Source organism: Stenella coeruleoalba, assembly GCF_951394435.1.
Source record: "Stenella coeruleoalba genome assembly, chromosome: 15".
NCBI classification, from domain to species: Eukaryota; Metazoa; Chordata; class Mammalia; order Artiodactyla; family Delphinidae; genus Stenella; species Stenella coeruleoalba.
In genome coordinates this window covers 65,500,302-65,559,720 of record NC_137161.1, presented here as the reverse complement: position 1 = coordinate 65,559,720, position 59,419 = coordinate 65,500,302, and the positions used below count along the sequence as shown (strand labels likewise).

The following is a 59,419-nucleotide window of genomic DNA, read 5'->3' as shown; positions in this document are numbered from 1 at the left end:
GGATACGTAAAAAGTGAAAGAGAGTGAAAACTCATATACCCATGACCTAGACTCTACTATTAATATCTCCTGCTTTAACACATATCTGTCCTCCCTTCCCTCTAGTCACCAATCCATTTCATTGTTTGTTGCATGCCACTCACAGTGACACACTTAACTCCAGAATTTCAGTATGCATGTCACTAACTAGAGTTCAGTGTTTGTTTATGGTTCATACACAAGATACTTTTGACATAAAAATAAAAGGGGGGGTTAGGGAAAGGGAGAGAGGAATAGGTGAAGCACAGAGAATTTTTCGGGCAGTGAAAATATTCTTTATGATGCTACAATGATGGCTAATGTCCTTATATATTTGTCCAGACCCATAGAATGTGCACCACCAAGAGTGAAGGCTAATGTAAAATATGAATTTTGAGTGATAATAGTGTGTCATGTTCATCAGTTGTAACAAATGTGCCACTCTGGTGCGGGATGTCGATGATGTGGGAGGATCTACATGTGTGAGGGCAGAGGAGATATGGGAAATCTCCCTGCCTTACGCTCAATTTTGCTGTGACCTAAAACGGCTCTAAAATATAAGGTCTGGTTTTTAAATTAAATAAATCATTTTAAAATGGAACAAAACCTATGACTTCGCTATGACAGAGGACTAGCAAACTGGCATCCCATGGGCTGAATTCAGCCTGCAGATGTGCTGGTTGTACCTGCCCAGCATCTATCCCCATTTCTCCTGTTACAGAATTCCAAGTTTCCCTTGGATACATGGTCTACCTTATCTCACAGTCCATGTGGTTTGGGAAGAACTGACTCCTTCTTCTGGCTCCATCGCTGGACCCGTGAGCCCCACCCGGCCAACCAGTGCGTTTGGGTCTGTCTTCAGAAATCCAACTCAACTCGTGCGTTGGATTGAGATGGGCACATGAGAAGGGCTGGTCCGACAAGAGCGAAACTTCTATTTTAGCTCAGGTTGCTAAGCTGTTAGGATACATCCAGGGATGCTGGAGTCCATCTTTTTATGATGTTGTAAGAGCCTGTATAAGAATGTAGCTAATCCAAAGCAAAGCAGGGCCCACTGGTGGAAAGGGACAAGTACTTTTTGCTCCTGGATCCAGCAAGTCCTAAAGTTCAGCAAACTTCTATATTTTTCAGTTATGAGTTGATACATTCCTTTTTAAAGTTTAAGCTGGTTTGAGCTTTGTTATATTGATTTCAATAAAAAGATTCCTGATGAATACACAGTAGTGAGCTGATCTGGGATTCACGCCCAGGTCTATGTTCAAGGACCCACTACACACCCCTCAGTGAATTCCTACATTAAGAATTCAAAAGGGAAGGAAACTGACCTTGCCCATGAGGCCATCTGAATCCAGGAACTGCAGGTAACAGGTAACGCCTGAGCAGCAGCAGGGTGTGGTGTTGTAGAGGAGGGGCGATCTGTGCAGGGAGCTACAGGGGGTGTGCAGACTAGGAAAGGCTTGGAGGGTGAGAAGTCTGTAAAAGGGAGGAGGGACCAGCGGACAAGTTACACTCTTATGGGAGGTGGGGGACTGGGCAGGTCCGCACCGTGGGCCTAGGGTGCTCCAAGCGCCCTTTCACCAGCCCTTCCATCCTGAATAATTTCAGTCATAATCACTGTGTGTGTCTCTCTCCCTATCCGTCTGTCTGTCTTTCTGTCTATTCGTCTATTCCTTGCCTCCCTGTGTCTCTCTCCACTTCTTTGTCTCTCCCTCACTGTCTCTCTTTTTCTTTTCCTCTCTGTCTCTCCCTCTCTGTCCCCCTCCCCCTCCACTTCCTCCTCCCCCCACCCACACTCGCTCTCCTATAACTGCTGGGAGGCAGTCTACTCCATCACCATCACCACCAGAGTTCAACACAACATCAATTCTCACATGTCCAACTTGACAGCCTCATGACTTGTCTTCCCACCCCCATTCTTGTCTCCCTTCCATCAGTCCTCCACCTCTCTGACAAAGCAAATGTTTTAAAATGCAAATCTAAACCTGGCATTCCCCTGCTGAAAACCAGAGGTAAAGACCAAACTCCTCACCACAGGCCACAAGGCCCTTCCCACTCTCCAACCGCAACCGGCTCCATGTACTCTCCAGCTCACTGCACCCCAGTCTCCCTGGTCTTCTGGTTCTTCAAAGAGTCCTTCTCACTCCCACCCCAGGACCTTTTCACTTGCTCTTTTTTCTCCCTGAGATGCTCTCCTCACTCCCAGCCCCGCATCCCTTCCTTAGTTAACTATTATTCATCTTTCACATCTTTTTTCAGGTCTAAATATTGCTTCCTCAAAGAAGCCTTCCCTGATTGCCAAACCACATCAGATATCACTAGTATGTGGTTTCTCATTCCTATGACTTTTTCTGTAAAGCATTTATCTAAGTTTATAATTATGTGTGTGTGTGTCTGTCTGTCTGTCTGTCTGTTTATGGTATCAGATGGATTAATTCATGCCTGTCTTTTGCACTTAAGATCCAGGAAAGCAGAGACCAACTTTTTAGAACAACTGTATACCCTGAACTCAGTACAGTGGCTGGCAGACAATTCTAGTTTGTTATAGTCCCCACTTCTCCCTTTTGCCTTCCCAACACTGAATAAAGTGTTAGTTACAATTTATATTATATTTGTGCTACTGTTTTTCTTAAAGAATTATTACTTTATACCACTGTCTCTGTCAAAGGGCGGAGAAATGAAAGCTCGACCAAAAAGGCTAGGTGTCACCAGAAAAATGGGAAATAGCCTATTTCCTTATGGAACTGAAGAATGAACAATGGTTCTGCCTCACTCATGTTTATTACCTGCCCAGGCTCATAGGTATTTGAGTTTGCAACCCCCGTTCCTAACATTCTCCATATCTATCTATTATATTTATTTACTCATTCATTTAAGATTTATCGCTGGACACCTACCTGGCACTGTTCTTAGCACTGGGATACGGCAGAGGACAAGACAGATGAAATCCCAGTCCTAGTGTCACATGGAGCCCACCTTACATTGTGTAATAGTTTTCTGTTGGATACATGTCTCTCCACTAAACTAAGCTCCTCCCAGTGGTTATAGCACAGGCTCTGAAGCCAGACCACCTGCAACCTAATCCCAGCCAGGTGGCCTTGGCAAATTACTAAACTTCTCTGTGCCTTGTTTTTCTCACCTGTGAAATGGGGCTAATAACTGTACCTTCCTTCCAGTGTTATCATGAGGATAAAATGAGTGAAGACATACCTGTTTCATAAGTCCCCAATCAATGTTAACTCTTATTACCCACCTCTGTACCCTAAGCAGGGCCAGGTTCATGGGCGTGCTGTCACACAGGCCCCTCGCTTAGAAGGGCTCCATGTTTGGTTTAATGCTCTGCTGTTACCACTCTGAAATCCTTAATTTTTGAACAAGGGCCCCACAGTTTCATTTTTGCAACAGGCCCTGCAATTATGTAGCCAGTCCTGGTCAACACATGTCAAATGTCCAGTGAAAGTCTGTTGAAAATGAATAAGTATATGAATTTCACCAACCACAGTTGTCAGCTCACATACTCCATTGTCTTACAGAGCCAGTCAAGTGGGTCAGCGCTTGAGCAAAATTAAACAGACTTTGTTGTTGACTCATCATGTCCCTCCCCCAGGACCAAGAACACCCAACGCCTGACCTTGGACCTTAAAGTTCTTCTCTTCCCACCCACCCATTTCCCAGGAAACCTGGACATTGACAGGCTGCCAAGGCTCTCAATAGAGCAGCAGAGAACCCAGTCCAATTCCCTGCTCTCCAGAACTGCAGTCTGCACCGTCTCTGCTACTCCATACCATTTCTCCCTGCTCCGCATTCCTAGAATGAGGCATACCTGGTTTCCTTCATCCCCATTTTACAGATGGGGAAAGGGAGGCTCAGAAACAAGACGTGTTAAGATTCCCCATGCAGCCCAGTCCCTCTGCCCAGTCAAGTCTCTAGTTTTATAAAGAGTCTCTAACTAGAGTCCCAGAATCAAACCACACAAATTATTTTTAAAGTAGCAGCCATATATGATAACGACATGCTAAACCTAGGATTGTGCCCTACCCCAACCCTATCAGCATCCAATGTGCTGACACTCCACAAAGACAAAGATAAACTCATTTTCCCCTGCCCGGCACGCCCTAGGTCAGTTGTGCTGGGACCCTCTATTCTTTCCATGTTTGTTGAGAATCTGCAAAATGCAAGCTCTGTGTAGAAGCACAGACAAGAAACAAACTAAATAATTAAATTGTATACTGTATGTCCATGGTGCTAAGCGTATGGAAAAAAATCAAGCAGGGAAGGGGCAGAGGAAGTGAGCGTTTTGGACAGGGGTTGTGTGAAAATTTCCATTTTAAATAGTATTGTCAGGGAAAGCTTCAATGAGAAGGAGACGTATAAGCAAAGACCTGCAGAAGCAGGTTAATTCAGCTTTATGGAGAAAGAGCACTTCAAGCTGAGGGAAGAGCCAGTGCAAAAGCCCTGAGGCATTATCCATGGTTCGCAAGGTAAGGAGATCTCTGAATAGACGGGGAGCTTTGTCAAATCACATACACCTGCCCCCCCCCAACCCCAGTTTCGCATCTCAGTCTAGTTGCCTGTAGACACATCTAATCTATAGGTTCTTGAACAATTATTTGTCAAGCCTCTATGATGACACTGCTTTATTTATCAATGCACTGGGGTTCTTTGTTTTGTTTTTGTTTGGGCAGTCACATTTAAATGGGAGAGTGCACAACAAACTTTTGATATCTAACTTGGCTTGAGATATCAGACCTGGCCTCACTGGGCCCACATGACTGTGTAATAATCTAACAACGATATGTAATGATCTAACAATCCTAGCAGTGATGGGAACTGGACACAGGCCCCTTGTTGGGCAGAAGGGGCAAAGGTCCCCTCCATCTTGGGAGACCTGGAGAGGCTGGGGAAAGCCCACCCAGTCCCCTTCCCCCTGCAATAAATGTTATTGGGGGGGCGGGGCGCAGAGTGGGGTCATAGTCTTTTCTGAGCCCATCACATGCTCCTGGGATGACAGCTGCTCAGCCCCACCTCTCCTTGGGATTTCTGCAGAATCTTTAACTCTCTCACATGCACTGCCTTGAGCCCCAGGTGTATCTCCCTTCCCAATTCTCTTGTGGCCCACAGAAGAGCTGCATGGGGAACTCTCCCCCTGTCTACCCTGAGGAGAAGGGGGTGCCCATTCACCCCAACTCTCCAAGATTGCCTAGATCCCACCTGCTTTACCTCTCTTATCCTTCACTCAACCCTCAAACACTAGACCACCCCCAGGTAGCTCCCACGTGAGTCTGAGTGTGTGTTTGGTGTGTCGCATGAGTGTGGTCATTGTGCACGTTGACAAGGATGCCTCTGTGTTTTCACGTGTCTGGATGTGGGATGAGAGGGCTTCCACATGCCCCCTGAGAGTGTGATTGTGTCCCCATGACTGAGTATCGTGTCTGTGTGAGTGTGGATGAGTGTGTCTGAGTGGCTGCAACATCCCACCCCTGGCAGGAGGGCTCCATGTGGAGGGCTTCTGCAACCCTGCCCATGTTCCATTCAAAGGCACTCAGCTCAGGGACAGTCCACCTCTGGCCTCCCCCAGAGCCAACACACACACTCAGATGAACGCACACTTCCTTTTTTTTTTTTCTGTTTGTTTTCTTTTTTTTTCTTAACATCTTTATTGAGTATAATTGCTTTACAATGTTGTGTTTGTTTCTGCTGTATAACAAACTGAATCAGCTATACATATACATATATCCCCATATCCCCTCCCTCTTGTGTCTCCCTCCCACCCTCCCTATCCCACCTCTCTAGGTGGACACAAAGCACCACGCTGATCTCCCTGTGCTATTCAGCTGCTTCCCACTAGCTATCTATTTTATATTTGGTAGTGTATATATGTCCATGCCACTCTCTCACTTCGTCCCAGCTTACCCCTCCCCCTCCCTGTGTCCTCAAGTCCATTCTCTACGTCTGCATCTTTATTCCTCCTGCCCCTAGGTTCATCAGAACCTTTTTTTTTTTTTTTTAGATTCCATATATGTGCGTTAGCATATGGTATTTGTTTTTCTCTTTCTGACCTACTTCACTCTGTATGACAGACTCTGGTCCGTCCACTTCACCACAAATAACTCAATTTCGTTTCTTTTTATGGCTGAGTAATACTCCATTGTATATATGTGCCACATCTTCTTTATCTATTTATCTGTGCGTGGACACTTAGGTTGCTTCCATGTCCTGGCTATTGTAAATAGTGCTGCAAAGAACATTGGGGTACATGATTTTTTGAATTACAGCTTTCTCAGGGTATATGCCCAGTAGTGGGATTGCTGGGTCATATGGTAGTTCTAAGCTCAGCTCCTCTGGTCCAGGAGAACGGACAACCCTAGAGCATCTTCGCTCCTACAGCCTCCTCTTCCCACCTCCTGCCCTGGGTGGAGAATCCTCAATATGGAGGTGGACTCGAAGCCCTGGCAGGGGGTGGCGCGCGGGCGCTTGGGGGGAAAAGAAGTGGCTGGGGGGAAGGTTGAGAAAGGCAAACTGAGGACACGCTGGAGGAGTACGGAGCCTTTGCGGGAGAAGCAGGTCCCACCCACACCACGCCCCTCCCATGCGGTGGGGAGATGAGGGTAGTCTGTTCCCACCCAGACTTCCTCTGGTGTTCCCAGGTCTAACTCCATCTCTAATCCAGAATCCGAAGCCGAGAGAGGCAGCTGGGACCCCCTCCTCCCGAGCATCTCCCCCCTCCACCTCCACCGCGTCCAGGCATTGCTGATTGGCTGCGGGGAGCGGCGTCCCAGCCCCCCGGCTCCGAGGCGGGAGCCTAGAGGGTCGGAGGTGGGAGGTGCACAACCGGGCTCCGGGAGCCCCTCCCGAGTCCCTGCGCCCTGCGCCCTGCGGGAGGGCTGAGCCGGGACTCCAGGCGAGCAGGTGCGGAGGGAGCAGAGGGGACCACGGCCGAGGGTAGAAGCAAGTCCTGCAGGGAGAGGCGCTGCTGCTCCAGCTGCTGCCTCGGCGGCAGCCACCACCGAGCCGGCGTCCAGAGCAGGGCTGGCAGGCCGGGCGCAGAGCTAAGGCGAGCGAGGGGCGCGCTCATGGAGCACACGCACGCCCACCTCGTAGCCAACAGCTCGCTGTCCTGGTCCCCCGGCTGGGCCTGCGGCTTGGGCTTCGTGCCCGTGGTCTACTACAGCCTCTTGTTGTGCCTCGGTTTACCAGGTGAGGGGCGTGGGGGACAGGGAGGGAAGACGGGAGCCCCGAATGCGGGGTGACCCTGCCCGGGACCCCCAGGCCTAGCCACCTTCTCGGAGCGATCCCTGACGCCCCCTCTGAAAAAGTTTACGCCTTAAGGGCAACTGCGGACATTTCCAGGCTGGGGGAAAGGAAGTTGCGGTGGCCTGGCGGGGACCGTGCGTGTGTGCGTCTCACGAGTGTACGCGGCAGGCGATGGGCAGGGTGTGAGTGGGGTCGGTGTGAGTGCGCGGGATTCGAGCGTGTCTGTGTGTATTTGTGTGCGCGACTGAAGCGGTCGGCGCCCGTGAGGGGGTCCAGAGGGGGCTGTGCGTGTGACTCGACTGCAAGTCCGGACAGATGGTTTCTCGGGGGCCTCCCCTCTCCCGTCGCCCCCAGACTAGGGGCACCTCTGCCCCTCTGCCCCGCGGCGTGTCGCCGCCTGACCCGAGATGAAGCTGGAACCCCTGATCCTGGGCACTCTCTGGCCCCCGGGGGGCGCTGGGATGGAGCGAGGGATGAGCCCCCGCTGCCACCCTGAGGAACGCGTCTCCAGACCGGCTAGAAAGAGTCGGGGCGGCTCCGGAGCCATGCCCTGGACAGGGCAAGGGTGCAGAGGTACACGCGGGCTGCCGAGGCCGCCACCTCAGGGGGTCACAGTCTCCTTGAGGACATGCCTCACCCCTGGGCTTTGCCTCCTGGTCCACCCACCCTAGGCAGCTCAGAGCTGCTGCACATCTCTGGCGGGTCCCACATCCTAGCCTCCTGTCCAAAGTATAGCTGAGACTTGTCCTGAGTTCCTGAAGAGAGCTGAGCTGTTGGGAAGGGGCTTACTGAGGGGGGAGGGGGGAGTTGGTGCTTGCCATGGTCGCCTGAGGCGGGGGCGGGCTTCCTGAGGCTCCAGCTTGAGAGGGACCTTTCTTCCAGCTAGTCCCTGAGACAGTCTCTGTGGCAGAAAGATTCCTAAAGGTCACTTCCATGCAGATGGGAGAGAGCGACAGAAAGAAAGGAAAAAAAAAAAATCCAATCTATGTAAAGCCTAGAATCGTAGCTTCATCAACCCCACTGTCTTTAGCATCCTGGGATCCTGGGAACTTGGGAGCTGGATTTCTGAGAGCCTTGTGAGATTTCCTTTCCAAAACATTCATCTTGGTAGTCACGGACCCTGCTAAGGTTGTTTAAATAAATCCTCCCTCCCAAATTTGGCAGGTTCGAGAAACCATAAGTTTGCTAAGGCTGAGCCTCTCCCCCAGTGAGTGATGGGAATTTTATCACTAACATTGCTCTGGCTGCCCTCGCAGAGAGGCTAGCCTGGTTCGCCCTGCTGGGGTGGTGATGTGTCCTGTAATTACCTAGAGCTGGAATTGATTTCGGCCCAGTTCCCACCTCCCCATGTTGGCCCCCCTGAGCCTCTCCAGAGCTCTCCGTTGGGGAGTGTTTTTGAGAAGGTTGGTTATTTGCTGAACCAGAGAAGTGACAGGGCCCCTTTCTGACTCCTACCCTTCACCCCTCCATCTCCTCTTTGGACTCAAGAGTAACTACGCTCTCAGGCTTTTCTTCTGAAAACCCCTTAAGGGACAGAACCGTAAAGACGAGGAGAGACTCTAAGGGTCCAGAGCAGGGAAATGAGGATGGGGAGAATGAAGGAAAGCTCAGACCTTCAAACACCTCAAGGTGGGAGTCAAGGTACCACACACCTTTACGGCTTAACTCCTATGCCAGCTAGGACCTTCCTGACCCATTGACATCGGCACCTATTATATACCAGGCACATGCTCTTCAAGGCTGAGCTCAGGACTTAGAGACTTAAAAGAGTGGGGGATTGTGATCAGAACTTGAAGGCATTGATGTGTTCATACATTCAGAGTTATGACCACCTACTGTGTGCCAAGGGCTAAGGAGGGGTACAAAAGGGACTCAGAGACCCCTGAGGTGCAGCCTCTGAGGTCAAGGAGCTCATACATGGAGCTTGTGATGGATGCAGAAGGACCAAACATTCTGGAGAAAATCGATTGGAGAAGCCAGGCTTGCAGGAAGATCATGGGTTTTGTTAATGGCTTGCAAGGTGGTTCAAGAGTGAAATCCTTAAGTCATTCTCTCAAAACCGTAAGGGCAGACAAGTATGTCCTAGTGACTAAGAATGCAGACTGTAGAAAGAAGCAGAGCTGGGTATTAATCTATGAACCTTTCATGTCTCTGTGCCTCAGTTTCCACATCTGTAAAATGGGCATTATGAGAGTACCTACCCCTGAAATTGTGGTGAGAAGTAAAGATGTGGATGGAGGCAAGGGTGCAAGTGAAGCGCACAGCTCAGTGCCTGACACACCACACATTGATTGCTGCTGTGCTGCTGTAGTTGTGGTTATCATAAAGCTGCCTTGGTTATAAGGAGGAGGGGGGTTGCTCAGCCCTGCCTGAGCCAGAGAAGGGACTGGGAAGCATGCTGAGAAGAGCACTCAGCTCAGTGCAGTGCTTCTCTGTCTGAGCTCACTACAGTATTCCCTGCCCTGCCCCTAGCCCCAGCAATTCGCAAACCCTTGCTACCTGGCCTCCGACTGGGAGGCTCAGCTATGCTGGGTGTGAAGTAACAGACCACAGGGCTTGGTAATATTGTTGAAAATTGAGATTTTAATTGAGTCACTTTTCCTGGCAGTGGACTCACCCCAATTCCAAATTCTCGCCATGGTGGTTGGAGAGTGAAAGAGCGATGGGGAATGGCTGTTTGGCAACAGGGGAGCTAGTAACTAGGGGAAAGCTGGGCTGTTTCTTAGCACTTTCAGCCTCTAGATTGAAAGGAAGAGCTTGGGAAAGGCCATGTGGTCCAATCCCCTGCCTCTAGGAATTACCCCAGACAGTCCAACTTAACTGGTCTGGTGTGGGATCCAGAGGGTTCTAAGGTGAAGTATAGGCAAAGCTCTGCCACTTAAGAATTCTTATTCTCTGTACCACAATCTTCCCTGCCTATAAAATGGTGGTAACGGTAGTGCACAGGCAGTGTATATTAAATAAGATAACCTATGTTAAAATGGCTTAGCACAGGGCCTGGACTGTGGACCACGCTGGATCTTTTCCTGTATTAAATGCTTATATTATTGCAGTGAATCCCCACCACATCCCTGTGACCTGTATGTGCCCTGAACGCATTTTACAGAAGAGCAAACTGAGATTCAGAGAAGTGGAGCGTCTCATCTACAGTCACACAGTCCAGCCAGCGTGCAAACACCTTTCCATTGCATCCAGTGCCTTCATTACTACTAGTTCTTTTAACTAACTTCAGTTCTCCGTGCTGTGGGCTCACTGGAGAAAATTGGTGTCCCAGCTGTTCCTAAAACTCCATCTCTTTCCTCCTCCATTTTAAATAAGCAAAATGTTTCCAACTTTTCAAAACACATACAATAAGCCAACAAAGCAGAGTTGGGGACACTGATTGGGCCACAGCTGGGACAAGACAGTGCAAAGCAAAAGGCAGTGCAAGAGGGAAAGATGAGCCTGAATGCCTGGGGGAAGATAGTGGGAGGGAGGACGGCTGAGGCCCCCTGATAAGGAAGGAGTAGTGGAAAATTAAACTGAGATTTGAAAGACATTTTTAAAATTTTACCTTCTGAAAGGCACAGTGGATGTTAAGGGAGACAAAGTGAAGAAGATGAAGCCTGAAACTGCATGCCACCCAGCAGAAGGGAGCATTTCTACAACTGCCTGCCTGCCTCTGAGGGCTGGTGCAAGATGAAAGGAGATGATGAGTCTGTAGCCTGGCAGGTAGTAAGTGCTCTGACATGTGCTAGTTACTGTTGTTGTTAACCACAGGTGGAAGAATGGTGGCTGCTAAGCTGGGCTGAGCCCTCCAGATGTGTTCTCTTTCGCCTGTAAAATCTTTAGAGAAGATGTAGTAAACAGATTAAGAGTACAAAGTCTGGAGCTGGACTTCTGGAGTTTTGAGTCTTGGCTTTACTACTTATAAGCTGTGTGACTTTAGGCAAGTGGCTTTAACTCCTCTGTGCCTCAGTTTCCCCACCTATAAAGTGGGGATGATGATGATAATGGTACATACTTCATAGAGTTTCTGTAAGTATTAAATAAGTTAAGCACGTAACACAATGCCTGGCACACAGGAAGCACTCTATAAGTCATTTTTTCACCATTTAAAAATTAGGGAAATCAAGGGAAAATTCCCTACTTGCTTTATGACATCAGCTTTACCCTAATATCAAAACCAGACAAAGACATTACAAGAGGGCTTCCCTGGTGGCGCAGTGATTGAGAGTCCGCCTGCCGATGCAGGGGTCGTGGGTTCGTGCCCCGGTCTGGGAAGATCCCACATGACGCAGAGCGGCTGGGCCCGTGAGCCATGGCCACTAAACCTGCGCGTCCGGAGCCTGTGCTCCGCAACGGGAGAGGCCACAACAGTGAGAGGCCCGCGTACCGCAAAAAAAAAAAAAAAAAAAGACATTACAAGAAAACTACCAGCCAATAGTCCTCATGAACATAGTCATAAAAATCCTCAACAAAATCTTAGCAAATCTAATCCAGCAATATATAAAAAGGATAATATGTAAGACCAAATTGGGTTTATCCCAGGAATGCAAGGCTAGTTCAACATTTAAAAATCATTCACCATAGTAACAATGTGATTCACCATATTAACTAAAAAGGAAAATCCATATAATCATTTTAACAGATGCAGAAAAATATTTGACAGAATTCAACATCCATCCATTTGATGAAACCTTATCAAACTAGGAACAGGGAGAGAACTTCTTTAACCTGATAAAGGACATCTATAAATAATCTACAGCTAGCATCACATTTAATGATGAAAGTTGGAATGCTTTCCCCTCAAGATCTGAAACAAGGCAAGGATGTTCTCATCACTCCTATTCAGCATCATACTGGAAGTTTTAGCCAGTGCAATACGGCAAGAAAAAGGAAAAAAAACCCAGGTATACAGGAAGGAAGAAATTAAATTGTTTCTATTCACAGATGATATAATTACCTTCATAGAAAATCACAAAGACTCCACAATAAAAGTTCCTACAAACAAACTGAGTTCAGCATGTTTGCACACTGTTAATATGCAAAAATTCTATTGTATTTCTACATATTAACAATGAACAATTTGAAATTAAAAATTGGATTTAAAAAAAAAGTAGATTTCCAGGTTCCCTTAAAAAATCAGAACTGAAAACATTAAGCTCATGTTCCCAGAAAGTAGCAATTGACTAGAGCTGAGTAATAGGCTGCTTTTCCTATGCAGCTGTGTGTGTGTGTGTGTGTGTGTGTGTGTGTGTGGACATACACACACATTAAAAAGGTAATAACATTCATATTATTTGAAAACCTAAAAGTATAAAAAAGGCACACATTGCAAAGTCTCCCTCCCATTCCTTTCCCCTGCTCACCAGTTCCCAAATCCACCCCATCATCACCACCACCACACAAGTAACCACTGCATTAGTATCTTAGTTTCCTATTTATTCTTTCAGAGTTTTTCAGTATATATACAAGCAAATATGAATAGAGGATTTCAACTCTCCCTTTTTTTTACTCTCTCCAAAATGAGCACATTATTCACACCATCCTATATCTTGCTGTTTTTTCGCTTAATATATCACCAAGAACAGTATATATAATGCTTTTTCCATTCTTTAATGAAGCTGCATAGTATTCCATTGTATATTTGTACCATAATTTAGTGGTTGCCCCCTCAAAAGCACACATGCACCCCAGTTCGAAACATTCCCTACATGGTGCACCTAATGCTCCTCTGAAACCTGTCTGGCCCCTCTTAATGCTCATTTGGCCTTAGGATTCTTGTTATAACAGTGGGAGAAAGACTACTACATGAGGAATCCTGAATTCCAGGATTGGTTCTGGTAATAAGTCACTGTGAGACATTGGACAAGTCATTCTTGATGGGTCTGTCAATGGCCCAGGAAAGCTGGGCTCTGCTTGTGTTACTCAGTTGGAGACATGGCCCGTAGATGGGATATAAGTACAGACCAATGACGTATCTATGCTGGAGGCTGCCTGGGCTGGCCTTGGGTTGGGGTTCAGAACAGTAGCTTTGTAATCCTTGTCTCTGACTAAGAGTTCAATAAATGTTATTAAACTTCTGTGCCCTGCATTGTTTTGTGGCAATTTGAAATAAAACATGCAAAGGCTTCTTTTGTTTTTTTAATTTTTATTTATTTATTTATTTTTGGCTGCATTGGGTCTTTGTTGCCGTGTGTGGGCTTCTCACTGCAGTGGCTTCTTTTATTGAGGAGCACAGGGTCTAGGCGTGCGGGCTTCAGTAGCTGTGGCACGTGGACTCAGTAGTTGTGGCTCACAGGCTCTAGAGCACAGGCTCAGTAGTCGTGGCACACGGGCTTAGTTGCTCCGCGGCATGTGGGATCTTCCTGGACCAGGGCTCAAACCCGTTTCTGCTGCATTCGCAGGCAGATTCTTAACCACTGCACCACCAGGGAAGTGCACAAAGGTTTCTCATAGTCCCTCGCACATTGTAGAAGCTCAACAAATAGTAGTTCACATTGTTTTTATTGCCTAACATGTCAATGTGTTCAAGCCCTGAAGCCACACACTGCTTTGTACGTAGGTCTTTTCCATAAATGCACAATTCCACTCCAAGTGTACCCACCAGATATGAAGCTCCATGTCCTGGCAAACTAGGAGAGAATGATCCAGTGGATTAAGCAATCAATGCCATCATAAGCCTAGGGAATTTGTACCCCTAAGAGGGCTGCCTGTGGTTCAGTGAAACCTCCAGAAATAATATCAGTTCAGAACACGAAATGGTCTTCAGCTAAAGCTAGTGCAGAGAATGACAAGCACCACCAGCAAGATCACCCTGTATGCTGCAGCCGGGATTGCGAACAGAAGTGGAGCAGGGAGGGGAACACAGATCCCGCCACTGAACCTCCATGTAGATCTGAAATACGTGGACGATGTTTATAGGGGAAGCAGCCCTGCAATGCTAGGGGTTGGGGAGGGCAGGTGTCTTGAATTCAGATACCTGCATGGGGCAGAGAATATAAATGAACAAAATGGGCCAGTTTTAAGAACTGCTTCACTTATCCATAGAATTGTGCTTCCTTGCTGTTTTTCTGAAAATACGTGGCTCTCAATGATAGAGGCATATGCCCAAAACACTGCCCTTTCCTCTTAATAATTGCTAGCACTTATGTAGCACTCATTATGTGCTAGAGATTCTTCAAAGCACTTCACATACATTAGCTTATTTAATTCTCACGACAACCCTTTGAGGCGTGGATAAATATTATGCCCATTTTCCAGATGAGAACATTGAGACACTTACCCAAGGTCACAGAGCTAGAAAATGACAGAGCAATATTCAGTACTGCTGTCCAGCTTTATTATAAGAAATTGGCAGCACACGTGTAATGACAGCTGACAACTGACAGTCAGGCTGGGTTGAGGGGTGGGGGTGATAATAGGGAGGAGGGGGACCTGGGGGAGTTAGAAAGCACTGCCACCACTCAGCTTTCCAGCCAATGGTCCAGTGTTGCCAAATTGTTCCCAAAACTCTAGAAATCCAGATTTTTATTTGAAATGTCCCAGTGTTTAAATGTTGGCAACTAACTCACAAATTTTAAAAACACTATGTGAGCCAGCATCACCTGAGCCAAATCAGACATGTCTGCAGGCTTGATACGGCCCACCAGGCTGCAGTTCACAAACTCCAGAGTGGGTACATCTTCCAGAAGCACCAAGAAACACCAAGGGGGTAACAGGGAGTGGAGAATAAAAGCAAGAAGCTAAAAGGAGGAGCAAGAAATAACAGAGATGGAGACCCAAAGAAAATGTGGGTAAATCAGAAAAGCATGCCAACTCAGGAAACCAGGGACGTGGCATAAGCTGGAAGGAAAAGCTCCAAGAAATACCGCACATTTCATGTTGATTATGTTTTGAAACACAAACCTACCATTTGGGGGGATGGGAGTTGCCCTGAGAACCTGACAGCGTGGGCTCAGTGGTCCTCACACCTGGATCCAAGTTCTAACTTTGTGGCTTCTATTGGTGGGGCTCTGGCAGGTTGCTCAAATCTGTCTGAGCCTCCACGTTTCCGCCTGCAGGAGTGGAACAGTGCCTTTCTCACAGGGCTTATGCTGTGGACAAAATGAGACAGTTCGCGGCTAGCCAGGGCCCAGAGCCCGCCACTCCATGGCTGCTGGTATTTGGTGAGTCCAAACACTTCCGTTTCACAAAATGAGGAAACTGAGACCTCACCCAGAGTCACAGAGCTGGCAATGACAGAGTCTGAACCAGAACTTAGTTTTTCCAAGTCTCGCTTAGTTCACTTTTTGCAAGATCACATGCTAGTGGTCTCTGAAGAGGAAGCAAAGTGATACGAGTAAAGGAGCAAAAGGCTACAGAATTTCAGAGTGCAGAGTGATCATCTAGATTTGGGTGGTCCGTTGAAGTTTTATGCAGGATTATTTTAGGTGGTACAAGGCTGCAGCATTCAATTCCTTTTCAGTTTTCTTAATCCTTTTGATTCCATCAAAAGGAGAGTCTCAGCTAGGTGCCAGTGTGTTTTTAACACCTTTACATATGTGCTAAATCTCCCTTTTTAACAGACACAGAGCAGACCTAGGGCTCGGCACCTCAGCAGGCAGCAGTATCTAGCTAGAATTTAATGTCACTCTTGTATTGTCATTGTATTCATTTTTAAGGCTACCTTCTGTTTACAACAGGGAGGCGGGTTTGTTATCCACGATTGTCATATGTCCATGCTGTCCACTGTAGTCACCACCAGCCACATGTGGCTGTTGAGCACGTGACATTTATTTATTTATTTATTTAAAAAAAATTTTTTTATCTATTTATTTATTTTCGGCTGCATTGGTTCTTTGTTGCTGCACGCGGGCCTTCTCTAGTTGCGGCGAGCGGGGGCTACTCTTCGTTGCGGTGCGCGGGCTTCTCATTATGGTGGCTTCTCTTGTTGCAGAGCACAGGCTCTAGGTGTGTGGCCTTCAGCAGTTGTGGCACGTGGGCTTCAGTAGTTGTGGCTCGTGGGCTCTAGAGCACAGGCTCAGTAGTTGTGGCGCACGGGCTTAGTTGCTCCGCGACATGTGGGATCTTCCCAGACCAGGGCTCAAACCTGTGTCCCCCGCATTGGCAGGCGGATTCTTAACCACTGCGCCACCAGGGAAGTCCTGCAGTACAACCTGCAGAACTGAGTTTTTTATTTCATTTCATTTTAATTAATTTACAATTAAAATCTGATACTTGACTCAATTATTAGAAAATAACTGTGTGCTTGGAACAACTTGAGTTGTTCAACTCTTTCAACTGTACATTTTATGACATCTAAACAGAGATCAAGGATTTCCAGTGAAAATTCAGCATCCATAGAGAGATCTGCTGGGAGTGTAAAATACACAGCAGACTTTGGACATTTAGTATGAGAAAAAGTTAAATATCTGGGTAATTTATAGTGTTACATTTTTGGATGAACATGGTTAAATAAAATATATTGTTAAAATTAATGTCGGAACTTCCCTGGTGGTCCAGTGGTAAAGAATCTGCCTTCCAATGCAGGGGACGTGGGTTCAATCCCTGGTTGGGGAACTAAGATCCCACATGCCGCGGGGCAACCACAACTACTGAGCCCGTGCACCACAACTACTGAGCCCTTGCACCTCAACTAGAGAGCCTGCGTGCTGCAAATTACACAGCCCACACACTCTGGAGCCTGCGTGCCACAACTAGAGAGAGAAAAACCCACATGACACAACTAGAGAGATGCCCACACACCACAACAAAAAATAAATAAATAAAAATAAAATTATTGTCACCTGGGGCTTCCCTGGTGGCGCAGTGGTTAAGAATCTGCCTGCCGATACAGGGGACACGGGTTCGTGCCCCAGCCTGGGAAGATCCTACATGCCACGGAGCGGCTGGGCAACGGGAGAGGCCACAACAGTGAGAGGCCCGCGTACCGCAAAAAAAAAAAAAAAAAAAAAAATTATGTCACCTGTTTCTTATTGTTTTAAATGAGGCTGCTAGAAAATTGAAAGTGCATATGTAGTTCATATTACATTTATATTGGAGAGTAGTATTATATAAAATATAAATTCAAGAAAAAAATGGCAAACCACTTTAAAACAAGATGTTAAGTAAGTAACAGTACAGGGGACATAAGAACATGGCAAAAGTCACAACACTGGTGGGCCAGTTACTAAAATCTGGGGAACACTGATCTAGTACAATGCTCTTGATGAAAAAACTGAGGCCCAGAGAGGGCAAGGAAGTTCCCCCAAGGTTTCAGAGCTAATTAGGGGTGACCTTGACCCCAAACCTTCCAGATTCCAAATCAAGTGAGCTTTGGCCATTGCAGGGGGGATAATCCTGCCATTTCTACCCCCACCAAGGGAAACGTAAGGAAGGTAGGGTCAGGGTGTGGGGAGGAAGTGGCTACCCTGGGCCCCGGTGGGCTTCAAAGGGAGGGAACTTCTCTGTACGGACGACCCAGGAGCTTGGTCTTCCTATCAAGTGGAAGCAGAATGACTGGGGCTTCTCTTGAGGAAAGGCATGACCAGCTGAAGTACACTGAGGGGAAGCTAGGGCTTTTAACCCAAAGGTATGTTTTCATTTTGCCCCATGATGAAGAAGGATGAGATGAGAGACCAGAGAGCACAAAATTCAATCCAGAGAGCATCTGAATTCATTGATTCACTTATCCACCCATCCGTCCATCCATCCATCTGACCATGTGCCCGGCAGTGCCAAGTACCAGGCACTGTACTAGGCATATGGCAAACCAAAGAAGACCCCTGCCTTGCCTTTGTGCGCATGTGCACACAACTACACACACACACACACACACACACACACACACACACACAGATGGGGAAGACCAGCATGATCAGAAACCCGAATAAATGTAAACAGTCACCTGTGAAAAGATCATGAAGGAGAGAGAGGCACATGGAGAGCTCTTTATGGGGTCCTGCCCAAATGGGGAGCCCAAGGATGGGGACCCTCGAGGGGAACAGCTGAAAACTGAGGCGGAGGAAGGGAAGGAAGGAAGGATGAGGGCGACGGGAGCGGGCTGTGCAGCCACCTGTGGCAGGAGGGGAGCTGGTGCCCGCACAGCGGGACAGAAGGGTCACCCAAGTCTGGGGGCCAAAAGGTGGCTGAGGTGGGGGCAGAACGTGGTGTGAGATGAGAGCCAAGGGGAACAGGAAGCCAGAGCTTCATAAAAACCACGCACGTTGACCCTGAGTTGGGACCACACGCTCTGCAGTGTGAGGACTGACGGGTCCACCAGCGACTTCTTTCCTTGCCCATCGTTTGCCATCGATAGAGCTCAGGGAATTGCTTTTCTGCCACAGACATTTCTTACCATTTTCAGCTAAGTGCAGAGCAAACTATCAGCCACATCCCTTCAACTGAGGGCCTCTACACACACACAGATACACAGAGATGCGCAGACACGCACACGCACACGCAAACACACAGACATATAGACAGACACACACACACAGACACGCACACAGATACCACACTCCGCAAAGTCATAGAATGGCCAGCGATTCCGTCCTGGCTGCAGCCCTTGCTTTTAGCATTCCTCGCCTCACCCCACGGTTCAGCTCCACAGAACTGCTGACAAGAACCACCATCTGCCTCTTGAAAGAAAAGCACCGGCTTCCCTGGAAGGTGGTAGAACAGAGCAGTGACCGCAGAGGGAACTCGAGCCAGTGGGGCCAGTTTTTGAGGAGGGTGGGGATGGATGTTCCTTAAAGGAATCACACGACCCATGCTCTTGACCTTCACAGAACGCGGTTCCTACACATGTCCGCCCTCCACACGCAGGACCCTTCCAGAACTCCACTGCTCCTGGCCAGAGGGATCAGGGAAGTAACATTGGTTTAGGAATTGAGTTCCACTTTGCTAGCTGTCAGGTCTGGAGCAGGTAGTTTGCCCTCCTTCGAGCCTCCACTGAGCGTATGCATGTGGAGGCCCTTTCACGCGCCAGGAACCCTTGTTGTCACTGGAGGAAAAGCAGGGGGACGAGCAGTCAGCAAGTAAACCGCGCGTCCACAGAGTCATGTTAGCTAGTGATGCACGCTACGGGGATAAGAAGACGTGGTAGAGTGATGGGGGGCAGGCAAGGGCTCTCCAGAGAGCTGATGTCTGAGTGGAGATTGGAATGACGAGAAGGCGGGAGTGGCAGCGGGGAAGGAAGGGCGTGCGGGCAGAGGGACCAGGAGGGTGAAAGCCGGGAGTGGGGACTGCACGCTGCCTCGGGGCTGCGATGTGACGAGCGAGAGGTGGGGACGAGGGAGTCACCGGCTGGATGCTGCGGGCCCTTCGGTCCGGTGAGGAGCTTGGATTTTACTCTAAGTGTTGCAAGACACACTAAGCAGGTGACATGACCTAATGTGAGGTTTTCAAAGGCCTGTCTAGCTGCTGTGAGAAGAATCGAGGGAAGGTGGTACGAGGGGAACAGCGAGCAGCTGAGGAGGTGGCTGCCGTGGGAAGGGATGTGAAGGGTTTGGGCGCCGGCACAGGGCACGCGGTGGGAGTGCAGGTCAAGGGTCACGTTCACAGCCCTCACATCCCACTCCTGCCCTTTCCACCATCTCCTCCGTCTCCAGGTAAAACAGAAGTAGCCAAAAGAAGTGAGCCAACTAACGATGTTCTGGGACGTGTGCCCGCCCCGGGGCCATGGGGGGTACCCGCGTTGGGAGGGCCATGGTCTCGGTCATGGCCATGGGCAAGTCCCGCTGATGACCCAGCTGTCAGCTGCAAGAGTCCTGATCAGAAAGGAAGCTAGTGCCTGGGTGAGAAGAATGGGGTCACCTTCAGCTCTGTCACTTGCAAATGAACGGGAGCGAGCTGTGGCCAGTTGTGGCAGAGGGACATTGTCACTGTGACTGCATTCAGTTCTGAGGACCAGGGTCCAGCAAGAGGAAGGGAGTAATGTCCCCAAGACTGAGGTGGAGACACTGAGGACATCTTGACAATGAGCAGAGAGAGCTCATGGAAGAGGGAAGAAAAGGCTGGTCGCCTCTTGGATTTTCTCGGAATAGACCTTCTGGCCAGAAGAGGTGGGCTCTGAGAAATGAGAGGGCTTTCTTTTCTTAATCACTGTCAGCACTAAATGCTGGTCAGATGCTTGCTGGTGAACACCCTTCTCAAGCCCCTCATTCACTTTCCAAAGAGGCCTGGACTGGGGGTCACAGTCTCAGAACTTTCAGAATGTGAGAGAAGCCTGTTCAAGGTTTTCTTAAAATGCAGCACCTTCCCTATTAACATTCAGAGACAAGCTCATAACAATTCCGATTTCTCATGACTCTTGAGAAATTTTAAAGTCTGGCAAAACTGAGCTCTCCCTGACTGTCATCAAGTACCCAGAACAAGGCAGCTCTGGTCACTTTACATGAAGCTGGTGCCATCCAGTTCACCTCAGCCCCACCTCTCCCTACTCATACCCAGCACAAAGATTATTTTCTTCTATCTGGCCTGCTTCTTTCACTTATGTCTCCTGCCTTGCCCTCTAGGATTTGGAATTTTCTGTGTTAATGCCTTTCCTCAAATTTAACTATGTGTACAATACACACACACATGCCATATCCGTTTACACCATCACACGTTTGGCCTCACAGCCACTTTCCTACCACTCTAAATGCTTTACTGCAAGAAAGGAAGCTGGTAAGACCTGGATTTGAGATCCACTGGACTTTCTAGGTGTGTGTAGTTAATTTCTCTGAGCCTCTATTTCCGTATCTATAACATAAGGCTACCCACCTTGCTGAGAATACATGAGACGATATACATCATGGGCCTGGCATATAGCAGGTGCTTGGGGCCAAAAAAACCAAAACATAAACCAAAAGCAATGCAATATTGTAACAAATTCAATACAGACTTTTAAAAAGTGGTCCACGTCAAAAAAAAAAAAAAAAGGAGAGACTGACAAGGATTTCTCATCTGATCCCCACTGGTACTCTTACGCTGCATAAAGGATCAGGCTCCATTTCATGAGGCCCTGCTTTGTGCCGAAGGTTATAGGGGATAACGATGTGGGAAAAGACAAAGATGATGGTGAAATGGTCCCTTAAAGCACTCACACTCTAGTTAGGTAGGAAGGCAAATCAATAATCATGATACAATGTGACACATTCTTTAACAGAAGTGAGGGTGAGGCATTTAAATTCCTGTAGGTAGGGCTTCCCTGGTGGCGCAGTGGTTGAGAGTCCGCCTGCCGATGCAGGGGACGCGGGTTCGTGCCCCGGTCCGGGAAGATCCCACATGCCGCGGAGCGGCTGGGCCCGTGAGCCATGGCCGCTGAGCCTGCGCGTCCGGAGCCTGTGCTCCGCGACGGGAGAGGCCACGGCAGTGAGAGGCCCGCGTACCGCAAAAAATAAATAAATAAATAAATAAATTCCTGTAGGGACTCAAACTTATCTCTGCCTGGGAGCATCAAAAAGATATTGAGGGCTTCCCTGGTGGTGCAGTGGTTGAGAGTCCGCCTGCCGATGCAGGGGACGCGGGTTCGTGCCCCGGTCTGGGAAGATCCCACATGCCGCGGAGCGGCTGGGCCCGTGGGCCATGGCCGCTGAGCCTGCGCGTCCGGAGCCTGTGCTCCGCAGCGGGAGAGGCCACAATAGTGAGAGGCCCGCATACCGGGGGAAAAAAAAAAAAAAATATTGAGTCAAGCGATGTGCCCTTAACAGTAGGCATAGAGTCTAAGTCATCTCTTTGACTCCAATGCCCTCTGGCATTGGCGCATGGCACGTGGTAAGAGGCTTGTTAAGTAATGGATGGGTGGATGGATGGATGGATGGATGGATGAATAAGCAGATGACTGCCTTCTTAATTCCTTAAGTGTAATTTCCTTACTAATCTTGACGAGACTGAAGAAAACATCTTGACTATAACCATCATCATCACCATCATCATCATCATCATCGTCATCACCACCACTACCATTTATTGAGCACTTACTCTGAGACAAACACTAGATCAAACATTTTCTCCACGATGCCTCATTTAATCCTCACGGCAGTGGCTGTGAGCCTGGAAATTCTAAGCTCACTTGGCAGATGGGGAAAGCGAGGCTCTGAGAAGTAAAGTGAGCTGCCCAAGAGAATTCAGCCACTGAGCGGCAGAGCGGAGCTGTGACAAGCCTGTGCACCCCCGCTGGTACCTGTGCTGCCGCTGGGCCTGCAGCGGACATTGGTATTCAGAGCACTGGAGAAGACAAATGCTGTGTCTACAGACCTCTGCCTCGGTTCACCCTTCCAGCCTGGTCTTTGCAGGCATCTTGAGGGACTATGTCTTCCTTCGTGATCGAGGACTCTCCCGGCGTCCGCATTGCCCTTTCCCCAAGCAGAGAGTTTAATTACTTGAAATTATTTTTAAGCAAGGACAGGAAGGTGAATTCCCTCTCCACTCCACACCTAATCTACAAAAAGGAAATTGAGTTGCTTCTTTTCTTTTCAAGTGGCACATTTTGATGAAACAACTCCCTGGAAAACTCTGCCGTCTTCCAGAGCCTTCCAAGGTCTCCTTTATCAGCCAGAAGTGGACTCAATTCAATCAAGTGCTCAGAATTCCAAATCTAGTCCATGGGGTAAATGTTTATTGACCACCTATTATGTGCCAGGCTCTGTTTCTAATGCTTACAAAGAGTCATCAGTAATAGCTATTAATGTCAATATAGTGTTGGCCAATATGCAAAGTGAATTAAAATTTACAAAGGGCTTTCTCATCCATTATGAAACTGAAGTTAGGAGGAGTCAAATAGCTTTCCCAAGTTACTCCTAGTAAGCGGGCCTGAAAAACCAAAGCTACATCCTTGGACCTCAAACCAAGGGTTCCTTGTTTCACTAAATATACAAAGCTGTTAAAGATAGGAATGAGTCCCCACAAAGGGAGCCACCCCACTGAACCCTGCTAGGACTTTCCAGTATTCATTCATTTGAGAACTGAGCGCTTCCTACAGGTGCCACAAATAGATCTGGGACCCTGCTCTCAGGGAGAGCACAGTCTAGTTGGAGAGATGAAAAAGCAGATACCTCAATGTGAAGCTTGAAGTGTGATATACTAGAAGAGAGCCTGTGTACCATGGGACAGAGAGGAAAGCATCAACTCCCATCCTGGGGTAGGGGCAGTGCTGGGGATGGGGTGTGGCTATCGGGGCAGATACTTGCCCCTGCTCTCTGGAACTCCCCTTCCTCCCTTCTGGGATGGACGTGCTATGTGTGTTCTGACCACAAGTCTTTTCTTCATCACACACACGCGCTGAGCACCTCCTTCAGCATCAGAACCATTGCCAAGGACTGGGGACCAGAAAGAGGAATGAACTTTGCCCAGGCTTTCAAGACATACACAGTCCAGTAGGCAAAACAAGTAAATTGAAATGATTAGGCCACTTTTGGGCCACTTTTTGCCTTTTAAAATGTCCATTTTGTATGGTTCAACCTATTACCCTATAAATGTAATAACATGCTGTTCTGAAGAAAAACTCAGGATGATGTGAAAGCCCCCCACCCTCAGCCGAATAAGGCACACGTCCTCCTCCGCCGCCCCCCGCGGCAGTGTCCATGGTGAAGCTTGGAGAGCGCGGCTGCTGAAGCCTTGATGGTAGAATCATAATGGACACTAATCGAGTGCCTGCTACCTACTGGGCACTGTTTCAAGCACTTTCCATGAATCAACTGATTGAATCCTGATAAGCCCACAAAGTAAATTCTATTAGTACCCCCATTTTACAGGTAAGGAAACTGAGGCACATGGTAAGTTGTTAAGTGGCTCGAGGTCACGCAGTTAATGCCGTGGCAAAGACAGGTTTCTGACCCAGACGCTGGGAGCCAGAGCCTGTGCGCTCCTTGTTAGCTGCAGCAAGGGATGGAGATTTCCATAGCGCTTTCCATCAGTTTTGTGAGAGACCTAGGGAGATTTCAGGCACAAGCAGGGCTGCTTCGGGACCCAGGAGACAAAGGACAGCCCAGAGTCATCGCAAAGGAGGCCCTCCTCCCCACCTGTGGGCGCTTAGGACGCTGTGAATGGAATCTTCTTCCCATTCCATCTTCTGATCAGCCATTGCTGTTATGTTTGGGCTTTGATACTCTTGAGGTCTCACTTACTGGTTCCAATAAAGTTTTGACTACTTGTCTTGAGTTCTCTAAGCATACTACTATATAATTAGCAAATAAGAATAAGAATAATTATGCTTTCTTGAATAGTGTCACCTCTTTGTTTAGTTTCCTACCTTAGTGTTTTGGTTAAACTGTAGATTGGGACCCTTCATTAGTAGCATTAGTATGTAACATTAGTTAAGTTAGTTTTACGAATAGTATTTTATTAGACTGAGGAAAATGGATTGAGGTTTTGAGCACATGTAGACAAATGGCTTCGGGAACAGAGGGGCAGGGGCCAGGGTGGAGCTAAGAAGTCCCTGCGGTAACTCACGTATAATATGATGCCATTCAGACTTGGACGCTGCACTAAACAAATATTTATCAAGTGCCTACTGTCTGTCAGACACTGTGCTAGTGACTAAGAATATGTCCCAAAATGAAGGAGACATAGACCTGTCCCCCACCCCAGTGTCAGGGGAAAGAGAAGAGACATCTAAGAAGTATTTGGATAAAGAATTAGCTGGATGTGGCCTTATGGGTGGGCAACAAAAATTCCTACAAGTCTCAAAACCTGCTAGTGTAATTGATAATGACCAGGAAATTGACTGAATTTTTATTAGAGTCCAAAATCTATTACAATTCACTAACCTGAAAAACAGATGAGAGCAATGAAATGAGAATTTTTCATTTATGAATTCTTTTGAGAATGTGGATTCAAGAGAAGTTAGCAGGTATTTTAATTTTCTGCTCTCTCTTTCCCGATACCAATGAGGCTCCTCCAAAATATCTTGTGATAATTAACATTTGCCTAACGTCTTTCCAGTTTGCAAAGCCGCTTCCGTGCAGCGTCTCCTTTGGTCCCCACGACAACCCTGGGAGTTTGCAAAGCAATTTCACTGAGGTTATCACACTGGAGACTTGAATTCTCAAACCTCATTTCCCTGTGGTCCACATGCCAGCCAAGCCTGTCACTTTACAGTTCTGCAAACACAACATGGTTTCACATTGGCTTGATTTTGTACTTGTAGTTCCCTCTGCCAAGAAAGTAGCCCATCCCTTCCCTGTACAACCAAGGAGTGCCCTCTTCATTCTGGAAAACCCTGGGCAGGCAGGGAAAGGCCTTTTTCCCTGGGACACCCTGGAGTCAGGAGCCCCCAAGGATGGGGCCCATGTCAGAGGCAGACCAGCAGGCCAATGAGCACAGGGCCTGTCCTACAGCTGATTTGGGTGTCATTAGAAGCAATGGTCCCAAGGCCTTCTGACTTCTTAAAGAGTGTAGCAGTTAACAATTTGAAGTTGGACAGATCCGAGTTCAAATCCTGGCTTTGTGACTTACTAGCTGTGTAAACTTGGGCAAGTCTCTAAACCCAGTCCCGAACTCCCTCCTTTATAGAAAAGATCTGATAATACCCACCTTTAAAGTGAGGGGAGCAGCAGTGACTATTTTTTTTTTTTTTTTTTTGCGGTACGCGGGCCTCTCACTGTTGTGGCCTCTCCTGTTGCGGAGCACAGGCTCCGGACACACAGGCTCAGCGGCCATGGCTCACGGGCCCAGCCGCTCCGCAGCATGTGGGATCTTCCCGGACCGGGGCACAAACCCGCGTCCCCTGCATCGGCAGGCGGACTCCCAACCACTGCGCCACCAGGGAAGCCCAGCAGTGACTATTAAGTGTAAAACGCTTATCACAGTTTTTAGCATATAATAGATTGCTAAGTGGAAGCTATTCTTTTTATTATTAAGACCACTTCTGTCTGCATCTCTGTTCCTGTCCTGCCGCTAGGTTCTTCAGAACCTTTTTTTTTTTTTTAGATTCCATACATATGTGTTAGCATATGGTATTTGTTTTTCTCTTTCTGACTTACTTCACTCTGTATGACAGACTCTAGGTCCATCCACCTCACTACAAACAACTCAATTTCATTTCTTTTTATGGCTGAGTAATATTCCATTGTATATATGTGCCACATCTTCTTTATCCATTCATCTGTCGATGGACACTTAGGTTGCTTCCATGTCCTGGCTATTGTAAATAAAGCAATTATACTCCAATAAAGATGTTAAGAAAAAACACTTCCAGGAATTCCCTGGCGGTCCAGTGGTTAAGACTCCACGCTTTCACTGCTGAGGGCCCAGCTTCAATCCCTGGTTGGGGAACTAAGATCCCACGAGCCGTGCAATGCAGACAAAAAAAAAAACAAAACAAACAAAAAACAGCCTGGAGAGCTGGGTTGAATTTTTTAAAATAGTAATATTATTAAACAAAACAAAACACTTCCCTCATGGCAGAAAAAGGTATAGAATCACTCATCATCCTCATCATCACCGTTACTACCACTACTGCTATTATTATTTACATTTTCTCTTATTTCTAAAGGGAGAAAAAAAAACCACTTGCTTTTCTACTGACACTTTCCCTGTCCTCTCTTGGAAATGATATTTCTGCTCAGAAAAAAAAGGGAGGCAGATTGTTTTGTCATAAGCAGGGCTACAGCAAAGCATGGGGGACATCAATCCAGGCGGCTGGACAAGCTGACTCCTGAAGGGTCAAGGACAAGGGTCAACCAGATAAAGTGGATGAAGAGTGTTCTAGGAAGAGACAACTGCATAAGCAAAGACCCAGAGCTGGAGACAGTGAGGCTTGTTTGGGGAGCTGCACGTGCTTTGGTTCCTCTCCGCTGGGACAGAGGGAAGGCAGCACTCGTGAGTGAAATGGGATGGAGAAGGGAGCCGAGGCCACAATTCCAGGGGTGTCGACTCTGCAGCCCTGACTTTTGTAAGCACTTTCTATGCATTGACTTATTTAGTCCTCACAATAGGCTTCATTTCACAGCTGAGCACATGGAAGCACAGAGATGTTAGGTAACTTTCCCCAGGGTCACACAGCCAGTAGGAGTCACATCTGGATCCAGTGCCCATGCTCATCACCACAGCACTAGGAAGGGCACTGCTTCGTTTCTTCTGTGACATTCAGGTGTGTGTCCCCAAGCTAGAAAAGAAAGAGACCCCCTCAACATCACAAGGAAGCAAGCCGACTTTCACCTGCTGAACCCAGCTTGGGCAGAATGGAAGCTACGCTCTCTCTCTGCCACCTCCCAGCGTGCAGAGGTGGGTCCTTAGAAGTTCCCAAACATAAATCCATTTCCATATAATTACACCTCCTTGACCTACATGTCATTCGGCCGTGTGGCACAAAAATCAATTTCTCCAACCAGAGAAAATTGCTTCCTGAGGCCCCCAGGTAATTAGACATTGTCTTCTGGGCATGGCCTGTTCCCTGTCCGTCCATGTCCTCTGGCACAGGTGCTGCCGCTTCAACCCCGCATCTGCTGGGAGAATGCAGGTCCCGTCGTGGAACACAACCACCACCAGGACGCTGGCCTTGGAGAAAGTGCAGCCAGGTGGTGTACATCAGGGAATTTTCCAATGTTCTTGGACATCCAGATCCCATGGAACTTTCCCCTGCCGGCCTAAGAGGGGAAGGGGACACGTTTTGCAGGAAGATGGTACCTCTCGGCATTTCTGCTGCTCCTGTCAAATTTTATATAGGAGGAAGCTACAATACCAACCCATGTTTGAAAGTTTCAATGAGTTATATAAAGGACTTTCTGTTCTCCACTACTCCCCTCAACTACCTTCAAGGACGTCTAAATAACAAGCATCTTACTTTGTAAAACCCTTTAATGCTTAAAGCCCTTCAATGAATCTCTATCACCTCAGGACAAATTCAACTCAAACCCAGTTTGAATCATTAGAATCAAGTGCTGTTACTTCTCTACCTCTTCTCCCGCCAGGCCTCCCTCCAGCTCCCTCCCCGGCTCTGGGCAGGGGCAGGCAGATGGCAGAAATGAGTGCGGCCCATGGGGACTTGTTGAGCTGCAGGGTAGCCCCAAGTGGAAATGTGGGCCCAGTGTGGCCTCTCCTTCTGATTTTCAAAAGAAGTTCAAACCCTCAATTGGACGTGAAATACTCCAATTTGTAAACATGGCAACTGATTCAAAAATCTTAAAAACACATCTGCAGCCTGGAATCAGCCCCTTAAGCCCCCAGTCTGTGGCCTCCATTCCATGCTGAGCTTAGGAGCTGAGCTGCTGCAATGGCCATCCTCTTCCTCTCGCCTCTTGGCCTTCGCACATTCTGTTCCCTCTTGTTGACACACTTTGCTCCCCAGTCATTCGACTGGCTCCCATTCCTCCATGTCACTGCACACGTGCCACTTCCTCCAAGAAGTCTTCCGTGATCCTCTAGGCTAGACTCGTTACCCCTTCCTAAGTGCTCCCATAGCACGATGCCTCCTGCTGTCATGGAGCTTCTCTCTGGTGATCTATCTGGCTTCTGCCAGGATAGGAGCCACAGAAAGGAAGAAACCATTTCCTCGGGTTTACTATGACGTCCACGGCTGTAGCAAGGTGGCTGAATCCAGCAGGGAGTCAATATCTATAATAGAAGGAAGGGTCTGGAAGTCGGCCTGAGTAGTCTTGGTGAATATGCAAAATTCTCCTCAGCCCTGAGTCTCTTGGGTTGGGTTGGTGAGCGACAAAATTAACACTTACTGAGCACTCACTATGTGCCAAAGGGCTCTTCTAAGCCCTTGATTTAATTCCCATAAGAACGCTAAGAGAGAGGTATCATTATCCCCATTTTACAGATGAGGAACTTTAAGGCACAGAGTTATTTAAGTAACTTAGCCAGGGTCACAAAGCTAGGAAATGACAAACTTGGGATTCAAGCCCACGAAGTCTGGTTTCAGAATCGGTGCTCCCCACTTTCCAACAAGGGAAAGAGTCAGTGCTCTAAGAAAGAAACTATCACACCCAATAGAGAAATGAATAATACTTTTGAGTACATACTAAATGCTAGGCATAGTAATAATGCTTTTATATATGAAGTTACTCAGTCTTCTCAATAAGCCCTTTGGGGAAATGGTATTTTCCCCCTTGCGCAGGTGAGGAAACTGAGTTAAATCATGCCTGGACAAGTAAATGGGGAATTTGAGTCCAGATCCATCAGCCATCATAAGAGGAAACAGGAAAATGTTCCCGAGAGGCTACCTAGAGAGACTGGGTTTAGAGAGAAGACAGAGGGAAGGGATAAGATCAAGTCGTCACGGATACAATGGAGTACCACAGAAGTGACAGCCAGCAGATGAATACTCCACAGAGAGCGCCTTGGGTAACCCATTCATCCACCCGTCCATCCATCCATCTGTCACACTTTTACTCCTCTAACACTGACGGAGTGCATACTCTTTGACTGCCCTGTGATAGGCCCTCAAGGTTCAGAGAAAAAAGATACAGTCTCTGCCTTCCAGAGAATGGGTGATAAAGATTTTGAAGGAGATCAGTACCAAAATGTTCTAAATACTCTACCCAGTGAGGTGCTTACCTCAGTGCACTGAGATCAGGAAAGGCTTTAAAAATAAGAAGTCTGCCAGGCAAAGTGCTGTAGGCAGGGAAGGCCTTCCAGGCAGAAGAAGTAGCCCATACGATGCTACAAAGCCGAGGCAGAACACGGCACATTTAGGCAGTAGCTCGTAAAGTGAAGAGCATTTGCGTGGGATGCAGAAGGGCGCTGATGGTGTGGGGGGTATCCGGTCGGCTGTGCAAAGACACTGGATTTTGCTACAGAGCAGAGGTCTCAAACCCATGGGCCACGCCCTGTGTGTGTGTGTTGCCTGCAAGCCTCTCTTGAAACACTGGATGACCTGGCCACAGTTGGCTGTCATTCCCTCCTGGGAAACCACCAGGGGGAACTAAACAGTGGCTGCCCTCTTGAAAGGGGGTATAAGCTGGGCAGCTCGCTAAAGGCCCCCGCAGGCTCACCTCACACATTGATGTCACCTGACTGGTCCCTTGTGCCATTTGAGTTTATAAGCCCTGGCATAGAGCCATTGAAGGTAGCAGGGAGTTTGAATGACTCCTCATGCTGCCTTGGGATGACTTATTCAGTAAGTTCTCAGCACCCTGAGTGCAGGGTCTTGTACTCCTTGAGAGTCTGACCCAGGCTTGGCTACATAGTTGAGCATCACTAAATTTATGTTGAGCTGAAATTGGATTCACATGGAAGATTCTGGCACAAAACCTCTTCTGGAGAAGCTGATAGTCTCTAAAAGATCTCACACAGTGAACACTAAATTAATTTCCAATTAATTTCCAGTTACCCTTGATCACATCACCTGACTCATTTTCTGCAGTAAACACTTAGCAGTCTTCCAGTCTATTCAAAACTATGACAAAGCCCTTCTGCATGTCTAAAATGCCATGTTAATCTATGTTCGTAGTCATTCATTCATTCATTCAACAGATATTTAGAGCACCTACCATATGCCCAGAACTGTGTGAGAGGTTGGCAATATATTAATAATAAGAAGAAAAGAAAACACACTTCCTGCTCGTCTGGATTTCTAACCTAATAGTTATGATGGTAAAATTATATAGCCTGTATGGTACCAGGCACTGTGCTTGGTACTTTCCATATATTAATTCATTTAATCCTCACAAAAGCCTATGATAAGTGCCGTATCATCCTTTCCATAGATGAGCAAACTGAGGCATAGAGAGGTTAAGTAGATTGTCCAAGGTCACACAGCTAGAGTGGCACAGGCAGGTTTGAACCCTAGCAGCATGGCTCCGGAATCTGTACTCTTTGCCTCTTACCCTTCTGGGATGACACTGGGAGTCCCTAAAGTGACTCCCAAATCATCAAAGTGATGGTTGTGATAGTTGTGGTCAGCACTGGTGGTGTCTATAGCAATGGAACCCTGGGTAAGTAGATTAACCATAACATGTTCTGGGACCTTTGTATATAATAGTGAGTGGTTTTTTTTTTTTTTCCTGACATCACATGGTATTGCTTTTCCTTCTTTTAAGTTGGAGACACTTGATGCAGACCTAATACTAGAAAGCAGCTGGAGGCACGAAGTGACAGCTGACTGCTGCAGTTTATACGTGGCCTTAGCTGCAGGGCAGCCAGCTGCCCCTCGGAAGTGGCCCCTGGGAAGAGAAGCCTTCAGGCTAGGAAGACAGCTTGGGTCATTAGCTGAAGAATTATTTGTTTAATTTATCTGTTATGTTCCTAGTTCTTGACTGTGTTGCCCACCGTCCTGCTTCCTTTGCCCATGTGGCTCCTGGATCCCACCAGCCCCTCCTTCACGCTTCCGTGCAACTTTCCCAGGCCCCGAGGTCAGAACTCATTGCCATTTTCTCCCATGAGCCTGAGAAAATGCCTGGGCCACCTGGGTCATGCTCGCTGCTTGGTCGTGCAACCTCTTTCCCTTTCTACCTCGCTTGCTAGTGGGGAGAGACTTGTCTCTCCACACCAGCAACCTCAGTGCTGTGAATGGCACATAGTATATGCCCAGCACGTGCTTTTTGAATGAAAAATGGTCCAGAGAAATGTGTGACCCACCAAAAGCCTCAGAGTTAGCAGGCAGCAGAGCAGACCTCAACTCTGTCAACATAGATCGTAAGCCCCATGTGGACTCACGCCACCTGTGCGTTTGCACATTGCTGCATCCACAGTGCCTGGCCCAGCGCCTGGTGCACGGTGGGCAGCTCAGTAAATGTTTGTGGAATGAGCAAATGAGTGCCAACCTCCTTTAATTCTTCTGTTGTCCTTGCTGTGTGGAAGAAGACAGGCAACAGGAATGAAGGCTTTGTGTTGGCTGCGTTTGCATGCACAATTGATAAGCTATTTGCCCACAGCTAAAAATACCTACCCCCGACAGCCAGTGGGAGACGAATGGTGCTTAGTGCAAGACATTTAATCAAACAGCAACAACCCGAGCAGAGCCACAAAAGCCTCTGACACCACGGTGAACTCCAGACGAAGAGCCCAGAAGCCTCTGACTTCCTGTTGGTCCCCTGACACCCAGTGACCATCACTCTGGGTCCACAAAACAGCAAAACAAATGAGCATTCTGTGCACATGGCAGCCACCAGCTGCAAGTCTGGGGACGGCCATGTGGGCGGAAACCGTGCACCTGGGGTGAATCCCAGGGAGAATTAGCCTGCGCGAGCACCATTCCATACGGGAGGCGCCATGGAGAGGGTCTCGGTGGTAAGCCCCGGACTTGGAGGAAGTGATTAGACCCTCAGAGGCAGAGACGAACCCCCTGTCTCTTTACCCTCGCTTATTCCCAGGGCCTGTGAGTCGTGGGTGTTCTGGAAGGACCTACAACTCCTCTGAAGGGAATTCTTCCCTCAGCTACCTCATGCCACCATACATGCCAGCTGATACACACTGTTAAAAAAGAAAAAGAAACAAAATACTGACCCATTTCTACTTAATAGTTCCCTCAAGCTAATGATGGAAGCGTCTGGATGAGCAGGTGCACTGAATGGGCTCTAGAGTCTAATAAATTGTTTTTGAATCCTGTGTCCAGCATACATTTGATGTCTGATCTGGGCCAGTCTCTTAACCCACTGGGCCTCAGTGTTCTCACCTCTATAATGGGGATATTAATAGCATCTATCCCTTTATGTCATGTGAGGATTAAATTTGATGCCAGTAAAACCTTTAGCAAGTGAGTCACACATAGCAAGTGCCTAATAAAGGGAATGGTTGTTAATAAATGTACCAGTTATTACTGCATGTGCTCAGCCCTTGTATTACAGGTCTGCGTGAATGCAAGAACTGGAAGAGGCATTTGACACTTTTGCATCCAACCTCAGTCAACTTCTTCACCCTCTGAGCCTCAGTCTTTCTCATCTATCATAGGGGATGAAAATAGTACCTACTTTATTAGCAAGAATTCCATACTGGATATTTAATGTTAGATATTATAATATTAGATAATGTTTGATATTGTAGACATGAAATATGCTTCATGTATATGAAGCAGTGAGTTCAGGGCCTGACAAACAGCAAACAGCTGCCCTGAGGACCTTCCTCTTTCCTGCCTTTGCACGTGCTATTCACTCTCCCTGGGAGCCTCTCCTTGTCTTGTGTGCCTGTTTAACCCCTGCCCACCTTTACCAAACGGGAGCTATGATACTATTTTTTAAATTATTTCTTTACTATTCACCGGCTCACTTTGCAGATATGGAAACTGAGGCTCTGAGAAGGGAAGGGGCTTGTCCAGGAGCACACAAGCGTCTATGTGAGAACTCAGTCTAACCCGAGGGGCCTCCTAACAAAAATGGAAAGGCTAAAGATGCTTTCTTGTTTCTTTCACAGTTTTACTGAGATATGATTGACTTCCATCACTGTGTAAGCTTAACATATACACATGATGATCTGACTTACATATAGTGTGAAATGATCACCGCAATAGGTTTAGTTGGCATCCGTCATCTCACAGAGATACAAGAAAAAGCAGAAAAGGAAACAAAAATGTTTTCCTTGTGATGAGAACCCTTAGGGTTTACTCTCTTAACAACGTTCATCTGTAACATACAGCAGCATGAAGGACACTTTCACTGACCGAGTGTGAGAAACAAGTTAGAGGCCTTTTCTACAGCCAGTTCTCCCATCCTCAGGAACTACACCAGGAGAAGCCCCACCTAGATTTGCGGGCGCTGCTTCGCCTGCACCAGGCCTTCGCCTGGTTCAGTTTGTCACCTTCACAGGACTGGTCATCACACTCGCAGACAATAACTGTGACCACTTATACTGCACACTCTCCCTGGGCCAGGCGCCGTGCTAAGAGCTTTGTGTGTGTGAGAGATTCCCTCTAACCCTCACAACAGCCCTCTGAACTGGACAGCATCGTTACTCCCATTTTATTGATTGTTCCTTGTGTTTACTTGCCCAAGAGTGCTAGCAAGAAATGTGCAGATCTGGGGTGTAACCCAGCTCCTCCAGACTTCAAAATTCATGCCTCTCTAAGGAGCCTGTCCTTTCCGATAACTCTTCTGTTCTGTGTTTGCTGGAGAGCCACCTCAAGCGCTGCCCCCATCTGTCTCTGTGACAAACCCCCAGAGCTGAAAAAACACAGTCGCATCCATCACTTAGTACAAAAGTTGACCCAGAATGGCACCGTCAAGTGCTTTCAGAATGCTTCTTTGACTTCCCAGCTGTGCCGTCTTGGACAGGTGGCTAAACCTTTCTGAATATTAGTTTCTCCTCATTTGTAAAATGGAGATGAGAGCCTACATTCTGCTTGCACTGTCATCTCCTTAAATATTTCTTTAAGTCAGTTCACTTTTTGGATAAAGTTATTTTATAAACAGGCTTTTATCACTACCCTAAATGGAAAAATAACATTCCTCTAGTACCACTTAAACTAAATGTATAACTTTGAAAGTAAAAATGTTCATCAGCAAATCTCATAAAATCATCTCATCTATACAGAGCCACCCAGCACACAGTAGGTGCTCAGTGTATGGTAGTCATAAGAAAATGAAGCTTGGCATTGAGAAGTATGGTTTGGAAACTTTTGAGTCTGTTGGCCAACTTGAATGTGATTTCCCAGTTGAGAATCTAGTTGTTGTCATGCTTACCCAAAGAAGCTGTGCATAGTCAAAAAGCCAGAAGCAATTTTACTGTCAAGAGAAGGCCAACTGATTGGCCTGTAGCCTGGAGGAGGACTCACTTCTCCCCATCGCCCTGAGTCAGACTGCCCTGGGGTAGCCATCTTAGCTCTTGCTGACCACTCAACCACAAGGGCAGGCTTGCTAGGTCTCAACTAGTCCTGGTCTACACTGGAAAACACTACTTTATTAAGTTCTGGGAAAAAGGAAACCTGCACCATGTATCCAGGTCCCAAGACTTCCTTGTGGCAAATCCACAGCATTTCTTCTACCAAGGCAGGCATCACCAATTCATTGCAGCACTGCTAAACCCAGGTGTGGTTTTGGAATGTTCCAACATGGCACCCAGCAGCCCCTACCAGTCAATTGAAGAGTAAACATTTTTGTCATCCCTGCCTCCGGCTATGCTATCACCCTGGGCAGGAGATCCTAGAAAGGGAGATTCAAAGAAAGGAAGAAACACAGATCCTAGCTTTGAAAAGGATCCACTCAAGTGCTAAATGTGGTGACAAGTAGGGTCTCCACAAAAAAATAACAGTGAAGGGCATGATAGTAAAGCTACAAAGAAAATTAAAGAGCTGTCAAATAAGAACTAAAATTTTAAAAGAACAGAAGCTATTTCAGAGAATGCAAGAAACAACTAAGTTATCATATAGTAATGGCTCTTAAGGGTATAGTTCCATAGATAAAGACCGATGTTTTTCTCCACCAAGCAGAGAAAAATAGAGAGGGGTTGTTGGTGGGACACAGCTGCAGCTAGAGGAATTGGGAATGAAGAATTTCCAGGGCTTCCCTGGTGGCGCAGTGGTTGAGAGTCCGCCTGCCGATGCAGGGGACACGGGTTCGTGCCCTGGTCCGGGAAGATCCCACGTGCCACGGAGCAGCTGTGCCCGTGAGCCATGGCCGCTGAGCCTGTGCATCCGGAGCCTGTGCTCCGCAACGGGAGAGGCCACAACAGTGAGAGGCCCGCGTACCGCAAAAAAAAAAAGAATTTCCAGATAAGGTGACAGGACTATAGTGCCTGGAATGATCCATGGAGGTAAACGAGAATCTTCCATGGATTCCTTGAGAGCTCAGACTCTCTCCTATTCAGCTCTGCTTCCAGCAAAGTGTCTGGCCTCTAGCTCAATAATTGTCTGCTGAACTGAACTGGCCAGGTGTGAAAAGTAACAAAACTAACATTTACAGAGTGCTCACCATGTGCCAGGGGCTGTACTAAGTATTTTACACGTTATTTCCTCTATTTTTCTAATAACCTATGAGGGTGCTATTTATATTGATGCCGATTTCACAGATGTAGGAATTGAGGTTGAGAGAGATTAATCACTACACTTCACAACCTCTTCCAGCTACGATAGGTTCCTTTTTTCTTTTTTTTCTTTTTAAGTGAGAATTTTTTAAATTATTTATTTATTTTTTGGCTGTGTTGGGTCTTCATTGCTGCGCGGAGGCTTTCTCTAGTTGCAGCGAGCGGAGGCTACTCTTCGTTGCGGTGCGCGGGCTTCTCATTGCGGTGGCTTCTCTTGTTGCGGAGCGCGGGCTCTAGACCGCAGGCTCAGTAGTTGTGGTGCACGGGCTTAGTTGCTCCGCAGCATGTGGGATCTTCCCGGGCCGGGGCTCAAACCTGAGTCCCCTGCATTGGCAGGAGGATTCTTAACCACTGCGCCACCAGGGAAGTCCTATGATAGGTTCTTATGTACCTGGATATGTGGGGTGAAGTTCAGCCTGCAAAGAGGGAAAAGAACAAATGGCCCTTCAGAGCCCTTGCAGGAACCTGGAAGCTATCCCTCAGGGATTGCCTTCACATGAGCTGGGGCCCCACTGCCTGACCTCCACCCCACTAGTCCACAGTCAGTTTCGTGCCCCTAATAGCCAACTTCAGGAAGTATGTTCCACATTCCCTGGCTTCTGCCCTGGAGCAAGTGGAACAATGGGAAACAAGATTGGCCACTGGCCAGCGGGCAGTGCCTGGGGTTGGGACCACATGGATGGACAGCTGCCCTTGGGAAACCCTTCCCTGATCCTCTCCTAGAAGCCCTCAGGGCACAACTGCCTGAAGACCTCCTGGCACCATCCACAGAGGTCAAAAAGACTGAACACCAAGTCCCGTCAGCATCATCTCCCCCCATCCCCTACTGGAGACGAGATTTTAATAATGCTGATGGGGTAGGAAAGGCCCGGGGGGCATGGGGGGCTGAGTCAGTCAGCAAATGCATAAGACCTGGGCATGTGGGAGTAGGTTAGGACATATTCACCGTTCTTGGGTTCCGTGGCTCCTTCTTTGGGGAAGGGAGAGAGCATCTAGAGGGGAACCAGTCAAAGAGCAGTGAGGGAGCTGTTAGGGACTGGACAGCTGAGAGCTCCTAACCTGAGAGGACGCAGCACAGAGGCACCAACGTCTGCGTGGGGAAATGGGGAGGGGCAAGGGTTGGCTTCTTGGGGAGGGAGCCAACCTTGGCCTGGGTGAGCTCTCGAGAATACCTGGTGTTCCCAAGCAGAGTGGGGCAGGACCCAAGGCCCCCTCGCTGTGGGCCTCCTTAAGGAGAAAAAGGCATTCAGGGAGCACCCCCCCCCCAAGGGGTGCTAGAATTGTCCTTCAGGCTCAGCTGGGGGCAGACGAGGCACCAAGGCACCAGTTGTCCGGGGTGGGGCGGGGCAGCCTCCAAGCTAAGCGCCGTCCTGCTGCCAGGTCAAGCCCTCCAGGGAGCGCACGACGTTGATCTGCTCGGCCAGCACCTGGCCCTGCCCTTGAGGCGCCGCAGTTGTCAGGCTGAGCTTTCAGGTCCTTCCTGGTGCCCAGCAGGAGGATGTACACCTCAGGGCAGTGGTGACACACTTCTGGATGCCACTTGTGCCGCACGTTCTCTGGCAGTGGAGACATAGATGACAAAGACGTTGGGCTGAGGGTGGGAGAGTGTGCGAGACGGTCATGCTCCTGGCCCCGCGTCCCACAGGTTCGGGCTCACCGTGCGCCAGTCAGGTGCACTTCGGGCACTGTAATCGTCAAACGCCGCAGGGTGGACTCCTTGGGGAAGGCATCAGCTGTGTAGCAGAGGAGCCCCATCACCTACCACCACTCGCTTGATGCTGTGCATGGTGGGTGCAGCTGCCGCGTCGAGGCCACGCCTCCCTCCCCTTCTGGCCCCTCTGGACGCAGCGACCTGGTGCCCTGCCCACCACGGGGGAGCTGGGGCAGCAGCAGCAGCTTGGTTCAGGGTTCCAGAGCCAGCACCAGCATCTTATTTCCCCTTTCCCCTTTATCTCCCCTTGGTCCAAGATCCCTCCGAGACCTGTAGTGGAGCAGGTAACAGTAAGGGAGATGACAGCCCTCAAGAGCAATGCCCCATCACCCAATTCAGTGCCCACTCCCCAGATGATCTAAACAAGGGCAGTGCTGACTTCTTGCCTGCGAGGCTTAGAAATGGCTTTGCCTAAAAACCTGTCCTTGAGGCACCTTCCAGCAACCATATAAATAGCACCACTGGAATGGCTCACAGTGTCAGTGGTCGTCATGTGTCTGTAGGACATGAGGGCTGACTCTTCTAGTACAAAAGATAGGCACCTTGAAGGAAGGAGGGATGCATTTAAGTCACAGGGGATGGGGGCTGAAAGGGGTGAATTGCTCTCTTTTTGGAAATTCACGAAAATATAATTTAGGATGCAGAGAAAGAGGATTTGCAGAAGGTAACGCCAGGAATTTAATCAGCCCAGATACACAACTCTGTTCTTTTCAGAAGACCTGCGTGGACCAAACAGCTGTGGTGTCAGTGGCCTGCTCTCGTTCCCATAACTACCACTGTAGTCAGAAAGTGCTTCTTGGTGTCTAAACTAAATCTTTTTGTAGCTTCACCTTGAGCTCTTTCCCTTCTTACAAATTCTATTAGCTGCCTTTAAGAAGAAAGGAGGGAGAGAGGGAGGGAGGGAGAGAGGGAGGAGAGAGGGAGGAAGGGAAAAAATCTGTGTTACCCTTTAAGCCAGCATTTCTACTTTTGAGAATTTATTCTACAGAAATATGCAAGGATGTTTAATGAAGCTCTGTGGTGGCCAAAATAATAAAATAAAAAATAAAATAAGTAATGTCCAGCCATAAGTGAATATTTCATGAATATAATTGACATAGGAAAAAATTCACGATTTATTTCTAATTGATTAAAAAACCAACTTGGGGCTTCCCACATGCCACGGAGCAACTAAGCCCGTGTGCCATAACTACTGAGCCTGCGCTCTAGAGCCCGCGAGCCACAACTACGGAAGCCCACACGCCTAGAGCCCGTGCTCTGCAACAAGAGAAGCCACCGCAATGAGAAGCCTGCACACCGCAACGAAAACCCAATGAAGCCAAAACTAAATTAATTTTTTAAAGTTTTTAAAAAAGAGAGAGAAAAAAGATAATAAAAAACCAACTTGCACAACAGTATTAGTGTATGATCTCATTTTGTGGTGATAATCTTATTACTAATTATATTTATAATTATAGGCATATAAATATCCTAGAGATACAAACACCAAATGGTTAATAAACCTCTGTTCTGGTTGCAGCATTGCAAACCACCCGAACACTTAGAGGCTTAATACAGCCATTTAGGATTATTTGTCCTGGTTCTTAGGCTGACTGGGCTCGGCCGGATGCCTCTTTCTCAGGGTCTCTCACAGTGGCAGCCGCAGGGCACTGGGACTGCAGTTATTTGGGGGTTCCATGGAGCTGGACATCCAAGAGCGCTCACTCACATGACAGACACATGACAGACAGTTGATGTTGGTTGTCGGCTACGAGCTCACCTGGGGCTTTCAACCAGAGTCCCTACACACGACATCTCCATGTGGCTTGGCCTTCTCACAGCTGGGCTCCAAGATGGAGCGTCCCAAAGCAGGTATTCAAAAGGCCCACGTACAACCTGCTCATGCAGTGTCACTCCCACAGTAGTCTATTGGTCGAAAGTGAATCACAGGGACTTCCCTGGTGACGCAGTGGTTAAGAACCTGCCTGCTAATGTAGGGGACACGGGTTTGAGCCCTGGTCCAGCCTTGGATGGGGGAAGATCCCACATGCCGCAGAGCAACTAAGCCCGTGTACCACAACTACCAAGCCCGCATACCACAGCTACTGAAGCCCGCATGCCTAAAGCCCGTGCTCTGCAACAAGAGAAGCCACCAGAGAAGTCACCACAATGAGAAGCCCGGGCACCGCAACGAAGAGTAGCCCCCACTTGCTGTAACTAGAGAAAGCCCATGCGCAGCAACAGAGACCCAACGCAGCCAAAAGTAAATAAATAAATTTATTTTTAAAAAAAAGTGAATCACAGGACAAGCTCCAATTCAAGGGGAGGAGACTACACAAAGGCATGAACACCAGGAGGTATGGTTCACTGAGGACCATCTAAGAGACTAGATACCATAATATCTCTAGAAAATGCGATTCGGACAGACTTTCACTTTCCAGTGTCTAATGTAATAGTTACATGTACAAACTCAGGAGACAAAAAGCCTGGCTTAATGTCTGGGCTCACCACTCGCTTGCTCTGTGACCACAAACAAGTTACTTATAACCTCTCTAAGGCTCGATGCTCTCAGATAATTGTTCCAACCTCATAGGGTGGTTGTAAAAATTAAATGAAATTAAATGTGTGTAAGATGCTTAGAAGTAAATGCTCAATAAAAGTGAGCTAATAATATTATTATACACTGATATGTTTAATTTTTAAAGGTATATTTTACTTTTGTAATTAAAAAAAATAATTTTCAAAGACCAAAAAAAAACAACCAAAAACCAAGAAATGTAGCAGAATTAAGAGATATAAACTCAGAACTCCCAGTCAGGGCTCTTCCAAGGAATCTCCAGGAACTTCTTAGTCCTCACAGACACAGAAAATACCTCTGGAAGACCTTGACCCTTTCCCTCTGCACCAGTCAACCGTCCAGTGGTGGGGTCTGACAGCCCAACCTGTGTTGATCTTTTAGCGCTCCCTAAATCCTCTCAAGTTTGAGCATGGTAAGCTGCAAAGTATAGGAAATGAATTCCCCCAAGAATATAACAAAGAAGCTTTGCAATCACAAAACATGGTCTTTATATTACCCACCTGTCCAACGACACCATTGACAGAAAAGATTTGCTTTTTAGAAGCACTGACTTTTTTTTTTTTTTTTTTTTTTTTTGCGGTACGCGGGCCTCTCACTGTTGCGGTCTCTCCCGCTGCGGAGCACAGGCTCTGGACGCGCAGGCTCAGCGGCCATGGCTCACGGGCCCAGCCGCTCCACGGCATGTGGGATCCTCCCGGACCGGGGCACGAACCCATGTCCCCTGTACCGGCAGGCGGACTCTCAACCACTGCGCCACCAGGGAAGCCCTAATGCAATATTTTTTAAAGTAAAAATGCAATGAAATGGAATTTCAGGTGGTGATGACTTGGGTTTCTTCGCTTATTCACCCTTTATAAATACACACAGACCCTGTCAACACCACTCCTTTTCTTTGGGGAAAAAACTGTCACAGTGGAAATGAAAGGATTTTTCAATGTGGGGAATTATAGCAAATGCCGACCTTGGGAGTTGAAAATTCTACCTTCTCATTTCTTTTTCAGAAAATCAATACACAGGCATTGTTCCATTCCCCTCTGGGTCTCTGTGGCTCACACATCTCTCTCATCCCAAGGATGTTCTAAGTGTTCTTGATATTGCCTTGGGAGCAAATCGACCTGCACGAAAGCAATGGGAAACTCAATGTCTGCGGGTTAGTTTCTCGAGAGACGCAATTACTAGAAACTTAAGGAAATGTCAAATATGAATAGCTGGAAATTTAATTTGGAGTTGATGACTTGCCTGACTTAAAGCATTAATTAGATGGAGATGGAATATTTTTGAAGAGTTTGGATATGGAACATTTTTAGCACCACATTACAAACAGGGTTCGATGAGGAAGTAAGAGATGGTGTTGGAAAGTGACTCTCCGCAGAATATATACAGTCAGCCCTCTGTATCCGTGGATGCGGAACCCACGGAGACAGAGAGCCATCTGTACTCTACAATTTTATTTAAGGGACTTGGGCATCTGCAGATTTTGGTATCACAGGAGGGTCTTGGAACCAATACCCTGCAGATACTAAAGGATGACTGTATAACATTTTTTTCTGGGGACGCCCCAGCATTTATTCATCCCTACCCCCCTTATAAGCTGGGGAGCAGAGCAGGGACGTGAGAGAGTGTGTGGACGTTGTTTAATGAATGGAAAAAAGAGGTTCTGAGAAATGACGGCACTTTTCTAAGTCAGGGGCAACTGAGAGAACAGGAATCACTTTCCTCCGGCTGGAAACGAAGCGGAACTTGATATGCCATAAAGTCAGAGAGAGCTGGAGTCAGCTTCAGGCTCTCCCACTTACTCAGTTTGTGGCTATGGAGAGAGAACCTAAATATCAAAGCCTCAGTTTCCTTCCCTGTAAAATAGGGATGATAATAGGACGGATGAGAGTCCTTCTTTCAGTTCCATGAATACCAAGTTCTTTCCTACCTCAGAGCCTTTGCACTTGCCATTCCCCCTGCTTAGAGTTCTTTTCTCACGGATTTTTTATGGCAGATCCCCTCTCCTCATCCTTAATTGAACTCAAATGTCCAATCTAAAAAACAACACCCCCCAACGATTTGTCTCATCCCTTGGCTTTATTCTGTATAGCATCACTATCTGAAATGCTGTTGTACATTTTTGTATTTATGTGTTGTCTCTCTCACCCACTATACTATAAGCCCCATGATAAAAGGGAACTTGTCCATTTTGTTAATTCCTGCATCTCCAGCACCTCATACAGTGCCTGACACATAGTAAATGCTCCGTTAATAATTGTTGAATGAGTGGATTCTCAGTCAAGAACTAACATTCACTGAGAACTTACCACATGCCAGATACTGTTCTAACCACTTTATAAAAATTATCTCACTCAATCCTCAGAATAACCCTATTAAACCTGTTTTATGAAAAAGGAAACTAAGGCACAGCGGGATTGAATAAAGTTGCCCAAAGCCAAAGAGTCAATAAATAATAGAGCCAGGACTGAACCCCAGGCAGCCTGGCCCCAAACTCCACATTCTAAATCACTGTGCTCTGATGCTCTTGGCTTGATGGGAAAGCATCAGACCTGGTTTTTTGGGTTTTTTTTTTTTTAACATCTTTATTGGAGTATAATTGCTTTACAATGGTGTGTTAGTTTCAGCTTTACAACAAAGTGAATCAGTTATACATATACATATGTTCCCATATCTCTTCCCTCTTGCATCTCTCTCCCTCCCACCCTCCCTATACCGCCCCCCACAGGTGGTCACAAATCACCAAGCTGATCTCCCTGTGCTATGCGGCTGGTTTTACAGCTTGAGTTCCATGAAACTCTGACTGTCAGGTCGGAGTAGCCTAACTTTTGACCCATCACCTCCTCCAAAGCCTTTGCCCTTCATTCTGTATCTATGCACCTGTGGCTCATGTATCACTGTGTGTATTCTTGTTTGTCTCTTTAATATTCAGCCCCTTGCATGCTGTTTCTACACTCTCTGAGTGGAGACTCTGAATGTCTACAATACTAATTTGTATCCATCTTGGGCCCACGTACACAGAAGGAAGATGCTAGATGTTTTCTGAAAGGATGTCTAAATGAATAAGACATTTTCGAACACTTTTCAACAGGCTGTTTAATAAAAGAGAGCTATGAAGTGCAAAAATGTATACAAAGCAAGTAGAAATCCATATGAGTATTCCTTGCCTTAATAAACTCAACTCTTCATGCTTTCCCCACCTCAGGGCCTTTGCACATGCTGTTTCCTTTGCCTGAAACACTTTCTCCAACCACCTTTTTTGCCTATTTACCTCCTACTGGGTCTCCAAATTTCAGCTTGGATATCACTTCCTCAGTAAAAATTCTTCTGATCACTAATAGCACTTACTAGAGCTTCCAGTTACACATTTTCTTCTGTGATTCTTCGGTTGAAGCTTTTCTTGCATAGTAAACTCTAAGCTCCATGAAGTTAAGACGGACCATGTCTATTTTGTTCAACATCTCCTTCCAGGGCATAGCTCATAGTAATTATGGAAAAACACTGTTGGATGCATAAGTAAACTTTTGAAATTCCAGGATTAAGAATATAAAGAATTTTGCTTTAATGGACCTCTTTTCTTAGATATTGACTTAAAGTAAAATTTACTCATAATTTTTCGTTATTGTCCAGGGTGTAACATACTCACATGGTGCCCTCACTCCCGCTTAGAAGTACTGATATTGCCGAGTGGTTTAAAGCATGGGTATTGAATGCTCTAAACCACTGGGAATGAATACTGGATAATTAATATAATTGGTACCTTAACTCTCCACCACTTCAAAATGTTATTTCAAAGTGCTTTGAGCAAGAACAAGGACAGCACAGCCTTAAACAAACAAACAAACAAAAAAACCTGACAGTGCCAAGTAATGAGAGGTTATGGAGCAACTGGAACTCTCATACTCTACTGTTGGGAGTGCAGATTAGTAAAACCACTTTACAGAGCAATTCAGCAATATCTGGTAAAGATGAAGATGCACATATTCTAAAGCATAATAAACACCCTTCTACATACGTATATACTACCTGAGAGAAACTCTGACACATAGCTACTTGTCATGGAGAGTCATATCAAGGTATTAACTATAGCAGTTTATAACAGCAAAATCCTGAAACCAATTTAAATATGTGTGTGTGTGTATATATATATATATATATATATATATATATACACACACACATATATACATATACAAAGACACATAGATGTCTATATATAGTATATGTGTATATATATACACATATAGACAGCTAGATGTATATGTCTACATTAATATGTGTATATATACATATATAGACACGTGTGTATATGTATAAATATGTCTGTGTATATATGAATAAATAAATTGCAATAAGGTTATTAATGGAATTGCTCTATAGTTGTTAAGATGAGTGAAATAGATCTACATGTATCCAAAAAAAGAGGTCTCAAAAGCAACTTGTGTGAAAAAAAGCAGCATGTAGAGTGGCAGGTTCTGTATAAAAGAAAGTTAAGAGTATGCAAACGTGGCCCTGAAGACCGCAGCACTGTGGCTGCCTCTGGCGGGGAAAGGGGGAAGGGAAATGATGGGCCGGAACAATTTCAAAGAAGACTTCAACTGCATCTATAGTGTCGTTTCTTTATTTAAAAAGAACTAAAGCATATGTGGCAAAGGGTTAAAATGTGTTTAACCTGAGTGATGACTACACCAGAGTGTGCATATTAAAGACATTTTCACATGGGAACTATTGTGAAATAATTTTAAAGGCACATGCGAGAAAGAGAGCCCTGGATTCCAGCTCTGCCACTGCACTTCAGACAGGGGACATAAATTCTCTCAGACCCTTGTTTGCAAACTAAGATTAATAATGTTCAAATTTCAGGTTTGGTTGTGACTTAATGAGAATAAGTGTGTAGAATGACTTCCAGATGTTATCCGTTGGGCTATCATTTTAGAGTCAGTTCCTAATGACCTTCCAGATGTATCTTATTCAGAGAGACATTTGTTTTTTTAAAACTGATCAGAATTATGTGGATGCATTCCAAAACAATTCTGACCCCCAGAAAAATAATGTATTGCTACTATATTTGCAAAACCTATATACACACCTATTATACAGACATGCATAAGCACAGATTATTTATTAACTATGAATGCCCTGAGGGAGGGGTATTTGGGTGGTTGCAGAATAAGAGTGGAAGGAAATTTTACTTTTCTATTAACTTTAATTATGTACCATGTGTACCGACTCTAAAAATAAATATAATTTATTTTTAAATTAATCTAAAGGTCATGATCTTCTCCATTCCTTCAATTCTGAACCCACTTAAAAAAGAAAGGTCTTAAAATCCAAGTTCTAAAGGTTCTTAAGAGGTTGTATAGTCCAATGTCCTACTTGAGCACGGGAAACAGGAAATGCCATCCCAGCCCCATATTCTCCATGCAGTCAGACAAAAGAAAGAGCAGAGGACTGGGGATTAGAGGATCTGGGTTTGGTCCCTGTCACCATGAATGACTAACTCTGTGGCTCTAAGTGAGTTCCTTAAGTTCTCTGAGACCCAGTCTCATTTCTGAAGCGAGGACAACGGCAGCACCACTGTCATGACTGTGTGAGGGACAAATTAAGTACCATGTGAACAGGAAACTTTGTCAAAATCGTATCCAGATGTTTGTATGAGGTGCAATTGCAGTGCAGAGATTGTCCCTCAAGAGCATGGGTTCAGTCCCTTTGATTTCCGTGGGAGTGCCTGATACACTATGCCTAGGGGCCCCTAGTAGCCAATAAAGTCATCTTGCTTCAGACGTAAGCCAGATTCTCTTCTCTCCACAGCAAATATCCTAACCGTGATCATCCTCTCTCAGCTGGTGGCCAGGAGACAGAAGTCCTCCTACAACTATCTCTTGGCACTTGCTGCTGCTGACATCTTGGTCCTCTTTTTCATTGTGTTCGTGGACTTCCTGTTGGAAGATTTCATCTTGAATATGCAGATGCCTCAGGTTCCCGACAAGATCATAGAAGTGCTGGAATTCTCATCCATCCACACCTCAATTTGGATTACTGTTCCATTAACCATTGACCGGTATATTGCGGTCTGCCACCCGCTCAAGTACCACATGGTCTCCTACCCAGCCCGCACCCGGAAAGTCATCGTAAGTGTTTATGTCACCTGCTTCCTGACCAGCATCCCCTACTACTGGTGGCCCAACATCTGGACTGAAGACTACATCAGCACCTCCGTGCACCATGTCCTTATCTGGATTCACTGCTTCACTGTGTACTTGGTGCCCTGTTCCATCTTCTTCATATTGAACTCAATCATTGTATACAAGCTCAGGCGGAAGAGCAATTTTCGCCTCCGTGGCTACTCCACAGGGAAAACCACTGCCATCTTGTTTACCATTACCTCCATCTTTGCCACACTCTGGGCCCCACGTATCATCATGATCCTCTACCACCTGTATGGGGCACCCATCCAGAACCGCTGGCTGATGCACGTTATGTCCGACATTGCCAACATGCTGGCCCTTCTGAACACGGCCATCAACTTCTTCCTCTATTGCTTCATCAGCAAGCGGTTCCGCAAAATGGCGGCCGCTACCCTCAAGGCCTTCTTCAAGTGCCAGAAGCAACCAATACAGTTCTACACCAACCATAACTTTTCCATAACAAGTAGCCCTTGGATCTCGCCGGCCAACTCACACTGTATCAAGATGCTGGTGTACCAGTACGACAAAAATGGAAAACCTATAAAGGTATCCCCATGACCTCATAGGTTTGGCACCTCGCGTCTCTGCATAATCCATTTCCAGATGGGAATGTGGCCCATCCTATGGCTGAACAGCTCTCCTGAAGAGTGCTAACCTGATTTCCTGTCTCCACAGATTGAGCACCTCTCAGACTGGTAGATGAGGAAAGATGGAGGAGAAGAAAGAAAAGCATGAATCTTGTTTTCATTTATGCATTCATTTCTACCAAGTCATGCTGACAGCAGAAGTCCCTACCAGTTTGAAGATGTCATTGGAGGTTGTGTCATTATCCTGTGGCCTGTAAGGACACACAGTAGAGAAATAGTCTATGACTTAGCCTTGGCACCATCCACGGTCACTGGAAACCGCTCATTTATGTGACACATCAAGCCACAGTAGCACATAGCTGAGCCCACACTCTTCTTCCGAGAGCTGAGGTCATCCATCATTTCCCTGTGTTGTTACCAGCAGCTAACGATGCTGACCAATTCGAGAATTTTCCAAGGTGCCCTTTGTCCTAGTGAGGGTTTTGGTCTTGAAGTGGCCCTGGCACCCCAATCTGTAGAATGAGATTCTGGGGGCAGGCGAGGATTGGATCTTACTCCAACTCTGGTCAGAGCTTCTGTGCAAAGGCTCCTGACCTACATAACCACGACACTCAGACCTGGGGTCTAAGATGCAGCCTTTCTATTTGCCATTATGTATATATTTTAACTAGTTCCTCCAAAACAAAGGCCCTGCCTGGTGTGTGGGGATATAGGAGGAGTTCTTGAGCCCAGAAAAACAAAAAAATAAGCCCACTCTTGCCATTGTTTCAATCCATCCTTGTGTCAGCTGTGTACGGTCTCCTTACTCAAATAGCTTCTTGTTGCGGTGCCGCTCACGCTTCCTGGAGAAGGCTTTATGTGTAGAGTTGCCAACCCTGCCTCCTTGCTTGCTGAAGCCGTCACCAAACTGTTTTATTTGAAGTGACTTTGGAACTGGGTTTAGTTTTTGAGGGTCAGGAACTGTAGCTCTCCAGGTGTGAAGGGAGACATTCTCAGCTCTGCCCCACTGTCCAGCTGGCATTGCCATTCGGCCGCAAATGGCAGTGGAAAGGTATGCGTGTTGTCTGCATGTCTGCGCTTTGATGCACATGGCTCAAAAGGGTGGTGCCCGTTTTTGGTGATGCTATTTAACCCAGATCCTTTGCAAAATAATAAAATATGAATTTATTTATTCTGCTCTTGTCTGTCCAAGGCAAGAACAGTTCTAGGGTGTAATTAATAGAGGCTTCCCTGGGAACTACAACTCATGTGTGCACACACACAGACTTGATTACATTAGGTTCCTATGTACCCCATGACGTGTTTTGAAAGAAAAATCCATGCTGGAGTTTTTCTCAGTTACATTTTTTTAAAAACTTCTCTCCCAGATTCCCAGTATTTGAACTTATCCCTGTTCTAGAAGAAGTCTTCCAAAATGATTTTGGAATTGTATGATATTTTTGGTGATCCAACAAAAAGCAGACAGTCCACCTGGAACACTTGGTTCCTCAGGCTGAATTTTTACTGCACTTTTGTCCCTAAATTGGAAGACATGTCTACCCTTTTAAAGGGAACTTGCAATAAATGAGCAGGGTAGAAAAGGCTCCGATGCCACACAATCCCTAAACTTCAACCAATGTCCTCAACACTAATTCAATCAACTTTAGGTCACATTCATCCTGATGATCCGAATTCCTACTCCTTTTTTTTTTTTTTTTTTGCAGTGCGCGGGCCTCTCCCGTTGCGGAGCACAGGCTCCGGACGTGCAGGCTCAGCGGCCATGGCTCACGGGCTCAGCCGCTCCGCGGCATGTGAGATCTTCCCGGACTGGGTCACAAACCCGTGTCCTCCGCGTCGGCAGGCGGACTCTCAACCACTGCGCCACCAGGGAAGCCCCCTACTCCTTTTAAATAATTGCAGTAGAGTCTCATCAAAACTCTGGCAGAGCCAAAGTTATTTCTGCAAAGTTCTCAGGAAGGAGCCATGTTGGAGACCATATTCTACCCCTTAAAAACTTAGCTAAGTTTTCTTCCAGCATTGGAACAGTTTGCTGTTTCTTCTGTTGAAGACAAGACGGAGTTGGCTTGCATTTAGGGACCATATGGTATGACTCTCATGTACCCAAGAACATTAGGATCACACTGGTGCAGCAAGATGCTCCCACTAGAAGAGGTTCATGGCAGTTGCTTGACTGAGGGACAAGCAGATTCGTTATCTCCCAGGTCACACTCTCCCCAGGGCATGTGCACATCTAGTGGAAGAGTGGCCTGATTTCCCCTTAAGTTGCATTTCCCTCTGTTTCTTTTTTGCCAAGCATGTGTAGTCAGGCATCTGTTCATTAAATGTGTGTATGATGCGACTCCACCACACCCCCTTGTGAATGAACATTGACCAAAGGCTACCTACACCTAATATATACACGTATTTATTTAATTATTTATTTTTAAACACATAGCTCTGAAAAATGCTAGTTTGAACTATACATGAATGAGTCACAGTGCAATATCTATAAAGGTTAAGCAATTCCTTTTTGAGAATGTATGTAAGATGAAAACCATGTATGTGGATCTCAATGCTCTCTGCTCCACGTTTTTAGTTGTATGTAACAATTATTTATTGATGTTTAAAAAGTAAAAACTGGGTGTGCATTTGGAATGTTTTCCTCATACACTCGTTTATTACTTCTCTTAACAACAGAGGCTGTACCAACTAGTATTGTGATCACTCTTCCTTCTGACTGTATTTTCTATTTTGATACAGTAATGTTTAAAAGAGGTCTGATTTTTGAAGGCAGCCCAGAGGTGTTGTCTTCTGGTTAAAATGCATACAAACGCCTGTTGGCTTAGGTTGATACATATCTCCTGAAGTTTATTTCAGATAATCTAAGGACTTTTAATTTATTCTTATTTATAGTAATAATTGTGGACAAAAATTAAAAGTTTTTTTAAAGAAAAAAACAAACTTTTAAGCCTTTTCTTTCAGGCCAGTTTTAGAAATAAAGCCTTGAATTTTGAAGCCTGTCACGTAAACAGCTGCTGTTGATTGCACTCAAGCAATTGCCTTATATCAGGATTTTGTGATGCCTCCTTCAAAGACTGTTAACTAGCATTCCTCTTGTATGATTTGTGTCCTTGGTTGGGCATGCAGTGATGCTACACATGTACACACTGTATCTTTTTTACTGAACAACTCAAGGACTGAACTGTCTAATAGGAAGGAAATACGGAGGATGAGAGACAAACCGTAAAAAACAGACCATGAGAAGGCATGAAGTTTCATTTTGCAAACACTCTGCAATTAGAAAAGGTTACTTTGCACAGTTGGTGCCTACTGGTCCAAACTGGGGGCCTATCTGAAGTGAATAAGAGACTCTAGTGTTGGCTATTCCAGTTGAAAGAATGGAATAAAATGTTACCATAGAAAAATAGTAGATGTTCATATTTTCTTAATTAGATATATTGTGTTTGGACTTGTTTGTATTATAATAAATTCTAATATGGTGCACACTTGGTGTTTGGTACATGCATATATGCTCAAGCAATGGCAGAACTCTGATTAAAATTTTTAAATAAGCATCTCTCCCTTATGCTTTGTGCTGGTGCTAGAATGAGAGCTGAGTCCCACCTGCCCCTGCCACTGAGCTCTGCTTCCTATAATCCTAAATTAGGTAGCTTACTGGTTATAAATCTGAATTCTTTTCTGACTACATCGTCTATGCATCTTCGAGACTGTGGTGGCTGTTATCATAAGTGGAGATCTAGCATAATGGCTGAGAGCTTGGGCTTTGAAGTCAGACAATCACAAATTCATGTCCTAGCTCCACAATGTACTAGATGTTTGACCTTGAACAAGTCCTTGAAGATCTCTGAAAGATTGTCCTCATGTAGAAAGTGGTGTAAAAGTCAAATTTTCCCAGGTGCCTGAGAGGTAAGTAGACACTCTCAAGGTCAGGACACCAAAGTTTGGAGTGAGTTATTGTCAGCTATAACTTTGCAGGCTCTGCCACTTTCTAGCTGTGTGGCCTTGGGCAATGTTTTCAATCTTTCTGAGTCTCAATTTCCTCTCCATAAAATCGGGCTAATAGTAGTTCCAGTACGTACTTCACGGGGTGGTGATTATTAATAGTAGAGCTAAAAAGAGCCTCCAATTGTACATCCTCTTACAGGTGAGGATGCTAGGCTCAAACGCTTAAATGATTTTGCCCAGAGTAGAACCCAAGTCACCTAACACTTCATCTTTCCACTCTACCTCATTGCGTCTCTGCAAGATTCTGATTCATCCCTCCAAAAGTTCACATTATTTTTGTGCCCTTTTTAGAGTTGGTTATATTACATAGTTTTCCAACTCTTCAAACCCAAGTCATCCAAGCGTGAGATATAGTATAACAGCATCATAATTAAAACACTTGATTTGACCTTTCCCTGTGAGGTGTAATTTTTGTTTTTAATTGACTCTATCAGGAATTCTAACCACAGCTCTCAAACTAGCTATGCATTTCCCACACAAACCACTGTCAATTCTGACAGCCACCCACAAACTATTGCCATAATCTATCTTTGCATCAACTTGGAGCATGAAAGTAACTTACAAGTTGAGAGGGAAGTATAGAAAAGCAAAAATTTTGATAAGAAGGTTGCAAACAGAAGCTGGTAAGCATGACCGCACTGTTCTCATTAATTTTGTTCACCAACTCAGGGAAGCAGGATAAAAGTGAGTTGATGGAAGTTGAACTGTTAAATAATAATCCTTTTATTACATTTATTGGCTAAATGTGATGGCTCAGCCTCTGTGAGGGTGTGCAATTAGTCTGAGTACTTGCCAGACACAACAAAGGGGATGAGAGGTTTGTGTCTATGGGATGAATAGACACAGTGGATTTCCTGGGTTTATTGAAAGAATGTGTCACTGTCATGCCAGAAAAAGAAAAAGAAAAAGAAAACTTTTCTGATTAAAAAGGAGCAGAACAGGGCTACGGGGAAGAGAGATGCCGTCTCACCAACTCTGCATGAGGAGTTACCATGTCTGCAGAACTTTGTTACCTAGTGAATGGCGGTAACATGATATTTCTCTCCACTGGAGATAAAACAAGAAGGAATGAGACCTAAACTGCAGTATAAGGGATTCAGATCAAACCAAAGAAGAAATCTTCACAGTGATGTCTATTAAATCCACAAATGGTTTTCTATGGGTGTCCTTAGAATCTGCTTCTCTGTATATATTTCCAAATGGATTGTGTATCAATCAGAGTCTTGGAGGGAAGCAAATCTCACTCAGATGATTTCAATAAAAAGACTAACCAAGAGACTATTCAGTAATGATCTGAGCAAGAATAAGAGCTACTGAGGCACCCGGGAACTAGAAACAATAGGAAGCCTTACCTCCCTATGCCTGATGGGCAACGGGAGGAAACAGCTGTTACTGCAGCTCAGAGCAGGATGTGCTTTGGAGAAGGGGCCTTCCAGCAAGCAGGTGCCACACCGCTGCCAGAGACATGATGCCAGAGAGGAAGGAAGGGGTACCCCAACCTCTTTCTTCCTTCCCTCTGATATCATGCTGATGCCTCCACTGGCCGAGCTCAAAGAGAAGTCAGCGAGGAAGGGAGTGCAGGTGATGCAGTCCATAGTGGCCAGATCGCAAGGCACAAAACAGTGAAAAATCAAGGGCGAAGTGAGATAGGAAGTGATTACAGAATAACCAGCAAAGGGTAGATTCTTATTTTACTATCATAGGATGCTGGAGAGAATCTTAGAGATTATTTCACCCAAATATCAAAAAGAAAGAAAGCTAAGGCCCAAGAGATCCCTTTGCCCAAGATTATAAAACCTAGATGTTGGTAGGTCCAATTTCCAATGATTTCCTAGCACATTACAGGAAATATATGTTATAGACCTTTACAAGCTGGCTTTCTAACCTTCATCATTAGAAATTTCTTTTATTCATCTTCAGCATCTCCAATGACTAGACTATCAACTTGAATATGTCTAGGAATGGAAATAAAGAGCGCCAAGAGAGTGGGCACTCATTTAACAACCATGTGTCCCAGCACTCCCACGGTCATTGATTTATTTGACTCATATGTATTTAAATACACTATGTGGCAAGATCCATTCTAGGCATAGTGATTGAAGACAGATTCAGTGAACAAGACAGATAGGGCCCCTGCCCGAGTAGGAGAGACAAAACACAAGGAAGCCAATAAAATCATTTCAGGTAGTGATAATTTCTAGGAAATAAATGATAGTGACTAAGGTCAGGAGGAAAGAAGAGCAGACAAGTTAGTCAGGGAAGGCCTTTTTGAGAAGGTAACAGAACTGGAATCCAAATTAAAAGGAAACAGTCATATAAAGAACATTCCAGGCTGAGGGGAAAAAAGGACAGAGGCCTTGAAATGGGAATAATTTTGAGTACTCAAGGAAAAAACAGAAGACTAGGACTGCTGAAGCACAGTGACCCAGCAGAGAATGGTATTGGACAAGGCAAGGGGGGGGTGGGCAGGAACAAAATCGTGCAAAGCTCTGTGGGCCCTGGTGAGGAATTTGGTGGTAAAAGGCAATGGAGAATTTTAAGTAAGAAATTGATGTGATCTTCTTACTTCATTTAATCATCGTAACTCTTAAAATGCTGTCACCTCCTTTTTTCAGATGAGAAAACTGTCTCGTGGGAATTAAATTAAGCTTGTTCAAGGTCACAGTGAGTAACTTATGAATTGTTATTTAAGGCCAGTCCCGTATGGTTCCATGAGCCACTTCATCAGGCCACTTTGACACATTTTCCTTGACATCCCAACACTCTCCTGAATTAGCAGCTTGTTCCCATTCACCTTTTCAGTATCCAAGGTTGATATTTAGGCTAAAGTCATCCTCTAATTCCAGTAATGAGGATTCAGAGATCATCAGGTCATAATATTAAATGGTTCTATTTCATGATCCAATTCATGTGTCTAATGAAATCAGGCAAAGTAGAGAATCAGCCCCACAAGATTGTATTTGAAATAATATAGACTATACTAGCAGGAAGGGCATTAAAAATGTATATACTTTTTAAAACTTTCCCACACAACCCGCAGTAATATATTCGATATCATTGTTTTGCAGATGCTTTTGTATGCAGATTTCAAATCTTGGTCCTTCCCTAGTTTATGCACTGGTCTTTCAAAAAAAAAAATTGGACTTCCGGGAAGATAGCGGAAGAGTGAGACGCGGAGATCACCTTCCTCCCCACAGATACACCAGAAATACATTTACGCGTGGAACAACTCCTACAGAACACCTACTGACCGCTGGCAGAAGACCTCAGACCTCCCAAAAGGCAAGAAACCCCCCACGTAACTGGGTAGGGCAAAAGAATAAACAGAGACAAAAGAATAGGGACAGTACCTGCACCAGCGGGAGGGAGCTGTGAAGGAGGAAAAGTGTCCACACACTAGGAAGCCCCTTCGCGGGCGGAGACTGCGGGTGGCGGAGCGGGAGAGCTTCGGAGCCGCGGAGGAGAGCACAGCAACAGGGGTGCGGAGAGCAAAGCGGAGAGATTCCCGCGCAGAGGATCAGGGCCGACCGGCACTCACCAGTCCGAGAGGCTTGTCTGCTCACCCGCCGGGGCGGGCGGGGCTGGGAGCTGAGGCTCGGGCTTCGGTCGGAGCGCCAGGAGAGGACTGGGGTTGGCGGCGTGAACACAGCCTTCAGGCCGTTAGTGCGCCGCGGCTGGCCGGGAGGGAGTCCGGGGAAAAGTCTGGAGCTGCCGAAGAGGCAAGAGACTTTTTCTTCCCTCTTTATTTCCTGGTGCGCGAGGAGAGGGATTAAGAGCGCTGCTTGAAGGAGCTCCAGAGACAGGCGCGAGCCGCGGCTAAAAGCGCGGACCCCAGAGGCGGGCATGAGACGCTAAGGCCGCTGCTGCCGCCACCAAGAAGCCTGTGTGCGAGCACAGGTCACTCTCCACACGCCCTTCCGGGGAGCCTGTGCAGCCCGCCACTGCCAGGGTCCCGGGATCCAGGGACAACTCCCCCGGGAGAGCGCACGGCGCGCCTCAGGCTGGTGCAACGTCACGCGGCGCGCCTCAGGCTGGTGCAACGTCACGCCGGCCTCTGCCGCCGCAGGCCCGCCCCGCACTCCGTGCCCCTCCCTCCCCTCGGCCTGAGTGAGCCAGAGCCTCCGAATCAGCGGCTCCTTTAACCCCGTCCTGTCTGAGCAGAGAACAGACGCCCTCCGGCAACCTACACGCAGAGGCGGGTCCGAATCCAAAGCTGAGCCCCTGGGAGCTGTGAGAACAAAGAAGAGAAAGGGAAATCTTTCCCAGCAGCCACAGAAGCAGCGGATTAAAGCTCCACAATCAACTTGATGTACCCTGCATCTGTGGAATACATGAATAGACAACGAATCATCCCAAATTAAGGAGCCCTGTGGATGAAAGGCTCTTGGTGCTGCAGCCAGGAGTCAGTGCTGTGCCTCTGAGGTGGGAGAGCCAACTTCAGGACACTGGTCCACAAGAGGCCTCCCAGCTGCACATAATATAAAACAGCGAAAATCTCCCAGAGATCTCCATCTCAACGCCAGCACCCAGCTTCATTCAACGACCAGCAAGCTACAGTGCTGGACATCCTATGCCAATCAACTAGCAAGACAGGAACACAACCCCACCCATTAGCAGAGAGTCTGCCCAAAATCATAATAAGTCTACAGACACCCCAAAACACACCACCAGACGTGGACCTGCCCACCAGAAAGACAAGATCCAGCCTCATCCACCAGAACACAGGCACTAGTACCCTCCACCAGGAAGCCTACACAACCCACTGAACCAACCTTAGCCACTGGGGACAGACACCAAAAACAACAGGAACTACGAACCTGCAGCCTGCAAAAAGGAAACCCCAAACACAGTAAGATAAGCAAAATGAAAAGACAGAAAAACACACAGCAGATGAAGGAGCAAGATAAAAACCCACCAGACCTAACAAATGAAGAGGAAATAGACACTCTACCTGAAAAAGAATTCAGAATAATGATAGTAAAGATGATCCAAAATCTTGGAAATAGAATAGACAAAATGCAAGAAACATTTAACAAGGACCTAGAAGAACTAAAGATGAAACAAACAATGATGAACAACACAATAAATGAAATTAAAAATACTCTAGATGGGATCAATAGCAGAATAACTGAGGCAGAAGAATGGATAAGTGACCTGGAAGATAAAATAGTGGAAATAACTACTGCAGAGCAGAATAAAGAAAAAAGAATGAAAAGAACTGAGGACAGTCTCAGAGACCGCTGGGACAACATTAAATGCACCAACATTCGAATTATAGGGGATCAAGAAGAAGAAGAGAAAAAGAAAGGGACTGAGAAAATATTTGAAGAGATTATAGTTGAAAACTTCCCTAATATGGGAAAGGAAATAGTTAATCAAGTCCAGGAAGCACAGAGAGTCCCATACAGGATAAATCCAAGGAGAAATACGCCAAGACACATATTAATCAAACTGTCAAAAATTAAATACAAAGAAAACATATTAAAAGCAGCAAGGGAAAAACAACAAATAACACACAAGGGAATCCCCATAAGGTTAACAGCTGATCTTTCAGCAGAAACTCTGCAAGCCAGAAGGGAGTGGCAGGACATATTGAAAGTGATGAAGGAGAAAAACCTGCAACCAAGATTACTCTACCCAGCAAAGATCTCATTCAGATTTGATGGATAAATTAAAACCTTTACAGACAAGCAAAAGCTGAGAGAGTTCAGCACCACAAAACCAGCTCTAAAACAACTGCTAAAGGAACTTCTCTAGGCAAGAAACACAAGAGAAGGAAAAGACCTACAATAACGAACCCAAAACAATTAAGAAAATGGGAATGGGAACATACATATCGATAATTACCTTAAATGTAAATGGACTAAATGCTCCCACCAAAAGACACAGATTGGCTGAATGGATACAAAAACATGACCCATATATTTGCTGTCTACAAGAGACCCACTTCAGACCTAGAGACACATAGAGACTGAAAGTAAGGGGATGGAAAAAGATATTCCATGCAAATGGAAACCAAAAGACAGCTGGAGTAGCAATTCTCGTATCAGACAAAATAGACTTTAAAATAAAGACTATTAGAAGAGACAAAGAAGGACACTACATAATGATCAAGGGATCAATCCAAGAAGAAGATATAACAATTGTAAATATTTATGCACCCAACATAGGAGCACCTCAATACATAAGGCAAATACTAACAGCCATAAAAGGGGAAATCGACAGTAACACATTCATAGTAGGGGACTTTAACACCCTACTTTCACCAATGGACAGATCATCCAAAATGAAAATAAATAAGGAAACACAAGCTTTAAATGATACATTAAACAAGATGGACTTAATTGATATTTATAGGACATTCCATCCAAAAACAACAGAATACACATTTTTCTCAAGTGCTCATGGAACATTCTCCAGGATAGATCATATCTTGGGTCACAAATCAAGCCTTGGTAAATTTAAGAAAATTGAAATTGTATCAAGTATCTTTTCCGACCACAACGCTACGAGACTAGATATCAATTACAGGAAAAGATCTGTAAAACATACAAACACATGGAGGCTAAACAATACACTACTTAATAACGAAGTGATCACTGAAGAAATCAAAGAGGAAATCAAAAAGTACCTAGAAACAAATGACAATGGAGACACGACGACTCAAAACCTATGGGATGCAGCAAAAGCAGTTCTAAGAGGGAAGTTTATAGCAATACAATCCTACCTTAAGAAACAGGAAACATCTCGAATAAACAACCTAACCTTACACCTAAAGCAATTAGAGAAAGAAGAACAAAAAAACCCCAAAGTTAGCAGAAGGAAAGAAATCATAAAAATCACATCAGAAATAAATGAAAAAGAAATGAAAGAAACGATAGCAAAGATCAATAAAACTAAAAGCTGGTTCTTTGAAAGGATAAACAAAATTGATAAACCATTAGCCAGACTCATCAAGAAAAAAAGGGAGAAGACAAATCAATAGAATTAGAAATGAAAAAGGAGAAGTAACAACTGACACTGCAGAAATACAAAAGATCATGAGAGATTACTACAAGCAACTCTATGCCAATAAAATGGACAACCTGGAAGAAATGGACAAATTCTTAGAAAGGCACAACCTGCCAAGACTGAATCAGGAAGAAATAGAAAATATGAACAGACCAATCACAAGCACTGAAGTTGAAACTGTGATTAAAAATCTTCCAACAAACAAAAGCCCAGGACCAGATGGCTTCACAGGCGAATTCTATCAAACATTTAGAGAAGAGCTATCACCTATCCTTCTCAAACTCTTCCAAAATATAGCAAAGGGAGGAACACTCCCAAACTCATTCTACGAGGCCACCATCACCCTGATACCAAAACCAGACAAGGATGTCACAAAGAAAGAAAACTACAGGCCAATATCACTGATGAACATAGAGGCAAAAATCCTCAACAAAATACTAGCAAACAGAATCCAACAGCACATTAAATGGATCATACACCATGATCAAGTGGGGTTTATTCCAGGAATGCAAGGATTCTTCAATATACGCAAATCTATCAATGTGATAAACCATATTAACAAATTGAAGAAGAAAAACCACATGATCATCTCAATAGACGCAGAGAAAGCTTTTGACAAAATTCAACACCCATTTATGATAACAACCCTGCAGAAAGTAGGCATAGAGGGAACTTTCCTCAACATAATAAAGGCCATATATGACAAGCCCATAGCAAACATCATCCTCAATGGTGAAAAACTGAAAGCATTTCCACTAAGATCAGGAACAAGACAAGGTTGCCCACTCTCACCACTCTTATTCAACATAGTTTTGGAAGTTTTAGCCACAGCAATCAGAGAAGAAAAGGAAATAAAAGGAATCCAAATTGGAAAAGAAGAAGTAAAGCTGTCACTCGTTGCAGATGACATGATCCTATACATAGAGAATCCTAAAGATGCTACCAGAAAACTACTAGAGCTAATCAATGAATTTGGTAAAGTAGCAGGATACAAAATTAATGCACAGAAATCTCTGGCATTCCTATACACTAAGGATGAAAAATCTGAAAGTGAAATCAAGAAAACAGTCCCATTTACCATAGGAACAAAAAGAATAAAATATCTAGGAATAAACCTACCTAAGGAGACAAAAGACCTGTATGCAGAAAATTATAAGACACTGAAAAAGAAATTAAAGATGATACAAATAGATGGAGAGATATACCATGTTCTTGGATTGGAAGAATCAACATTGTGAAAATGACTCTACTA

At 46.0% G+C, this 59,419-nt stretch overlaps 1 protein-coding gene across 1 annotated transcript; it reads left to right on the top strand.

Annotated features, from left to right (window-relative positions):
• Nucleotides 1-7,060: 7,060 nt before the first annotated feature.
• On the top strand, nt 7,061-47,122 carry GPR139 (G protein-coupled receptor 139; the record flags this gene model as incomplete). The annotated part of the gene is made up of 2 exons (XM_079946075.1): nt 7,061-7,212; nt 46,188-47,122. The coding sequence occupies exons 1-2, from the start codon at nt 7,089-7,091 to the stop codon at nt 47,120-47,122; spliced, it is 1,059 nt and encodes a 352-aa protein (XP_079802201.1). The 5' UTR covers nt 7,061-7,088.
• Between the last annotated feature and the right edge of the window lie 12,297 nt (nt 47,123-59,419).